This window comes from Seriola dumerili, unplaced genomic scaffold, assembly GCF_002260705.1.
Source record: "Seriola dumerili isolate Sdu_G_001 unplaced genomic scaffold, Sdu_1.0 BDQW01002262.1, whole genome shotgun sequence".
Lineage (NCBI taxonomy): Eukaryota > Metazoa > Chordata > Actinopteri > Carangiformes > Carangidae > Seriola > Seriola dumerili.
This window is the reverse complement of record NW_019176517.1, coordinates 805,912-876,130: the sequence shown is the minus strand read 5'-3', so window position 1 is coordinate 876,130 and position 70,219 is coordinate 805,912. Positions and strand designations below refer to the sequence as shown.

Below are 70,219 nucleotides of genomic sequence, written 5' to 3'. Positions count from 1 at the left end.
GTCGAAATCAAAACCCCCACATCCTCCCACTGTCACACACCCATGGAAACTTGAGACATACAATTACCTGAACATACCATCATACAGCAGGATTTTTTGAAGCTCTGAAACTGACTTGCTTTGGCAATTCTCTGTCATTATGCCACTTCAGCCATCACACAGGAAATAAAGAAGAAAACCTTCATCCTTGGTGCATGATTGAGGAGGAGTCAAGGGTTGATGAGGAGCTCTGGGGCCCTTTTCAGCTCCCATTCAAGCTTCATGGAGAATCGTCATTAGGCCCAGTCTCCACCATCAATAAACATTCAGCTCAAATACAGATGACCTCCATGTACCAAGTGCTGACAAAAATATATGTGCCTGGTTACACAACTTCTGCTGTAGTTTGTTTGTTCCCGTCTATTATCTTACAGCCGAGACTGGTCATCTACAGAGGTATTGATCACTAAGCTTCTGAGGAAAGAGAGATAAACAAGCCCTTCAAGTGCCTTCAAATATGCAGAAAGGAATGTTGTGACAGTTACTGGATCAACCCAATTTAGCAATATTTAGATAAATACTTAAAAATACCTGGCCTGTGGATAATTTAATGATTATGCTTATTAACAACATAAATAGATATAAATATAGCTGGCACCAGGCCAGATTCGAAACTGGATTCACGTAGTTTGAATATGAATACCTTTCTGATTGAAGGCCTTTTTGTTCTGTTTACTTGCTTCTGAGCCTAATATTAATAACAGCTGATTTACGTTCATAAGTGTCCCTTATATATCAAGATTTAATAATTAATACATTAATAACTCATTTGAAAGTCAAATCAACCACCATCATCTTACAAGATAATGATCCAAAATGCTCTGTGTCGCTTCTCCACTGCATAGCAGACTGTGCGTACAGTTACCAACCTCAAAGTCTGCTTTAACAAAACTAAGATACCCCCAGCATTTAAAGAAACTAAGTCTAGAGTATTTACAAGGCAAATAACACCAACAACCCCCTGTAGTGTTACATGATACATGTGAGAATTGTGGTCCGTCCTTGTTTGGAGTGCCAAATGGTGAAGTGTAGGGATGCCCCAATCAGGTTTTTTTTGCCACCAATACCGATCATTTATGAATGAGATCAATCGATCCACGGCAGATACCGATCATTTTTGGCAGACACTACAGGGCTCCAAACTGCAACACATATGTGACTATTTTTTGTGAGTGTGCGAGTGAAAATTGCACATGGTCATTGCATGATCATTATTCATTAGGCTGTTTTGGTGCCCTGCATGTACTGCGTTGTTTTTTTTCCTTCACTGGCTCAGTCGGTCTGACTACCTGACCTTTCATCAGAATGCAGGTGCAGACAGGAACAGACAGAGACATTGGGCTAACTCAGTACCCGTGGTTGTGGTATGTGGGCAATGCTATGTTGTGTGCGTAGTGTAAGCAATGTGGTCCGTTCACTGCAGACAACGCTTGTTACTACCAAGTCAACACAATTTAAGCTTTAACTCCTGCAATTTAAGCACAAAACCTGCCTGGACAGAGCCCCTCCCCTCATCTTTTCAGGAGAACGAAATGGTCATCAAATTAAACTCTGCCTATAACAGAGCCAGGGGTTAAATTTGGCCAGGGCCCTGTGGAGCTGAGCTCTGTCCCCTTCAATATCATATCGTCATATCACACTAATATTTTCTAAATTGCCCAGTATACCTAATACCATGTGAGTAGCATATGCAGTCTCTCACAGCACAAATAGCTACATTTTACACTCTGTAAAATCATTTTTCTCTGTGGTGAGTTTAGGTCGCTACATGAAAAGATACTGACAGCGCTCTAGTGATCTAGTGATATAATTTTACATTTTTATTTAATATGATTAAAGAAGAGTAAGCCTTGGAGCCTCCTTCATGAAGAAATACGCCAGACCAAATCATGCAACCAGTGAAAAGTTAGTCTGGAGCCCTGCATTGCATTATATTTTGTGGTCCACATGGCTGAAATGTTTTGTTTTAGTGGCCTGTCACACAGTGAAGAAGGTGGGTGGCGGGACTACACTACAAAGCACACAGTGCCTCTCTCCGCCACGGACACAAGAGTATTAACCACGAGTGATCGGTTTTAAGGTTATTGGTGACTAGGATAATTTGTAGATCTACCGATCACTTATTTTTATGAAAATCAGACGATCATGATTGGCAGCCAATCAATTGGGGCATCCCTAGTAGTGTCAGCTAAGTTGTACATCACAGAAAGGTATACAAAATTGACTTTCATTTACTTTCCTTACACTTCTGAGCACGTTTTGTTTTGCTGTATACAGCAAACAAGACAAAAATGGTCTATGCAGGTTTAGACAAACACTAAGAATAATTTAAGACAACTGTCCGAACCTACATTTGGACTGTCAGTAGTAAGCAGCTAACATCTCTACAACCAACACACTGGATGACGACATCCAGCAGTGTATGCTGGTGTGTCACATGTGGGGTGCACCCACTGTCTGTCATGAAGAGATGTAGGAAAGATGATGTGGCATGCGTGTGTGTTCAGACACATTCACACATATCTGAATGACAGGAAACAGGAAGATGGAGAAAAATGGCCACTCAACCCAACAGTCTGTGTTTGGAATGACTAGAGGATGATATGTTAAGAAGCTTCATTCACGTTCATTCTTCATCCGTCTTTAAGTCTCTGTGATGCTCTATCCTTCTTCTCCTCTGCAGTAACATGACAAATGTAAATCTTCTGGCCTCATGCTGACTTATTTCAGCACAGTCTAGGCCCCTCTCTCCAGGTCTTTTAGGTCTCGGGATTGGGTGTTGCAAGCAGCGGCACGTTGTCCCTCCTCCTCCTACCCAACGGGGGGCGTCTGTACTGCTCCCCTTCAGCCAGCGTCTGGGGCAGCGACTTCCTCTTGCTCTCAGGCAGCAGCAGGATGGACAGCACGGCCAGCAGAGCCAGTGACGAGTAGACCACATGGTGCAGGAAGTAGCCGTAATGGTTCCTCAGGTCCATGAGCGGGGAGCTGAGACGGCCCACGCAGCCCAGGGCAAATACAGTGCCCACACCACTGCCCCTGACACACCAATCAGATTTGCAGAGAGTTAGATAAGAAAATTGAAATTGAATCACTTAGCTTAGCTTAACATGAAGACTGGAAACGGGGAAATAGCTAGTTTGTCTCTGTCCAAAGGAAACTAAATCCTCCAATCAGCTCCTCTAAAGCTCACTGAATAACAAAAAAAAATCTCAGCCTGAAGCATTTTATCCATTTATTTCCCAAAACAACATAAGCCAAGCTGTAATTTCAGGTTGATCCCAGTTAACAGAAATGTTTTCAGATGTCAGGAAACTTCTCATGATTACTAACAGCTATTGATAGAAACTCCCTCTCCTCTGTCACAATTTATTGCATTTTCCATGTCCTGATTAATTTTGGCAGCACTTACCTGAGCTGATATACTAATAGCTTGTACATCTCAACAGATACTATACTTTTACTATAGAACTCTGTGAGGAAAAGGCCAATTTAGCTTTTGAACTTCAAAGTGTTGTCTTTGCTGTCCTACCTGATGATGGTGGGCATGATCTCTGCAGTGAAGAGTATGCAGAGGGAGGCGGTGGCCTGAGAGGAGAACAGACCCAGCACTGAGAAAACTGTGATTGCCGTCTCACTGAGATCTAGAGAGAAGGAGGGGTGGGGTGGGGGTACGCTTCAATAATTATGCATTACCTTCAGTAATTATGCATTACCCTGATCAAGCGCAGCATTTCTACTTTTCAGTTTCAGATGATATATCATGATGCCTGCCAATCTAATCTTTTCTTAAAGCTTGTTCAGACCTCAGCATCACTAACAGCAGACAGAGAAAATCTCATTACAGCCCACTGCTTCTGGCCGGAGCCCCTGAAGCATGATTAAAGCACAGTCTGACACAGCTTTGACTTTGCTTCCACTGCAGTGTCCTACATAAACTCAATGTCATTCTCACCGTCAGACACATGGGGGAGCCAGTGTGTTTCTACACCAGGCTGAGGAAAAACAAATGAACAGGGCTGGCTAGTTTTATTGTAATCTATTTCATAATGCATAAAGTACAAGGTCAACATGACACACATGGTGTATGATGATCTAATATGACATTGGGTCAGAGGTCTGCATCAGATTAGCTAACTTTTACCTTCATTGGTCAAGGACTGAAGGACGCGAGGATCCTGACATAAGCCTGACATAGGCCCTGTTCAGACCTGGTATTATTTAATTATAAGACCTGTGCGCATCACATTAACTCACACACACACACACACACACAAGCACAGCGACAATGGACCTGTTGGATTGGCTAAAAACAACAAATTCCTGTTTATTTGCACATAAAGCGGGGAAGTGAGATCCAATCACAAGTGGTCAATCAACATGCACTTGTAGATGCATGTTAATGCCAGGTCTGAACAGGGCCATATTGGTTCTCTAACAGCAGGGGGTGACTTCTGGGGTAGTGGGGGAAAAACTATTCGAGATGTCCTTGGAGAACACAACATCTTGCTGCTGACTAAAGCCCACTTACACTCCATGAGTCCCAGGAGGATCAAAGAGGCCAGCCCCGTCATTGTCATGGAGAGGAGCAAAATGCCACGCCGACCGCACCTGTCCACAGTCGCCCAGAGCAACAGCCAGGCACCACCTCCTGCACACACAGACAACAGGTACATCCAGTAGAAACTGGGGGCGGTGCCTCTGACGTCACCTCGGAATGAGCTGTAACAGTGACTAATGCCATGGGAGATGAATCTGAGGGAGGAAGGACAGAAAGACAAAGCACAAGCAGCTGAGGATTTACAAACTGGTTTCAAAAAGAAAGGTGGAGGAGACACTGAAACATGAGACTACCACAACAACACACCCTGTGAATTAATGACAAAGTGTGGGAAGACTTACGAGGTGAAGCCGAGCACACACATGTTCTTCCAGATGTTCCTGCTGTGGAAGAGTTCAGGGAAGGACAGGTGCGGTCGTGAAAAAGGGGCTGGTTCTGAATCCAGCTCTGCAGGAAACAAACAGGACAAAAACACATTTTTTCTTTTTAATAAACAGTTCAGCAACACAGAGAATAATGACCGGACATGTTGTCTCTTTTAACAATAACTCACTGTCAATTTCAGGGACATACAAGCTCAGTTGATTCAGATATAAGTAGTAGAGAATTCAGTTTATACCACACACTAACTCAGTAACTGTGAGCAGGAAAGTGTTTATTATACCATTTGTCAATGACTACAACTCCCTCTCTGACTGACAAGATACCACAGCTCTAATCATATAACATGTTTAATTAATTTATTCATTTTATTTATTTATAAACACTTCTTCTTGTGTCTTTGTGAAAATTTAGCTAAATTCATCCACCGATGAAGGCAATTAAATAAGACTGAAAGCTCTGCGGGAATCAAGCAAGTAGACCTCGAGTTAACTTAATGAATGAACTTTAAAGCTCCACATATATCCAAGTAGTTACATAGGGGGTATGTTCTTTGATTTCTCAAGTGCATTTAACACCATCCAACCCCCCATCCTTAAAGACAAGCTGGAAGGGATGGGGGAGGATCCCTGCTTCACGTCCTGGATTGTTGATTACCTGACAAGACGACCACAGTACATCAGGCTGGGTAACTGTCTCTCAGGGACAGTCATGAGCAGCACTGGGGCTCCACAGGGGACTGTTCTGGCGCCATTCCTGTTCACCCTGTATACGGCAGGATTTAAATACAACTCTGATTCCTGTCACATCCAAAAATACTTGGATGACACAGCTATTGTGGCACGTATCAGAAACAGGCAGGGAGAGGAATACAGAGATCTGACGATGGCATTCAGTGAATGGAGCAACAAGAACTGCCTCCTTCTGAACATCTCCAAGACCAAGGAGATGGTCATGGACTTTCGGAGGTCTAGGCCCACCCTTCAGCCAGTCAACACTTGAGGGAAGGACAGCGAGGTGGTGCACACTTATAAATTCCTAGGTGTGCACCTGGACTGGTCCCTGAACATGGATGCCATCTACCGGAAGGGGCAGAGCCAGCTCTTTTTCCTCATGAGGCTCAGGTCCTTTGATGTCTGCAGTGAAATGCTGCACATGTTTTATCAGTCAGTGGTGGCCAGTGTACTTTTTTATGCTGCAGTTTGCTGGGGCAGCAGCATGTCCGACATGAACACAAAGAGACTGGACAAGCTGGTAAAAAAGGCTGGGTCTGGCAGGAGTCTGGACTCACTCAGGACTGTTGTGGAGAGACGCATGCAAGATGGAGGCCATCTTGGACAATACCAACCACCCTCTCCACAACATTCTGGCAGGACAGAGAAGCAGCTATAGGTGCAGCAAACATCTCATCTCACTGCGCTGCAGAACAGAGAGGTTCAGGAAATCCTTTGTTCCCACTGCCATCAGGCTATACAACACCTCAGCCAAAGGAAGTGAACTAATCTAATTATTATTGTTTATTTATTACCAACTGTTATTATTATTATTATTATTATTATTATTATTATTATTATTATTATTATTATTATTATCAACAATGAGCTAATGGACACAAATTTTCACTAGGGGATAAATAAAGTATCTATCTATCTATCTATATTTCTGACTATTGAACACAGTTATAAATTGTTGCCAGTGAATGATTCCTATTTATGTGAATGTGACAGTTAATGAATTATGTATCATTAACTGTAATTACAGTTTTGTTATCGCTCATTCATTATCTTTTTATACAGGAGTTAAGAAGTTTCATTCATCAAATATCATTATATCCAATTACAGTGTGTCAAGCGGGGCGTTAAATGTTACTGCTGCAACTCATTCATACATCATTAATTAACTGGGCAAGGATCATTGGTGAACACAGTGTCAATACCATGCATCTGCCCAACAGTGCTCTGAGGTTTTTAACATCTAGAAAAACCTCTAAATAATGAAGGCAAGGATGTGAAAACATGATTTCTACAGTGCAGACATTTGCTTTCAATTTTAGAGATAAAATGCGAATTAGTCTGAATCCAATATTATAAATATGCACCAGGAGCTTGGTGGCTCAGATGAACCTTTACCCCAGATGTTCTGGACTCTCTTTAATGAACTGCTCAAACATCATATTTATCACATAATGGATACTTCAAGATTGTCAATTGCAAATACTCTGATGACATGTTTAAGAAGGCTGCTACTGAAAATGATGATGACTTCTACTTAAGCCTTTAGCTGTAAAAACATTGTTTTTTTGTGATCAATAATTTATTGCATAAATAAGGAAGTAACAACAAAAAAAAATAGATATTACTGGAGGGAAAAAACATATGTAAATTATAGTATGTCAAGTGTGCTAACATGAAAACATTGTTAAATATAACAAATGTTCATCTGCTCGTTTAATGCAGCACTCTCTTCCCCTCCAATATCATCAGATGCCTGGGTCTAACTTTCACCAAATGTGAGAAACATGATTACTGTCAATTGTCTGTGAATGACCGCTTGGTAGAATTATGTGATGCTTTTAACTCATAGTGGCAACAGTGCCACTAAACAAGAGCAAACTCCTCACATTTATGCATGTAAACTGTCCAGCTCACATTATTTTGTAGCTGCTGCTTGGTCATTGTGCTCCATTAAAATCTCATTTTTATGCAGGACCTATGAGTCTTTAATAAATAATGAATTATAATGGAGCATCATTACCTACTCTTGGTAGTGATGTGTGATAGGTATTCATGTTTTCAAATGAAGATATAAGATATAATAAGAACCAGAATCTGTTCAGCCTGACACTGATTAGTTGCTCTTGTTTTAAGAAGCAGTGTGAGGAAAACGCTGTTGCTGCACACACACCTGTGAAGCTCTCGTCATCCCTCACATCTCTGTTGGAGTTTCTTCTCTCGCTGAACGAGTTCATGTCTGCAGATCGCTCAGACAGAAGGAGCCAGCGAGGGGACTCTGGAAAAACCCCAGGAATGCTGCAGGAGACCAGAGACAACACAAGCCTGACTCATTCTTAGATCTATGCTTACCTTCACTAGCACCAACTCTATTTGGACATATTAGGATTTTGTGCTGTAACCCAGATTTGCTGCCTCAACATGGAAAATAACCAGTTTGGAAGAATTCTTTTTCTTCCATTGTTATTAAAACCCGAAATTCACAGCCAGTAATCTCTGTATAATCTCTGTTACTTTGATTTTGAAATTACAATGAAGGCTTATCTTGTAACAGAGGTCTTAGAGGACCTTAAACAAAGTGGTCCTGATGTGTTCTGAAATGAGCTAAAAGGCTTGGGGTGGTGAGGGAACTGGTATCAATACAATCCAACAAAGCTTTCAGGAAGTCAGTTGGCATCAAGACACTTCAACTATTACACTTCACAATATCAAAAGGCTATCAGGTTCCTTCTTTCTCCTGGCCTAATTCTGCAAGTTCTCAGAAAAAAAATGCTTCTGATATCTTAAAAGACTCCAAACTCGTACCTATAGCTGAGAAACAGTGTTAGTGGTGCAGCCCCGGCTCCCAGCAGGCCCCTCCAGGACTGGCAGCCCAAGGCCACGGCCAGCAGCAGCAGCTCTCCGGTGACAGTCATCAGACCAGCCAGCATGGTCACCACCAGCCTCAGAGAGGGCTCACACAGCTCCAGACCTGACAGACACAAAGCAACCCTAATAAATCTTCATATTTACAGTTCCCATCTCTGCTGTTTATTTGTGGTTTACATCAGTTTCATATTAGTGGAACCAAAATGAAACATACTTTCACCACACAGTAAGACAGATTTTCATCTGCCAACTCTTATCAAAAATGGAAACCTAAACCCAGAAACACCTAGGGTGATGCATGAAAGCTGTGAAGAAAGAAGTGTATTTATTTGTATTTTAGTTGGAAAGCAGTGCCCATGTGGGTGGAAAGCAGAACATAGATTTTATTTTTATGATTATGCTATAGAATTGGTTTGAGATGTTTTTTTTCTAACCAGCATGAATCTATAATGACTACATGAGTAAGTAAACCCCAAACTTACATTTTTTACGTGTTCATAGACTGTTTCATATTCAAAACATAGATATTTAGATAAATTTAGAATTAGTCATCCACTTTTACAAAGTGTAAATGAATGGTTACATCCAGAATAATTTAACTCAGTCTCTCTCAGGTAAAGTTAGTTGCTGGACCAGAGAGGGAAAACAACCTGGTTCATTCTGAAAAACAAAAATCCTCAACAAGTCAGATCGTCTCAGTTTGTGTCAGTTGTGTTTATCTGTCTGCTATAGTGTGTAACAGATCATCTATGAATTTTACTCAAACAAAGGAGGTGTTGTTTGAATGTACTCACGGGTGATGTACAGAGTGAGGTAGACTCCTGCACTAGCAGCCGCCAGGCAGAAACGCATAACAATGAAGATGGAGGGGTACGGAGAGACACACACCAGCACCCCAAACACCACCGACAGAGTCAGGGAGGTCAGCAGAGTCTTGGACCTGCCCAGCCTGAAGAGACACAGATACATACATATATCCCACATACACAGTACTCTATTACTCTATTATTATTATCATCACACAATAATAAGATGAGACTAATTACCACCTTGCAGTTGTATGCCTCTGCCACTTAGACTAGTTTTGGATTATATCCCTTGAGTCACATAAAATATTAACCATTTGTGTGAAATTTTGTCATAATTTCTGTGTGAAGTCTTGAGTAATGGCTAAAAGTGTTTTGTGAGGTCACCATGACCTTGACCTGTGACCACAAAAGTCTAATCAGTTTGTCCTTGAGTCCAAGTGGACGTTTGTACCAAAGTTGAAGAAGTTCCTTCAAGGCGTTATTGCGATATTGCGTTGACAGGGCCAAAATCATGTTTTGTGTACAAAAGCAATAAAGTGCAGAGACATTAATCTACTGTGAATATAAGGGTTAAGATACAATGGGGAACCACCATGTGAATTCTGCAACATAATCAACATCGTCCTCGTCATCATCATCTGCAATGCTGTTACCACATTCCTAGTTTCATGTCATTTACAAATAATTCAAAGAAAATGTTTATTAACAAAATATAAATAAATATAAACATATATACAAAACAGATATTATCTAAGTTTGTTTCAAAAAGAAACTGGAATTACCACTTCTGGGTTGTATTCCTCCATCAACCAAGCAAGTTACAGGAAATATGGTCACAATTTCCCCTTCCTGAGCTACAACATTGAATAATAGCCAGAGGTGATTTTGCAGAACATTATGATCTCACAGTGACATTGACCTTTGACCTTTTGGATATAAAATGTCATCACTTCATTTTATCCCAATAGACATTTGAGTAAAATTTTGTCATAATTAGTGTATGAATCTGTGAGTTATGGCCAAAATTGTGTTATGTGAGATCACTGTGACCTTGACCGTTGACCTTTGATCACCAAAGTCTAATCAGTTCATCATTGAGTCCAAGTGGACATTTATGCGAAATTTCAAGAAATTCCCTCAAGGCATTACTGAGATATGGCATTCACAAGAATGGGACAGGTGAATGGACCAATGGATGGATATTACATGAATATTCAGTACTCTTAGCTCAAACCACACCCATCTTCGAACTCAGCCTTCCTCTGACTTTCAGGTTGTGATGCTATCGTGGTGAAAAACAGACAGACAGATATCTGCATACAGAGATTGTGGGTAATGTCCAAATAGGCCGGGGAGGCTTGGGGCTTGGCCCAGGCAAACCGGTGTGGAGTAGAGCAGGTCCCAAGGAAAAGAGAAAGCTAGTGGTGGAACAGGTTCGTAGACAGGAGGAGATATTAAGGGGTGCAAAGGCAGTGGCTCAGGCTAAGCAGGGACAGTGGTTAAATTGGGAAGGTGTAGATAAGAAAAAGCTTAGCTGGAAAGAGCTGTGGAGTATGGAGGAAAGTAGCATTAGATTCTTGATAGGGGCAACATATGATGTATTGCCAACTCCCCAGAACCTAAAACTCTGGGTAAATGGAGACCCGCTATGTGCATTGTGTTCAGGTACTGCAACTCTAAAGCACATTTTGTCAGGCTGTAAGGTTAGTCTGTCGCAAGGCCGGTACACGTGGCGACATAACCAGGTTTTAAAAAGCTTAGCTGCAGGAATAGAAGACCTACGGAGGCAGGCAAATTTAGGAGGGTCTAAAACAAAGAGAGTTGCAATAAAGTTTGTGCAAGAGGGAGAGAAAGTTGGTAAGACAGCAAGGAGGCAAGGCAGCTTAGAGGATGCTTGTGATTGGGAAATGCAGGTAGATTTAGGAGGAAAGCTTGTTGTTCCCCAGGAAATAGCCAGTACAAAGTTAAGGCCTGACATAGTCTTGTGGTCTAGGAGTAGAATGAAAGTATATTTCATAGAGTTGACTGTTCCGTGGGAGGCTTCAGTTGAAGAAGCATATGAAAGGAAAAAGCTCAGGTATGCAGAGTTAGGGGCAGAAGCAGAGCAGCGAGGATGGAAAGTTAGGATTTGTCCAGTAGAAGTAGGATGTAGAGGATTTGTAGCAAGGTCTGTTGTCTCTTTGGTAAGGGAGCTAGGAGCAAGTGGACAGAGTGTGAGGAAAATAGTAAAAGACATGTCAGATGAGGCAGCAAGATCCAGTCAGTGGATTTGGATTAGAAGAAGTAATGGTAGCTGGGGGCCCAGCAGGGGGAGCACTTAGGATAGACAGACTCTTAGGAGAAGCAAGGAAGAAAATCCAGGAAGAGGAAGTGTTTTTAAGTGGAGGGTGTGGCCTGTGTGAGCCTCTTTGAGACCATGCGGTTAGTTCAGGTGAGTTGGTTTGTTTGTATTGCTCTGAATTGGTCTGTAGTGTGTCTCTGACTGTCTAGGCGAGTTTGTTTGTTTTAGGTGAGTTGTTGGAGAGTGGGGGAGTAGGGGGAGGTAGAGCACAGCCTAACCCGGCGGGGGAGAGCTAGCCCAAACAGGCACCTCTCCCTGACTCTACCTCCCTCATTCAAAATGGCTGCCATTTTCTCCAACTGGTTAGGGGAGTTTGTTTGCTGAATCTGCTAGTGTGTTTTGTCCGAGTTGATGATGTTGTTTGTGTTAGCATAGGCAAGGTAAAGGAGAAAATAGTTGTGGTGTGAGGAGCAGTGATGGCTGGCATTAGGGGGATGACTCTGGGACGCCAGTGATCACTGTCTAGCCTCCTGGAGGTGTCGTGGGACCAACTAGACGAAACACTGGTGAAAGGAGGTTCCCACCTGATGACCCCAAAGACATGTTAGTTATCACTGCTCATTAGTCTGTGTAGCTGAATTAATAGTTACCATAGGGCTTAGGGAGTTATTCACTGAGTCTGGTCCAGTTTTTACAGCACAAGTTTCTTGTGTTTATCTTAAATTGCCAAAGTTCTTAAAAGATGAAAACAATACCAGCCACACCGTCTCAGCTGCTGATGCAATCATAATGATTACCAGAATACTGTGTCTTCTGCAGCTCAAGTCTGAAGTATAACTGATCACTACATGTGATGATTAGCCAATTCCCAGCTTCATGTAGGTGCAGCAGTTTTGTTTCCACACTGTAGGTTAGTACTGTTCCCATTTCTTCTTTTGTATGTTCCCAGGAGGCAGTATTAATTCACCAGTCTTAACAAACAGATGCTATGCTCAGTTGGTCAGCAAATTAATGAAGGCTGTTAGCTGATTAAACTGGCATCATCTACCTCACAATGCCCCCACAACTACAGCTTCCCTTGTGGGATGATTTTAAATCCAACAATGCAGCACATACAGACTGATCCATAATGTCAATTATCTGAGGCATTTGGGGTGTGTCTAATGCAGACTGCCGAGCCTGAAATCCTAAAATTTAGCAAACTAAAGCTTACAAATTCTTTAGCATTTATTTTGATGTCATTCATGGCTTGTTCATAGTAAACTGGTTTGTAATATATTCTTCAATGTTTCTGTGGCAAACAGTAGCACTTCTCCCACAGAATGATTTCTTACTGTGATGAAAAGCCAAGTCAGATGACCTGTGGGCCGTTTGATACTAAATCTTTCTTCCTATCGATTGGTGGCCACGAGCTGCTGACTGACAGAGGAACCACTGGCAGACATAGTAAATCTATAGCTAATTTCATTTGAACATTAACAACCAAGCTACTCTTTGTACATTGTGTGTGTCAGTGGACATGTCTCTGTGTGTTGCATGAAGAATTTTGAAGTAGTGAAACTGCAAAGTAAAGACAAGGTGCTGAAGAATGATGAACAAAGTGATCTCAACAGCAAAGATCACTGCAGACAGACAGACTGAGTTGCACTGGGACAAAGTGAAAACATGTTTTTATAATTTTTTACAAATGTATTAAAAATCTAAAACTGAATTCTCTCATTTACAGAAGCATTCAGACACACAGACCTATTAACAAAACTGTGTGTGTGTGTGTGTGTGTGTGTGTGTGTGTGTGTGTGTGTGTGTGTGTGTGTGTGTGTGTGTGTACGCATTTATTACCTGTCAGCAGCATAGCCCAGACCCAGACAGCCAGTCAGGACACCTAGGATGAAACATACCTCCTCCACTGGAACCAACCAGTATTGGCCACACACCAGATCCCACTGGACAGCACAAACACAAGAGAGGTAAGACATCCGGTAAACATTTGTTTGAACCAGGTAGAACCAGAGGCCTCTACTACAAAGCAAGTTCAACATACCCAGGATATCTTTTCATTATCTGCCTCAACTGAACCTAACATTGGCTGTCCTGGATAACCTATACTACCAAGTTGGTTAACTCTGGGTTTACCTATTCAGCTACGAGCGCATTCATGTGAAAGAGGTGGATTGTCCATTATAAGCAACATCGTCAGAACCATGAGTAAAACAGTTAATATGACGTGAGAAACGCTGATACCTACCAGTAAATTCAGTTATAGCAACTTTAGCGCTTTACACTACTACTCGCATTCACCCATTCGCATACACATTCATACAGCTCTTGCTATATACACAGCGCACCTCTATCACACATATCACACACTATTCTGACAATTATTTTTCAGCTAATAGGTTACCCTATAAATGTGAGAGAATGGTGAAAAGTGCTATTACTATTTGTCAAGGTTCAAGTTTACATCCAAACCCCAAAGGATTACAGCACTATGAAACACAGAACAACAGCAAATCCTTACATTAGATAAGTTTAATCACATATTTTTTCTTGCTAATAACTTAAAACGATTATCAAAACCCTTGGCAATCAATTTTCTGTCAGTTGGCTCATCCATTAATCAACTAACAGTTTCCCTACTTCCTATGTTAAAGGCGACGATTATGCTTGTTTCCAGTTCTCTATTTTTATTCTGGGACTCTACTAGAATGATTCACAGTTCAAAAAGTCTTTAATTATCTCAAACTGCATTTTGTCCTGGTTTAATAGTTGTAAATATGGGAAATGCACTAAAATGCAGACTGAAGTGAAAAACGTTGCAAGTAAAATGTTATTCTGCTGTCATCAAAAATGGATAGTATACCACTGCAATGTGGATTATTTCAATGATGGAGGACATTAAATGTCTACAACAGCAGATGGTTCTGGGAGAATGAGCTGAGTTTGGAGCAGACAACCATATACATAAATCTGTGACCTGATCTCAGCTCGATACAGGAAGTACAAAAACCTGTTGGACATCTATTGTTCAGAACAGACTGGATCCTGACCTTTTGTCTCACATGGATTTTACTTTAGCATAGATTTACCTCATTATCTGACATTTTGGCTACATTTATATGAAAATCTGACAATGTAATATTATATACAAATATACACACATACATATATATATATATATATATATATATGCTGCACTAACTCTCAATGTTCATAGGCTTTGGGACAAGTTACCCAAAAAAATCACCACCAACAAATTACACATATTATAATAAAGATGCTTTTATGTTATGTCTACACCTATATGTACTTTTTATTAATCCTCCCTTTTATTAAAAAAAAAAAATTTAAAGTGTAAATACAAAATAAGGTTTATCAAAGAAGTACCATTTCAATTTCAGAGATTGACTTCCTAGAGATGGCTGAAGAAAATCTTTGGATGTAAGAACACACATGCTTTCATTGTATTTTGTGGATTTTCCATGTGGATTATTTCTACTCATTGGTAAATAATTACATGCACAGTCACAGGTGTAAACAGGACTGGATTAGATCCAATGACATCACAGGCATCACAGGAATGACTCTTTTGAACCTTCTTTAGACTAGTGATACAAACACAGGAAAATGTAAGCACGTGAGTGTGTGGCCATGACAGTCAGAGGACAGTGGGTGTATTACTGTCATTTCTAGTTATACTTGCAAGGAACAGGAACAGTTGAATGTCGGCACATCTGTTAAACAGAGGCACAGATATCTGCTCTCAGATCAGAGTTTTACACTAAGGGCCTGATTTACTAAGATCCCAAATAAAGAGCGCTAAATTGCGTGCGCACAGGGATAGATTGCGCGCGCTGCCTGTTTGGGTCTTGCGAGTGATTTACTTAGATTAACAGCGCAGTTGACTACAGGCGCAAAAGTGATCGAGCCGGCCCTATTTAAATGAGGATTTTGCGCGAGTTAAGGGTGTTCACCGTGGCGAATCCAAATGAGCAGATCCAATTGGACCGGAATTGGAGGTGCTGGTACAAGAGGCAAACAAGCACATTTCTGAGTTATAGCAAAGGAATTTAACCGTTATTAGGAGGAACGCAATATGGGAGGCAATCTGTGACAAGGTTAATGCTGTGGGGGAAACCAAAAGAACACCGGATGAAATGAAGAAAAGGTGGCAAGACATTCGTAGAAGAACAAAGGGAAAAAATCGCACAGAATAACAAATCGGCAAATAAAACAGGTGGAGGACCGGCGGAGGAGGACCCTCTGTCTCCCATTGAATAGCAGGTGCAGCTGACGTTCTGTGATGAGCAGATTACTGGGATAGAGGGAATATTTTTAATTCATTCAGGTACACCACATAAGACATGAACGTGCGTCATGAACGTTCTTTAGCTGTGCAATGGAAAAGCGTAATTGCCAAAAGGGTTTTTTTGTTTGTGCGTTCCAGCAGGGGCGCAGAAGTGTGTGCGTTTTCATTTGTTTTAAGTTTCAGGAAAAAATGACAGGAACTAGGCCGAACTAAATGTTTCCTATGTCTAAAAGAAAGTGGGCTTTAGTACATAAAAATGTGAGTTTTTGGTTTTGTCAAAATAGCACAAACAAGAAACACTTGACATTATGATGCAACATTTATTATTTAAGGATTTTCTGAACTCTGAACGAATGACTTTTTTGTTTTTTTCTTTTTCAAAGGACAATCATGGCATCGCCGGATAACCGATATGTCTCGATTATTTTTTCTTCTGCCATTCCAGAAAGAGTGACACAAACAGAAAAGATGCGTTCTCTCCGTTGCCTGTCGTGCCTACGCCGCCTCCTTGCAACAATGACCGCAGCCATCTGTGCGCACGGCTGTGCCAGGTAGCCTAAGACTCGACTTTCAAACGTGCTAAATATAGACGCAAAAATAATCAGCGCAATTAGTTTGAGGTTTGGTAAATCTCATTGCGTGCGCAAAATGATTCTATTTGAATCTACTCCTCCCAATATTTTGCGCGTTCTGGCAGGCACGCCTATATTGCATATTCATGAAGGCAGAAGCGCAAAATGGATAGCGCGTGTTATTTTGCCCGACTGACAGACGCAATCCTCGGTGCGCCCGGTTGGTAGATCAGCATCAACATGTGTTTGCGCGTGCTGTCGCGTTTGCGCACGTTTTTACACACGCAAAGCTTTAGTAAATCAGGCCCTAAGTCGTGACACACTAGTTTGCACTAACAGCTGAGCTCTGCTAATGTCACTGTCTGCTGGCCACTAAGAGCAAAATTATTTTAATCATATAAATAGAATGAGGGAGGAGAGGGGGAGAGTAGACGGCCGGTGATAAAAAGGCCTTGTATTATCAGTCCATGCACAGAAACATAAAACCCTGTCACATAATATCAGCCTGTTGCTGAGGCACAGTGTCACAGCAGTGCACAGTAACCGGTTAAGGGCACCACAGCAACCCACAGTGCTCATACGAGTGGAATGCTTTGGATGACAGAGGGAGGGAAAATGCACACAAACAAATTTGGAAACTCCTCAGACCGGTTTTGAGAATGAGACTCAAGCACCAATCAGGTATGTGCCTTTAGGAAGGCCAGAAACCTGCAGCCATTTTTTCCTTTCACATTTTTGAGTCCAGATGCTTTGAATAGGAACACTGCCTTTCTGCCACTGTGGGATGAACTTCACTGACACTTCAGAGAGAGGTTACATATATTTCAGGTTGAGGAAAGATGACAACTAGACATTAATCTAAAAATCTTCTCTTATAATATATAATTTTTTTATAGTGATGTCAATATGGTGATATATTAAATTTACTGGAAAAATCCATCGAAAAACTCTGTATAGGTGTTTGTGTTCGGCTAATCCAGAAAATGAAGTATCTGACAAATCAATATACTTAATTATACTGATGCAAACATCCTATAACAAAGGCATAGTGCTAAAGCAGCCCTGCTTATTGAGTGGATATATGACCCAAGGTTCCTGATACACCCAGATATCTCAAGAATGCAGTTGTGCTGTACTGCTACAACATTTTTGGTGGTTTACAGGTTCTTTTCCTGACATTTTTCCCAACCCTTATGACAAAAGGAAGAAAAAGTAAGAAGTATGTTCTGTGCATTAGCTCATAGATCCACAGCATAGAAATGTTCAGTGGAGTTCACCTCTAGTACAGTGACACAGTATCTATTGATCAGCAGCAGAGGTGAAGCTGATCAGAGACCTTCCTAATTCCTGCCCATCAGTCTGCCAGCTCAGCAAAGCAAAGCAGCGCTGGAGGAACAGATCATTATGACAGTAGAAAATACTTTTTGAGTTAAACCTAACTCAAAAGCCAAACATGTCTCTTTGTCTGTCCATGTCAATACTAATATGAAACCTGAGAGATGAAGACCACTATAAGCTTCCTCCTCCTCTACACAGATGTATTTGCAAACATGCTCCTGCTAAATGCTTCCCTTGGCAACGTTTGCTAATTTCAGCTCACTGCAGTGGTGTGGGTGGATTACCAGTAAACTGCTCTAATACCACGAGCTGGAGGACTGGGTGTGGCTCCTACATCAGTAGGCACAGAAATGAAAACAGACCACAGGCCAAAGAGTTTCCACTCAGGCCACCAGCCTAAGGGAAACAAAATGTTCTCTCTTCCACTGTCTTCCCCCTATCTGCTGTTTAAATACACAGTGATGAATACTAGAAGTGAGTTACAGTTCTAGTTTAGAGTTGCCAAGTTGTGGCCTGCAGGCAAATAATTAATATTCCCCAATCCCTGCTTCATAAGCAGTTTCTCTGGTGCCCTAGAGCAAGACATTTAAAAGGCATTATTCCTGTTTGTGCATGTTTTATCCCATTAAATACAAACTGCTGTTGATCCCATTCTAAAGCATAACTTTTAAGACATTTCTTGTACATGGGAGTCCTTTTAATTCAGTCTCTCTCAGTGTCTCAGTGCCACAGTCTGGTTTTAAGCAGGGACTGGTCTTCCTTAGTTATATGTTTAAGGACACTGACTTCTGAACTTTCAAACATGACTCTGATTATAATATCTCTCTCATAGCCCTTTCAGGTTGATCCTGTGATGTAGGTGAGACTCACAAGCTTTGCCCCGCATGCCATCACATCTCTGCGCTCACGCTCTGACACCTTAACAAAGGCAAAAATGCATTTCTATTGGAGTCAAGAACTCTATTAAATAACACTGATGTAAACTACAACCAACTGCTTGACTATTGAAACAAAAACACAGAGTGAATGGGTGAGTGTATGAGTGCACACTATAGCTAACCTAAACAGAACCTTGTTTGTGATAAGTAATCCTGTAGTTTAGCAGTAGTGTGTATGGGACAACAGCACCTGGGATCAGCTTGTGACATCTGTCTCATATGAATACCTCAAATGTAAATGCGCGCATTCAGTAACATACATCAAACAGGAGACTTGTGTGGGAAAATGGAATCAGGGATCTCCCAGATCTCTTGATGTTAGTAACCTTGACAGCACCAACAAGGAAGGGTTTTCATAACAATCACTGTGCACACAACCAAAACATTACTAAAGGAAACTATAAGATATGATATAAATCAGCAATATGCAAGGCTCTTACGTTTTAGAAAATGAGCACAGTTAACACAAGAGCCATTTAAAGTGGAATGAGACTGAACACATGGGAAACACTGAGTTGGTCCTCAAAGGAGCTGCTTGGTAGCAAGAAATATGTGCAGCTGTATTAAAGTTTAGCAGGGCATTGCAAAAAGAGAGACACTGCATGCTCAGCAAGACAATAAAAGTAAGAAACAAACTTTAGTCAACACATCAACAAGAAGCTAAAACCGTGAGCAAGACCAGGACCACAATCAGAGAGCTCAGGATCCAGTCCGGAGCTTTACCTCAGTAACAATGTTGTTCCTCAGCCCTTCTGTGATGTTGTAGTCCCAGCCTGACTCGCAGTCCACCACAGCCGACTGGCTGCTGTTGACGTACTGCTTACACTGGGATGGGCCCCCACTATCCCCAGGCCTCTGTCCCTTCTCCCAGGGTAGGGAGGTGTTCAGGGTCTCCAGGGACTGCAGAGACCCTGGCAGGTGGCAGTGGTGGGGCGGGGAGAGGGTGATGAGGGGGTCAGAAGATAGCAGAAAGGCCAGGAAAAGGTTGGGCAGGATTGAGAGAGCGATTAGCACCCGCTGCTTCTTCCTGCCCAGAGCCAGCACCATCACCTCCCCTGTGGGTGGCAATGAGGGTGGGGCGGGGAGGGAGGAGGAGGATGGGGCTGGGGACGAGGGCACGGGGGAGGAGGGAAGAGACGGAGGGGGAGGAGGGCATGGGGAGGGGGATACCAGTGGGGGAGAGTCCGGAGATGTCATCATTGGGGGAGTTGAAGGTGGGAGGGGGTGATGTAGGAGAGCACTGTGGAGGAAAAGAAACACAACATTTTACAGTTAAGGGTTCTGTTTCTGTTCATGCTGGTTCACTGCCACACTGTAATGATTTAATGAGACCCCTAAAGTGAATAGAGCCACCTGTTTCCTACTATTACAATTCTGACTGTGCCTTTAACAAAAGGAATAACAGAAAACAACAGGATAACCCGTTTTAAATGTAGCCTACATGATGTACACTAAAACAAATGTTTTTTTTACATATAGAGAATGTTTCAATGCTCACATATATGTAATAACATCTGTTTTAAGGCAAATTAAATTGAAGATTATTTATTTTTCTGCAATGAACACTTAGAGTATCCACATCAGGATGTAGGTTCTTACAACAGTATTTTGTGATAGAATGGTATTCCTTGACAAAATTTACTTCAGATTCTGTATATGCTCATGTGTGCTCGCCACATGTGCAGTATCAGCCATGTTGTACTGTCAGCTGAGCCAAATGGGAAAGTTCCAGATAGTTCCAGAGTAAGAGGAGACAGAGTGAGGTCACACTTAAGACATAAATCTGTTCAGAGATTAAAAAAACAATGCTGAACAACACAATACTGAACCATACAGCAGCAAATTATTTTTGTGATCTAATGATACCCAGCCACATCCAAACTGAAACAGAAAGGTTGTGTTGTAGTAAGGCACTTTGGTGCCAGGATTATGAGATATCAACTTATACCTAGGTGTGGGTTTGGAACATCAACAACAAAACTCAGCAGATATTTCCAAAATTTTTAATCACTGACATCATTTCTGAGGAGTTACTGGTTCCAGCCTCTCAGTTGTGAGGATTTGCTGATTTCCCTTGCCTTGTGTGACAATGAAGTGAACATCTTTGGGGTTTTGACCTGCTGTTAAGCCAAAACAAGACATTTTACAACATCAACTTGGGCTTCAGGAAATTGTAAGGGGCAATTTTTTCCATGTTCTGACCTTGTATAGCTCAAACAATTAACTGACAAAGAAAATGAATGTTAGTTGTCCTAATTCAGACCTGTTGACGTTTTTGAGAGTCTTGTCACACACTAAAGACCAAACTCACCATGAGGGAAGAGCCTCAGTAACGGATGATTCAGACTGCATAGCTATCAGTATTCAAACAAGTACATGTGGAGACATTAAATACGTAACAGCACAAGTAAAACAGTTATCAGCAGCCTGAGCCTGTTCAAACCCTGTCCTAACCCGATTTTAATGCACATGGCTCTCCTCCAGCAGCCAGTGTTCCAGTTTCCTTGCACAGGAAGTCTGACAGAAAGGAATCCCACAGGGTTACATAAGAGTTTTTTCCCGGGGAGGGGGGTTGTAACCCACCGAGGACTAGCTTGCCGGCCTTTTTCACGGTAGCACCACACCAAACAACAGAGCAGTGGTGTGAGCGGAATAAAATGATAATCGGGCTAACTAACGCAGCTGGGCCAGGCGAGCCGCAGCGGACAAGACTCACACCTGCCACGATAAAACAAGCGCATAGCTGCCGCTACAGCGTCCGCCTGGCACCAGCAGTAGATGTCCGCCGTTACATACCGCTTTAAAGCGTAGTTAAATGTACACAGAGATACTGCTGGCCGTCGTCTCTTCCACAAGTCCAAACATTGCGGTCTGATGGGGGGGGGGGGGGGCACAGCAGAGAGTACTTTCTCCGCAGTCACCGTATCTCCTCCGCGCCTCGACTCCAGGCTGCTCTGTCCGTTACAAGAAAAGGCATTTTTGTCCCGGAGAAGTGTCGTAGTCTCTGAGAAACACCAGTTCTGCTGCTAACACAACAAAGGACACCGGACTGTTGTTAGTCCCGGGCACAGCTAACCCTGTGTTGTTTGGAGATGTGGGATGCCCGCCGGGGATGCTACGCCATTCTGCTACAGTCGCTGCTTCAGTCGAGGGCTCTGCCTGCCGACGTTACTCACAGTCCTGAAGTAGACATCAGAATAGTGCCGGTGGCGGACAAAGAGCAAATAAACAACCAGGAGAAGCCTATTTAAAGAAGCGAGCAGCCACAGCACACTTTGACAAAAACGGCTCAAATCGTGAAAGCGACGTCCCCTCGCATAACTGCTGTCGAAGATCGTCTATCTGAGATGGTGAATCACTCAGTAGTGAATCGGAGCGTTCTTCTGGCCAGAACTGTCTCGGTCATGAAGATAATAATACTAAATCTGTACCAGCCAATCACGTCCAGATTATAGCCTATTTATTTATGGCCGTTACCACTGAATGGACTGCTCTAATTTATAGGAAACCAGTGACCAGTGTAATCGTAGGCTAATTATAATTGTGTGTTTATTATTACATTCTTACCCTCTTGTGTTTTCAGGGTATATAGGCCTATTATTTTATATAATGGTTATTGAAGGTTAGAGATGAAAGCAATTATCAATTAATCAATTAGTTGTTGGACAGACACATGATTTAACTTTTTCACAATGGAATATTAATTAGAGTAATTTTTTTTTTTGACTTTAGTAAAAAGTCAGTGATCAAAAATTGCTTAATCATGGTTTCAAAGATTTCTATCCAAATTTATATCAAGATGAGTGCACGGTGCTAGGCAATAGCATGGATCATTTCTTGGAGAGTGTTACACTTCCTGTATTAAAGGAAACCCAGAAAGAGGAGTTGGAGACCCCTATCACACATAAGGAATTCCAGACCCCTGGAGGGCATGGTTTCACAAATGAATTTTATAAGTGTTTTCTGGATGTGTTGTCTCCATTGTTGGTTAAGTTGTATAATGACATTATAGACAATCAGGAAATGCCTTACACAATGTGCACTGCCATAATAAGTCTTCTTCCAAAACCTGCGAAGGACCACCAGCTAATGAGCGATTATCCTCCTGAACAATGACTATAAGTAAGTGTTTGTAAAAGTCATAGCTCTCCATCTGGAGAGAGTTGTCCCATCTCTAGTGAATCTGGACCAGGTGTGATTCGAAGCCGGGCGCCAGACAGCTAATAACATGAGGAGGTTATTTCAGGTTATGTACAGTGCTAGTCCTCTCCAGCATCCAGCGGTTGCAACATCGCTGGATGCTGAGAAAGCATTTGATATGATAGAATGGCCATATCTATTTTGTCAAATTATGGATTTGGCCCTTTCTGTATGAAATGGTTTAGAGCACTCTACCATGAGCCGGTCTCCTCTGTTAGGAGCAGTAACATTCTTCCGGAACCTTTCCAGTTACATCGAGGCATGGGACAAGAATGCCTGATAACCCCCTTAATATTTACTTTAGCTCTTGAGCCCTTCGTTTGCGCAATCTATGAAAATCCACAAATTCAGAGTGGGTGGACACCAGTTTAAAATAAATTTGTATGCTGATGATATTTTGTTGTACTCTAAGCGATCCACTCACCTCTATCCCCAAGGTATTAGAGACAATTAATTCATTTAGGTTATTTTCGGAATATAAAATAAATTGGAATAAAAGTGAACCCATACCACTAAATTATTCTACCTATTCCTATCACTTACACTCAGCGCCTGCTGCCGTCATCTATGAGGGGAAATGGGGGAAGAAAAAAACTGTTTAACTTTTTACTTTTTTTTTTACTATTTACTTATACTATTACAACTGTTACAACTATTATTTCGAAATATTACACAAGCCCACACAACAACATAAATACATACCAAAATCTATTAAAGGATGGGCAAGTTATCTGACTTGACCCCAGAATATCTTTCATTATGTCAAAACGACCAACGCTCTCTGGTGTGCAGGGAAGAAAAAGAAGAAAGGAAGAGGAGGAAAAACGGGAAAAGACAGAGGCACAGTAATGTGATGAAATGAATAGTGTCTATTGCATTGGTAGTTACCGTTGTTGGAGCAGAGTGTTAACTTGCTAGCTTACTTTTGGACGATAGTAACGTGGTTTGCTAATCAATAAATAGCTAGAGTTAACGTCGGCTAACGTTACTCCTGACATTAAATTCATCAGGGAAATTTGGAAATATTAATGTTGTGCCTATTTAGGTTTTGTTTTCACCTGCTGGCTGTGTAATACATTTTATTGACATCTGGTTTGCCAACTTTTGCCCTGCTTGCAATAGTCACACAGAGTTACTAAACTGAAATTAAATTGTTCATTTACGCTGTCTGCCATCTTCATTTACTCATTTACAGTTAAATCTAGACTGATGTCTACATGTATAATCTTCAATCTTCTTACTCTGTCAAAAGCAAGGTAACACTTGTGAGATTCATCAAGAGGTGTAAGTATCAGCCTAAATTTCACTGGCTATGAGTAAATGAAGATGGCACACAGCATAAATGAACACTTTTATTTTATTTTTATATAATAATAAAATTCCAACATATCTGATATATAAAATACGTATAGACATGCTGTGAATACAACTGTTTCACTGAGTTTAGTAAATCTGTTAGTTCTAGATTCACCTATCAAATGGAGACAAAGAACGTGTAATCACCTAATCACTTGGGTAGGGAGATGTAGACCTTCCACCTTGGCAAACAGACGGCTGGATGGACTCAATATGAAAGCGAGACAATAGCAGATTGTCAGCACCAGACAAAACTTGCCCATGTGTGCTGTACAACACATTATGCAGCTACATTATGCATATTGCATTTGCAGTTAATATTTTTTGTTTGTGCAATCATTTTTAATGTCTTCACTGGTTTCTTTAATATCTTATTTTGTGCAATTTTGTTTTCCTTCCTCCCATATCTACAGTTAAAAGCATTTATAACAAAAATAGCCTCACAAGGCACCCATATAGGTTGCCATAATCATCTGGATGATGGCCTAAAAAACTGGAACATGAGAAGGGAATGGTTGCAGGTATATATAAGCTTCTTCTCCTTTCCTCCCCTAATAGCAGTATTCAAGCACAGAAAAACAGACCTTGGCATCTCACATACCCCACATGAATGGGATAGAATCTGGCATTCAGCAACACTGTCCAACTGTGTAAGATTTAGAGTAATACAATTGAAAATACTGCATAGAGCATACATCACCCCCTCCAGACCTAAAAAGATGAATCATTCTCTCTCAGGCTTATGCTGGCATGGTTGTGGGGAGGCGGGCATTCTTGTGCACTCCCTATGGCACTGTCCAGCAGTTAAAGCCCTCTGGGAATAAGAGATATTCTGTCAAACATTCTAAACACATAAGCCTTAGCCTAGAGACATGCTTACTGGGCATCCAGCCCTAGACTTCCTTAATCTTATCAGCATGGAAGATGCTACGGCATCTCTGTCATGTTTGGACAGGGGAGGGGATGGTATATGGGAGATAATAAGTTAATTTCTGGACTCAGAACATCTCTCCCTCCTCTCCCTGTAATATAATAATGACCATTGTTGGACTTATAATACTATAAGTAATGTCTTTTTTTGAGTTTATGCTCAAGACGAAAGTATGTGATGTAAAAATATGTGAGTGTGCAAAGTATGTGTTTGTGTTGTTAAATCATGTACATGCTTGTGTTCCTATCGACACACTGTGTGTAGTAAGTACTAGTTAAGTACTTTAAAACTGTAACCCCACCACCCCTGTGTCCCTTTCTATTGTGAGTCTTGTCTGTGTGATAGTCATGTCTTCGTAGTGTTATAATGTCTTTCCGGTGTGTCTAGTTTTGTAAAAATCTGTAATAAAAATTAAAAAGAATTTAATGTCATTTTTCAAGTGAGAATACCAACTGTTCCCCCATGTTTCTGTGTTTCTTTAATTTTCTGAAGCAAATTGAATTTGAAATGGTTTATCAAAAAAGACATTTGAACCGTTACCTTGGGCATTAAGAAACCGTGTAACGGTGACATTGATTGCAAAGACCAAATGATACATTGTTTAAGATAAAATAATTGAGACATTCATTGAAAGTAAGAATAATAATTTGAGGCCTGTCAGAGATTAGTCTTGTCAGACTGTCATCAGACTTTGCTTGTTTTGGCTACTTAATGCTTGTGAACTTCTGCTTGTTATTGATATGTTGATACTTAATATTTTGTTTCAGAATTTACACATTTTTGTTATTTATATGTTTTATTTATGCTACGGTTAAATATAGCTATGTCAGTGAGCTTTAAGAGTGTTTTGGAGACCTAAGAGTTTTTTTACAAGAAACCTTGAAACCTTGCTTTGTATGAAAGGTGCAGTAGTACAGTGGTCAGTATCGATATTGTATGATTTTTAAACCTCATTATGCAGTTATGATTAAGTAAAACTGGATCTTTAATGGTTTGATTTGTGCCTTTGTTATTCTGTTTGAGACTGAATGCATGACTAGCAACACAGAACCAGTCTGTTTGGAAAGTAAAATGTGCAGCAATAGATTTGTTCTAGCCCCCATGTATTACAGTTACTAGCTTCATTTTTGCACAAGGCAGTAAAACATTCATGATTAGATAAAAACAGTATTTTTTTCTACAGTGGCTAATCAGTTGGTAGTGATGGGAGAAATGGTTCATGGAATCAGTGGCGAAGTGAGACATCTGTTATTTGTGTGCTCTCTGCTACAGGAGGCCTACATGTAGACCTCTGCCACATGGTGGAGCCATAAATCATACCACCACAGGGACAGCTCTGATGTCCTGCACCTCCATAGCACCTCCTTGTTTTTTTCAATATGCAACAGTTCAAATGACGTTTGCACAGATGAGAAATGTCACATACTGTTCCCTCATTTATTTACTGTCATATTTATCACTATGCTGCCACACAGCAGTTAAATTTACTCCAGTGATCTTGAAGAGCAGTATATATAGAGGTAGCAGTAGGGCCGAGTAGATTCATCACTATAGAGTTGTCCAGCTTCATCTTTACTGCTTTACTTCTGAGTTCTTGAATCTTCTCCAATACTGTGTCCTGAGCAGGGAAATAACACTGCTACCTTGTTTCTAGGTTTAAAAGATAGATAGATAGATAGATAGATAGATAGATAGATAGATAGATAGATAGATAGATAGATAGATGTCATGACCGGCCAAAATAACCTCACACTGATGGTTTCTAAAAATCTCTCAATTTTTTGTATAAAAATTGTCAATGAAGGTTGGAAATTGTGGGATTTAAAAGAGCTTGTCTGACTTTTTTGAGGAAAATTTTTAAGGATGGCAGTTGGAGTGCGCAGTTGGCTCCAGTTAGCGAGTGGAGTTGTGCCTAAAGACAGCAGACAACGCTGAAGATGTAATATATATCACAATCCTCTAAAGTGAAGTTACAGCAACACCACACGGAGTGAGCAAGAGAGAGGGAGAGAGAGAGAAGCTAGTGCTAACTGTTAAGCTAAAGTAACTAGCAGGTCTGAACAGCATGTAAACAACTGTGGAGTTAGTGAAAGTCGCAAAAAGTAGCAGAGAGTGCTGGAGCAGAACAAGTGTAAGTTTAAATGTACAGCAGGTAGTTAGACAATGGGATGAAGAAAATAGCAAGTAATAGAAACTGACTGGAGATGGGATGGGAAACCACACTGACGTCAGTACTCCACCACGTTAACGTCGTCACCAGTATTAGTAAAAAGACATCAGTAGAAGTAAAAATGTTGTCAGATAAAATAACAAAGTCAGTTAAAATGTTTCTGAGTAAAGGTGTTACATTTGAAAATGGGGATGGGTAAAATGTTATATGGTGATCATAATAATATATGGTGAAACTATAAAATTTAAGTACATCTTTAGTTTACCAGATATATCAGTTCCCAGGTGAGAACAGCAACAAAACCAACCAATTAATTGCAGTTAGGCACTTTGGAGCCTGAGCATACACCTGATAATTATTAATATACTCAGACAGTTTTTGATTCAATTGATCACTGTGGAGGATGTAGTGTATATTACATTATACAGAGGTGTTTCTGTTATTTAGCCTACCTTAAGTGATAAAAATGGGGGGGGTCCAATTGTCCAATTAGCCAATACGTGTGTGTGTGTGTGTGTGTGTGTGTGTGTGTGTGTGTGTGTGTGTGTGTGTGTGTGTGTGTTCACAGAGATCAAAGAGTCTTAACAAGCTGGTTCGAACACCTGTGTCTAGCTGGAAGAGAGAGCTGGGTGAGATTTTGACTCAGTGAGCCTCTCAAAAAAAATGGTAACTCCTCTCAGAACCATGAGCACCATGAGCAGACCATGACAAGCACAAGACCTTAATGCACTGCAGATCTGGCTTTGGTGTTTCTAGAGCCAAAGATGTGGACAAAGGAGCAAGTTACAGAACAATGTCACTTCTGCATTTTTGGGGAAATCAGCTCCTGAATTTGTATTGCAGTCAAAGGGAGAGGTGGAGGGTACTCCCATCACTTTGAGGCTCACATTCAAATTCTGTAAGTCTCTATGATAGACACATTCTATGAAACAATTTTTCTACTATCCAGGAAGCTGTGATGCATGAAGACTGAAATACAGAATGTGGCCATGAGGATGAGTTAAACAGAATTTTTTCAGGAGTTCTAGAGCTTCTCCCACTCTAGCGATGATGTCATCCACTCTAGCTCTGAACATTCCATGCAATACACACCCATTATAAAGTCTGAAACGGTCTAAAAAAACGTAAACTGCGATTTTGTGTCAAAATACCTATTGAACCCAAAAGAGTCTCAAGTCTTGTTACCCATTTAACATTTCAACCATTTTTCTACATTGAAGTATGACTCAGCAGTAGAGCTCCAGAGTTGGTCATTTTGAAGACGTCTCCCCATTCATTCTCTATGGGAATGACCTGAATTCTGACCAGCCAGAATGTTGTGAAGAGAGTGGTTGGTATTGTCCAAGATGGCCTGCATCTTACATTGCATGCATCTCTCAACAGGAGTCCTGAGTGAGTCCAGACTCCTGCCAAGCACAAACCCAGCTTTTTGACCAGCTTGTCCAGGCTGCTTGTGTTCATCTTTGACATGCTGCTGGCCCAGCAGACTGTAGCATAAACAAGGACACTGGCCACTACTGATTAATAAAACATGTAGCATTTCATTGCAGACATCAAAGGACCCGAGCCTCTTGAGGAAAAAGAGACAGCCCCTTCCGGTAAATGGCATCCATGTTCAAGGACCAGTTCAGCTTACTCTCCAGGTGCACACCTAGGTATTTATAAGTGTGCACCACCTCAGTGTCCTTCCCTCTAATGTTGACTGGCTGAAAGTAGATGACCATCTCCTTGGTCTTCAAGGTGTTCACAAGGAGGCAGTTCTTGTCGCTCCATTCACTGAAGGCCATCGTCAGATCCCTGTAGGAACAGAGCCAGAACCGTCCCCTGTGGAGACCCAGTGCTGCTTATCACTGTCTCTGAAACACAGTTACCCAGCCTGACGTACTGTGGTCGTCTTGACAGGTAATCCACAATCCAGGACTTGAAGGAGGTATACACCCCCATCCCTTCAAACTTGTCTTTAAGAATCTGGGGTTGGATGGTGTTAAATGCACTTGAAAAATCAAAGAACATAATCATCATGTAACCACCTGGCTCATCCAGGTAAGAATGGGACCAGTGGAACATGTAAAGGACGGCATCATCCACTCCAATATGTAAGGAACATATTGGAGTGGATGATGACAGACAAATGTAAACAAACTTTAGGGGGCCCGGTGCATGTTCAACCTGTGGCCTCAGAAGGCAGAGAAGCAGCTGCTCCAGGGTCTTCATGATGTGTGATGTGAGGGCCACCAGTCTGTAGAATAAATTCTAGTAAATTTAATTTAGTAATTTAATGTTAAGTTATGTTTCTAGTCTTGTTATTGTGGTTATATTACCTTGAAAATCATAAGCTTAATAATAATAACAATAATATTGTGGCTGCATCATCTGTTGTTGACTTCGATTATACACATTTTCTTTCAATGATGGCTGCCACTTCCCCTCTAAACACCAAGGTAACAGCTCTTCTTTATGACAGATCCATTATCTTTACAATCAGAAAGTTAGATCCTTTAAATCGCTTTACTTCTAAGAAAGAAAGAAATGAAAAGTGAATAGTAACAACATGCCCTCTAGTAGATGAATCAACCCACACTTCACGCCACCACAGAGCCTCTATCATTGCAGGACTCCTTCTCATTGATTATTTTGGTACCATCACTGGAGAGAATTTTGAATGTGTGGTGGGAAGCAGGTGTCTGACCTCAGAGTTGTGCTGGGCTGCCTTTGTTTGAGAACATGTGTAAATGTTTGAGTGTGGAAGTCCTGAAATAGAGGTAGAAGGTTTAAGTTTCTGATGTTTGGCCTAGATCTTGACCTGTGTGTATGTTGATATCAGTCTCTGCTCTGGAGATTTAAGTTTGACTGGCCACTTAGTTACTGCCACAGAAGTATCTGTAAGAGTGGAGCAGCTTCAATGGGGCTGTGGTGGGGTTCATATGGTCTGCTGCTGTTGAGTAACGTGGAAGGGATGAGGTGAAACACAGTCTTTCTTCACTCTGTGGAGATGTTGCAGTCCTGGGACCACAGATTACCCCACACGGCGCTGCAGGACATTTCAACAGACACGGTCACACAACAACTCTTTATGTGCCTCTGAGTACATGTCAGGCCTGTGTCACACTTTCACTCTGCTTTGTAAATGAAGCGTTCATCAGCATTAATGTTCATGTGGAGGATAAAGTCAGTTTTTGGAGGTCATCATCTAATAATCTAGTAGTGTTTGCACTTCTCTGTCTTTTGTACAAGTAGAGTGTTGTGTTTTCTGTCGCTTTAAAAATCCAATAAATTTGTAGCTTGTAATATTACTTACACATATTATCTGTGCAGAGCTGCACTCTGATCTGCCATCTGTAATCTAATGAAAGACTCAGACTAAGAGACTGGATGTGATTAGGTCTAGTTTATGTTGGATTAATCAGTTAACAGTGTGTGTGTGCTGATTAAAGTAGTGTAATTATTATCAGTTCAGGTCACTGAGTTGTAGAATTGCATATTAACATAATTTTACAACTTGGACAGCTCTAAAACAGTGTTTTATCTTTCTAATAAATTCAACAATGTAATGATGACATGATGTTTTCATTGTGTAAAAAGTTTAACAAGAGAACTTAACATTCATGTCTGTGTTGCTTCATTGCTTCAAACATTAATTTGAAATGAGATGTGAAAATTTCTGAACAATTTTTGCATGTGGACTCATACGTCTCTTTCTAACAGTGTTGAAATGTTTTACCAATGATATAACTCCCCCACCCCCCCACTATCTCTCTGTCCCTTCATTACCATCACAGCCACAGGAAGGCCCTGGCAGCCCAAAAACACTGATACTATCTCTGCTCCTCATCTCCGTCCTCCACTGTGTTGAAATCTTGCCCATCCCACAAAGGGAAACCGCTGGTGCACAACGGCCCATGGCATGATGTCCGTTTCTGTGGGTTGACAATTTATGGTAAATAATGTGGCAGGTGCACACCATGTCCCCTGATGAAGGATACAGTGGAGGATCAGTGGGAATGATAAAATATAATCACGTTCTTTTAATCAAAGGGTGTCTAAGGAAGCTGTATCCTTTGTACTGTGTATTTTGTTGTGTTAAATTAGCATCAGCTGTCCAAACTTTTTTATATCACATATGAAAGATTATGGTTTCATATAAGCACAAGCATTTATTTATTTATATATGAAAATATCTGACAAAGTATTGCTTTAACAATGTATTACTATAACTTTATACAACACATTCAACAAGAGCAAAGGTGAAAAAATTACATATTTAAAACTACATCAAATAATTTCAAGTAATCCCACACTCACTTAGAGTATTATACAGAGAGAGACACTTAGATTTCAGTGAATCCTTTACAAACCACAGGTTGTTGTGAAACTCTGTTGGGCAACAACACTTACAATCATCTCTGACGATGACAAGAAGCATCAGGTAGGTGATTAGGCAACGTTTGTTCAATCAAATCAAAGAACAACCCAGTGGACAGCTCAGAGTGGTCCTCTGTTTGAAGACACTGCCTTCAGGAGTCACACACAAATATGACCAGCTTCTTTGCCCATTTGTCCAGTATTTACATTTCCCCTATAATCATAGTCCTTTTCCACAGAATTTAGATTCACTGTATGTTTGAGACCCTGCATTTACAGCATTTAAATTCAGACCCACCACACATTCTGCCAACAGGATATATACTACAACAGTAACTGTGTTTTTCAAAATGTACAGGTGTTTAATTAATTTCTTGAAAGTTCCAGTGTGCAGGGCCATTGCCACAATTTCAGAAATACTGAGGTCATGACAAAATCCCCCTTTACCAAGAAAAATACCAAAAAGTAACCCTCATACATTCAGTTTTAGGGATATTATAAAATATTTTATTTATTAAGCTAACTATTATATTGTCTGTAGATTTGACTTCCCAACATAAATTCAGTTCACAAACAGGGACCTGAAGTGTCTGATCACAGCTTAGCATCTGGAACTAGAGCAGGCCGGTCGAGCCTCTGGGTGTCTGAAAGAAACAATATCTGAAGAGGTTGGAGGGTGGCGTCGTTTTTAGCCTCCATAAAACCAAATTTCAAAAGCAGAAGTGTAATAAGCTGAAAAAGATAGCATGTCCCATCACGTGTGTCATCAGTGGAACTACAGTCCTGCCAGTGTGCTATGCTTTCTCTCTTCAAAACTTTACAATCTGAAACTATAATTAACCACTTTATACCTGGTATTACATCCCCATACAACACTTCATTTTCAAATTATAACAAATGTTTGCCTCAGTGAAAGCTAAAAAAAACACTAGCAGGCTTTTGACTTTGAGTGTTGGAGGGATGCCTATACACTAATTATGAATGTGATGACTGGAACTGGATATTAATGGGAAGGTGGTTTTAGACTGTGCTCAGATGCTGGAATCTGCTGCTGCTCCCTCTTCAGTTCCCTGCAGATGTCGCTGTGACAGGATGTGTTTGAGAGTGTCCAGCTCCTGTGTCAGCTGCCCTATCCTCATCTGCAGCTTGTGGTTCTCCTCTTGCAGCTGCAGAGCTCTCTGCTGGGTCAGCAGGATCCTCCTGCGGGCCTTGTCCCTGCTCTTCCTCACAGCAATGTTGTTTCTCTCACGTCTCAGCCTGTATTCTGCGCTGTCTTTGCTGATGCTCCTCTTGGTCACCGGGGCCCTCAGAGTTGGCAGGAGGAAGGGAGAGAAGTCCTGGAGTTCACAAACACAAATGTGCTTAGGAAGTGTGGGAGCAGGATGACAGAGGAGGCTTATGATTTTTCCTCTCTGATCATTTCTAAAATTTGACATTTGTATCAATCGTGCACAAAAGCCTCTGTGTCACCTGTTGAGTGTTGGTGTGGCTCTGGTTGTGGTTTGTGCTCACACTTGAGGTGTTGCTGAGACAGGATGTTGTGTATGGAAGGTACGGCAATCCCATCATCTGCTCAGCCACTCTGTCCTCACCATCCCCCCTCATCATTCCCTGGGACTGGCTGTATGGTATCATGTCTATTTGAGCCATGTGACTGGTAGATCCAGCCTGGCCGGAGGTGACAGGGTTCAGGATGTGGGCCTGACCCGGGTATGAGCTCACCCACTCCTGGATGAAAGAGGACACCCTTGAATCAGACATCTGCATGGTCCAGAGGCAGGAGGAAACAGTTAAGTATTTCTCAGATTAAAAGTTTACATAAAAAATGTGATGCACTGTGGAAACAAGAATTTAGCTTTACTGTGGTTTTATCCTTAACAGTTAACTGTAACTGACAAGAAATACTGACAAATTGTTTGTATTTGTAACGTGTCCAAATTATTTAAATTTGTTTTTTTTGCTGATGGCACAAATTTACACTGCTCCGGAAAGAGTTTGAACAGTTGAATTCAGTGAGGGGAGAATTGAAAACAGTAAAGACATGGTTTGACACTAACAAATTATCATTTAATTTATATAAGACTAAGTATATAATATTTGGCAATGAAAATAGTATGAAAATGGGTATGAAAATACATTTCTGGGTGTCATTATTGACAATAAATTATGTTGGAAGCCTCACATCAATAATGTAAAGACAAAAACTGTCTAAAACTGTGGCAGTGTTGCATAAGGCAAAATGAAAAATGAAAAATCAATACATATATCATACTGCTCTCTCATATTACCATACATTACTTATTGTGTGGAGATATGGGGAAACACTTACAAACAAACACAAACTCAATTTACATGCTGGAGAAGAAAGCTATGAGAATCATCAATCAATCAGATTATTTTGAACCAACAAACCCACTATATTTATTCATTCATATGCTTTAAATTTTCATGATGTGGTTGACTTTAAAACTACACAGATAAGTATAAAGCACAAAATTATTTAGTCCCAAACTGTATTCAGAGGTTGTTCGAAATCAGACAGAACCTGTTTGAATTTAGGGGAATAAGTACATTCATAAAAGCAAGGATAAGGACCAATATAAAAAGATGTATAACTGTCAAAGGGGTAAACCTGTGGATGAGTTGTGATAATGAAATAAGAATGTATAGTTCACTTGGTGAATTAAAAAAAAAAAAGTTTAAAAATATGGTGATAAATAGATACACAACTGATATATGATCATTATCATTGCATAAATGCAGCAGTGAAACGTTTCTTTCTGTTTTTGCTTCTTCTTGGCCTGTAGTGATAAGGTTGCTGTTTCATTTAACATTATGCATTGAGGGGAGGTGTAATGAGTAATGAACTATAGCTTCAGCCCACACCTTTTAAGCCAATATTGTTGTGTTTTATTTCTATGTGTATTTACTATGTATAATTATTAACACTGATCGAAATAAAATTGAACTGAACTAAACTCAACTGAACTGAACTTGTGTTGACTTTTGTTGATTACATTATCCAATAATGACCAGCAGCAGCATAAAAATCTTCCTAATAATATATAATCAAAGTTTATCATAACTCAGATCCCTGAAAGGCCTCATTCTGTTGTATATTGTGTACTTTTACTTTTGATTCTAAAAAACACTTTGCTAATAATATCTTTTTAGTTTAATTAAAATAAGAATGCAGTACTTTACCAACAACAGAATAATTTTACGGCGTGATAACAGAATATTTTTACAGTGTGATGTCTACTTTTATTTTTATTTTGTATTAATACTTCTTCCATCGGTGCCCACAGAAATGCCTCTGTATATTGTTTCTTTTAAAGATGAAGGCAGGTTATCAAGCTCATATAAGAGGATGGATGGCTTTTCAACAATATATTCCTATATTTAATATAACAGACCAATTAACCAGTGTATGTCTAATGTTGTCAGACAATGCAGTTATCTTCAAAATATAAGGTTTAATAAGTGTAACAGTAGATCTGGAGTAATTGGTTCACTAACCTTTTAGACAAATTCATCAACAACAATTTTGATAAATAATTTCTAATTTAAGTAACTTTACAAGCAAATAAATTCACTGGTTCCAGGTCTACAAATGTAAAGATTTGCTGGTGTCTGTGACAGGAAACCCTGGCTCTTTTGGATATTAAAATATATGAACTTGTTTTCCAGATAATTTTGTCAACCTGACAAAACAATTAATCAGTTAATTGATAGACTAAGCAGCTGATTAATGACACTTACAATAAAAATTAGATGCAGCCCTATTCTTATTCTTCTATTTCTTTTAAATCTCTCCACACAGTAGAAGTAGTAGTAGGCTACTAAATACAGCAGAAGTTACAGTGTCAGTTTGTGAAAGGTTGTATTAAAGCACATAGGTTCAGAGCTCTGGGTAAAGTTCTGATGTTACTCACCATGACTCTTCTTCAGGTTCCTGTGATTGGAAATGGTCTGAAAGTCAGAGGCAGGTACTCCTCTAGTGATGATGATGATGATGATGATGATGATGGTCACTCCATCACTTCCTCTGTTGCCCCTCCTTTCTCCCACACACATGCACTCAAATTACAGAAAAAGACAAACGCAAATCTACAGATTATTTATTATTTATTATATTATTTACCACAATGTTGACAATTTATATTTTGTTTATTAATTCTGGGACTTCCAGGAAAGGCAACCCTTTTCCGCAGCAGGTCACATGAATTCATTTACTAACGGACGAGACTTGAAAATTTTCTGTTCGCACGTTAACACCGGAAGGATACAAGTGCTATCATAAAAACGCCTAATCCGTGCCTCTGCGGCTTCCGTAGAGCAACGTGAACTCAAAATGGCTGACCCTGCTGACAACGTGAGTAGAGCTCCTGCTGAATACATTCATTTATTCATTTATTTGATTTATATTAACACTAAAACTGATCCGGCTATTTAAAGTATATTCTGAAACCAACTTTCAGATGTTGGATTTTGTGGTTTTGTTTTTAAAGACAAAGCTAACCAGCTAGCCACCAGCTAACTTAGCTTTTCTGCTACACTGGAAATTGTATTTTTTACAGTATCTTTGTGTCTCTCCTTTAACTTTCTGACAGGATCTAATTGAAAGTGACTTGCCCAAAGCTGTTGAGCTGCTGAATAATCTCACAGAACAGGTGGGACAATAACGCGATACTCTCTTGTTTATTATTGTTTAATACAAGTCCGAAGAAACAATGCAAACATGTTAAACACTATCAGATTTTACACAGTCAGAAGCAGAATAATACTGAATTAGTACTGATCCTTGTCTAGGATCATATACAAGGGCTGCTTGTTTTTTTTTTGTTTTTTTAGATGTTCACAGAATCTGTCTACCATCGTTTATCTTGGTCAGGGTTCATGATGACTTTAGCACGTCTATTTGGAGCTGTACATGAGTCTTTGTAGCAGTGGAAACTCTGTCTCTTTTCTCTTTAGGTGGCCTCAGTCACGAGTCATGTCCGAGAGCTGCTAACTAAAGTCAAAGATGGGATATTTAAGACATCACAGGTGAGCAGGGACTTTATCAGATCTGTTCCTGGACATAAATGATGGATAAAAGGCCAAAGGCCCCGAGGTTCACTACATGTCTGCTTTTTTTTATTAATTTCATTAATAATTTCAAATCCATTAGAGAATTACCCCCACAAGTATCAGCTAATGTATTCCGTTTGTTATTTAATCTTCTGGCCCTGTCTTGTATCACAAGGGTTAAACTGATCACATCTTTTCCGGTCCCTTGGACAGGCCCTATGCAGTATATGTAGATCATAGTACATTTGTACCAGTGTACTATGTTTTCACACATGGATACAGTACTCTGTTTGTCTGTTGTCTCTGTGTAAAGTGGCAATGCGGTCCAGATTTTCATGTTTTTATTTGTTGAGTTTGGACTATGACAAGAGAACAGGTTTCTTGAAATTGAACTTTATGAAGGCATGTGTAACTGTCCAAGCTGTCAGACAGACACTGCTCTCCCTGACTCTTTGTTGATCTTCTCTCTGCAGGGTTTGTCTTTCCTGGACCTTCGCTATCACCTGCTGCTCTTCTACCTTCAGGACCTCACTAACCTGATCAGCATTAAGAGCGAAGGAGGCAGTATAAAAGACAGTGAAGCCTTGAACAGAGTGGTCACAATCAGAACAGTGAGACGTCATGATAAAGCAGTTGATTCTTATCTGTCCAGCTGATTCAGGGTTTAATCAGTTTTTCCTTTTTGAAGGTCTTGGAGAAGATGCGGCCACTAGACCACAAACTTAAGTACCAGATTGATAAACTGGTGCGTACAGCTGTTACTGGCAGTTTAGGTAAGAATGATGTGATGTTGTCTATGATAAATGTAACCATCAGTGATCTGATTTTTAATCTGTTTGTGAAGGACAAAATTTTCTACCTACCATGTTTCACAAACTTCTTTGTTTAACAGTTGGGATGGTGTTTGATATATCTTAAAGGACATAACAGCCTGTGCAGTTTTATTCCCTGAGGGAGACAAACTATGAATGAAGAAATCTTCTATTTCTATTATAAGTATTAATGTGTAAGACTCCACATCTATATCAAGTTCACCTCCTACTGGCTCTGTCTGCTGAGCATCATGTTGCTGTCTAGTCCAAAAAGTCAAGTTACACATTAACACACTGAACACTAGTGCAAGGCTTCTTAATAACAGTGTCTCATGCTTTTGTTGATTTCAGCTGAAAATGACCAGTTGCAGCTGCGTCCTAATCCTGAGAATCTCATCAGCAAAGTATGTCCTGAATACTGTGTCACAGTTTAGTCACAGTTTGTATCATAAATCATCTCTAATGATTGGATATAGTGTAGAGTAACCTGTCAAAATCTTTTTTTTTTTTTTTTTTTTTTTTTTAATTTTTTTTTTTTTTTTTTTTTTTTTTCAATTATTGTTTAAAGACATTTTCAAAGTCTACCACTGATGTCATTAATTAAACATAAATGTAATTTGCAAATAGTGAACAGACATTTTTTAGTCACAGTCTTATTTATTTTTTTCTGTCTTACTGATCAATCAACCAGTTGGATGAATCTGAGGAGTCTGAAGATGAAGCTGAAATGAAGGCAGCCTCAGAGAAGAGAGCAGCCCACTCTAGTGGCAGAAAATATGTACCGCCAAAGATTGCCCCAGTGCATTATGGTAATGTCTCTTTTTTTAAAAACAGCATTTTGTTCTTTACTTCCTTTTGTTAACAGATGAAAGAGGGTAGACTTTCCTTCTTTGGTTAGAGTATTCCTGTGAAAGTGTATCTGATTGCTGTGAAATAAAGACTTCAAAGAAGACTTTTAAAAAGCAGTGTATAAGAGCAGTATTGTCATGTTCCTGCAGATGGGGACATGACCGAGACCGACAGAAGGAAGGCTCAGCTGGAGTGTCAGCGGCGTGCAGCTCTGAGGAGCTCTGTGATCCAGGAGCTGAGACAGCAGTACAGCGATGCCCCTGAGGAGATCAGGGACAGACGAGACTTCCAGAGTGAACGAGAAAGCCGCGAGGAGACGCACAGGTTGATGGGTTTTCTTCATATGTGACATTTCTCTTCTTTGAACAGAGATATGTGATATCTGTGTGATTAGATGAAAGAGAAGACAGAAGTGTTACCAAGAAATATGAACAGCTGTAGGATTAATACCTGTTACATTTCTTTTTTTTGGGGGGGGCTTTTGTGCCTTTATTGGACAGGATAGTATAGAGAGACAGGAAATAGGGAGGCAGAGAGAGGGGGAATGACATGCAGTAAAGGGCCGTCCGATGCGGGATTCGAACTGGGGCCGACTGCAGCAAGGACTGTAGCCTCTACATATGGGGCGCCTGCTTAGACCACTACGCCACTCGTACCTGTTACATTTCTAACTGAATATCTGATGAGGAAGTTTTACACTTCCACACTGTGTGTTTCAGAAAACATTGTGTCAAATATAACCAAAATTTACTTTTTTGGAAGCGCCTTCACGCTTTCTAAATGTTGTTGAACAATTATTCTCTTTTCTTCTTCATCTTCACAGAAAAAATTATGAGGAGTCGATGATGGTGCGTCTCAACATGCCAAAGCGTCAGAAGAATACTAGGAAGAGAGGCATGATGGCCATGTCCGGCCAGCTGAGCAGCATCACACATTTCGGTGACATCACGGGGCTAACAGGTGGCGACGGCGGACAGGTGAGCTCTGACAGAATCGCCAAACACTGTGGATGAAGAACAATCAAAAGTTTAGTCCATTGGCCAATTATGGCAGGCCAGAACATAATCAAAAGCTAATCTAATAAATTGATTGATAAAAATGCAACTAGAATTTACTTTGTTACTGTAAAAAATGTGAGGCACTGTGGCCCACACTCACATATTATAGGTTTGACTGATTTACTGAACTGGTGTTAGTGTTTTCATATCACACATCCTACATCCGCTATTTTCAGAGGTCTGTCAAGCAAGCAACAGAACCATTGGACCTGTTGGTCTATGACGGGGAGTTATTTTAGCACCAGGCACTGTGCACTGACTACAGCGAAGCCTGCAGCTTGATGCGTGACTGTTTGTGTCTGTCATTCGCCCTCAACATGGACAAAAATATAATCAGCATCCTTCAGGTGGGGGTTATGTGGACATTATAGCTAAATCCGGAACTGTCTGTCTGATATGGTAAGATTAATAAAAAAAAATTATAATAATTTGGCTGCCCAGGGGTCAGTCTTGGCCCGCAGGCCATCTGTTGCCGACCACTGCTGTCATACAAACTACTAGTGAATGGGGTAAGGAATGGCCAGCCCTTGCTAATGGTCCGTTCCACTGCTTGTAGATGTGGAAATGTCATTCAGAGTCACATTTAGATTTTGTACCGGACAGCAGCAGAAGCCACCAGCTCACTTCCGTCCATGATGAATGGGACCATTGTGTCTTGTTTTTATGTAAATGACTGCTTTGCCTTGCAGGATGGAGAACACACTCGTCCCAAGAAAAAGAAGAAACTGATGAAGAAGCAAACCAAGAGAAGAGGTAAGGACATCAAATATACCAGACAGAACAAATTTGTCTACAGAGGCAAAAATTAGGGACAAATACTTTCTATTTCTGTCATTGCTTTTGCTCCAGCACTGGCTCTGTATTGAGTCTGCATTTACAACACTTTACTAGCATTTGCTGCATCACAAATATGTGATCATTTAGTTCTAAAAGGAGAAAAACTTTTTACACAAATGAAGTATCTAATTGAAGTCTTCAACGTTTAACCTAATTAGTTTCCACATTTCACAAGCCTATTCAAATGAAAAGCAGCAATCAGTGCTGTTATTTGTATTTAAATTTCATTGTAATAATCAGATTTCTCTTCTGTGCAGCTTTCAAGAAGCACAGATAGACCTGAAACACAGTATCCACTGATGTAAGATGTGACCATCCATCATTGTTTTAGTTCATACAACATTGTTTTCAGGATTATATCTTCACTGACTCAGTGGTTTTAAAAATAAATTTGTCACTTTATTATTTTTTTTTTTATAGTGTTTGACTTTGTATAATAAACATTACTGTCGACTCTTGTATTTGTTAGTCACACTTTTTATTTTTATTTTCCTCCATTAGAGGGCAGTCATATAACAGATCTTTGGGACAAACACACTGAAAGTTAGCTAATTTTAAGACTCACTTAATTCTATTCTTTTCCACTATCAGCGTCTGCTGCTGGAAGAGCTATCATCATGTTAAGACATGCAAGAACAGGGTCTACAGAGAACCATCTAGTCCAGTTTGATATACAAAGTGTCTCAAGAAGCTGCCTGATGTTGATCTAAGACCTGATCACAACCTGGTGCTGCATGCACACCATCCCACTGAACACAAGGCAAAGAAAAACTTCTCATGTGGCAGTAGAAAAGCACTGGTGTTTAGTTCCCAGGTAACTTGGTGCTGTGTCTGTCTGCTGTGAAAAACATTCAGGAGCTTCACAGCAAACCATGAAACTACCACTCTTAGAAACGTCATCTCTCTATTAAAATATATAGTGACCAGAATTTATGTGCAGTAAGGTCAGTCATACCCAATGTAACAAGTAGTGTCAAACCTTTGACGTGCTTCTCAGTAAGAGGTTGTCCTTTGTCTAAATATCAAATGTTTAAGCTTTGACCTGCTCAGACTCCGGATCAATAGGATCTGCTTCATTCTCAAATATATATAGATTGTGATTCTATTAAACTGACCAGACGGGCCGTGACCTTAAATAACACTATCACCAGTTGCACAATTAGTTTTCAGGACAAAGTGACAGACAAAGTCTCATTTTTACACAATGTCTTTATTTTTTTTCCCCTAATTACAGACTCATGAGTTAAAAATAAAATAAAAAAAAAACCAAAACATTTGTGGAAACCCACTCCCCCTTTTCAAAAAGAAAAAGGAAAAAAAAAGAAAAAAAAAAAAAGGAAAACTTGCCACACAAACCCCACCCCTGACTTTCCCCACCCTAAAACAACAGCTCCAGCCCACTCCATTTATTAAATTAATAATCAATGCCATTAGCCTAGTCAGCCTTCCTCAGACAAGCCGTGACTGCACTGCGCCAAGTCAGAAAAAGGGGGCGCTATAAGGTCTGCACTGTACACCCTGGTCTCTGGTCCTGCCCTCCTCACTCTCTCTGCCACTCAGCTGTTGGCTTCAGCTCTCTGGATAGAAATCATGTGTAGGGTTGGCTGCCAGTTACAGGCTATGTCTGTGTGTGTGTGTGTGTGTGTGTGTGTGTCTCTCTGTGCGTGTGTTGGAGTGAAAAGGACTAAAAGCATCATCAGCGTTTGCTGTTGTAGTAAATGCCCCCTGCTGCAGGCCTGTGGTCCCCCTGTCCCCCACCCCCGCCCCCCCACACGGACAGAATGGGGTGAGTGTGCATAGTGGGAGCAGAGAGAGAGAGAGACGCTGCAGAGACAGTGGGGGGGGCCGGCGCCACCTGGGGAGGGGTCGTCAGCCTCCACTGGTCCTGAAACCTGAAACGACAAGAAGTGGTCTAATATACAGAGAGAGGAGGGGGGAGGGGGCAGGAGACAGGGAGCACAGAGGGAGAGGGAGTGGTGGGGTAGCACAAAATAAAAACACTGATGCCTGTCAAAAGAATAAAATGAGCTGTGGCCATGCTGAGCTTGGGGGGGGGGGGGGGGGGGCAACAACAACAAACCCCACCCACAAGAAAGAAAAAAAAAAAAAAAGATGCATGTACAGCCCCACTGAACACTGCAGGTCCATCACTGTCCAGAGAAAAACAATCTGTGGTGTGATGAGCGAAGGGGTGGGGGTGGAGAGCATGGCTTATTAAATGAAGGGTAGATGTGAGGGGTGACAGATGGCAGAAGGGGTTGAGGTGGGAGGGTAATGATATACTCCAAACTGAAAACACAACAACACTGTGGCTGGTGGAAGTTTCACATGTACAGTACATTAAAAACTAAAATGAACAGACTATCTTCTCATTGCTGCCCCCCACCCCCACGTTTATTTTCTTGTTTTGGTGGTGGTGGAGGGTGAGTGGGTGGGCTGTGATGGTGTGAAAGCAGGAGGTCACAGCCAGACCAAAAGGAGACACATCTGCAGCCTGAGATACCATCATACCCCCCCCCTCCCCCCAAAACCAAAAAAACCAATAAAGAAGTCTGCCACCTTGTTCTCCCCTAGTGGCCAACTGATACCTTACCAGGGCTGACCGCATCACCCTCGGCACACGCACGCTCACACACAATCGCACACTGCGGCAGTCAGTCTCTGTCCACCACAGGGTTTCCTGTTTTGTCTTTTTTCTCTCTTCTGGGGGTCTCTTCTTTTAATGTTGGGGAGGGGGAGACTTTTTTTCATTGTGTGTGTGCGTGTGTGTGTGTGTGTGTTTTTTTGAATGGGAACAGAGAGGGGGAGAGGGTTGATAGTAAGGGAGTGTTGGGGAGGGAGGGGGGTGTTTAGTAAGGGGAATACCACGATGTTGTTCGCCCTCGGCCCCTGGAAAAGAGAGAGAAAAAGAGGGTGAGTTTTTTTCTGGTTGGCTTAAGAAGACGACACCAATTTCCTGGTGTGATGTCATAAAATATTATATAATAGATATGTGTTACTGTGTGTGCTGGTGAACAGAGGAAGGATCTGCTGATGGGGACAGAATATAGTGATAACAGTGTGTTCAGAGATGTTATACCATCTTACAGGTATTGTGCCTTTGTTGTGTTACAACTAATCAGTGTGGAAAAAAAGACTAGAGCGCTGAAAGCAGCTGAGAGCAGCTTTGTCAGCATTATGAAGAGAGGAAAAGTGTTTAGTTTCCAGATATGAGGAGAAAATGATTGGGGGGATGGGGGGTTGAGGGGACAGCAAAGGCCCTCTCTCTCCCTCTTTCTCTCTCTCTCTCTCTCTCTCTGTGTGAGAGCCGCCTCTGGGGTCACTGTGGGGAAACACCGTGAGGACAAACAGCACCACACAAACCCCAGCAAGACATTGTGCACACACACACCTGACAAGGTGGGTGACAGGACTCACAACTGCACCATTTTTATAGACTCATACATCACCTAACAGACAGACACACAGAGGGAAGCAGCAGACCTTCCCCACATCGCCAGGCATCTGTCACACACACACACACACACACACACACACACACACACACACACACACACACACACACCTTATGTTAGTTGTGAGGACACTCATTGACATAATGCATTCCTTAACCCTTACCCTAAACATAACTAAATGCCTAACCATAACCCCACCCCTAATCTAAATCTTGATTCTAACCTGACCCCAAAAACCAAGTCTGAACCATCACCAGGGTGTGAGGACTGGCCAAAATGTCCTCAATGATAGTTTCAAACGAAATTTTATCCATACAACTGTAGACGGACACGTAGACTCACACACAGAACATTCAGTGGTAAACAAACAGGTCACACTGGGACTGAAACCAGTTGTCGTAGGCTAGATGCTGAGGTCAGGCTGCAGTAATGAACCCTAATTTCTGGGAGCGAACACTATTAAGGTGAATCTGAGTACAAGTGTGTGCGTGCATGTAAGTTCATGTACATGCAAAACACAGGAAAACAAAAAGCTACTACCACATCATGAGCACAATCTGAGCATCTTCTAGCTTGCATTAAAATCTTTTCTTTTCACTGCGCCAACATGGGAAGATCAACAATGTTAATGGATGTGAAAACAGAGGGCACAATTTCTGCAGCCAGCAGCCATTTTTTAAGAAAGGCTGCAAAGGTCTGTGGTGTTACACAAATGCCACTGTTTGGCTATGTACTCCTAGCAAACCAGCAGACGAGGCTCTCCCAAGCCTGAACAGTAACACTTACATCTTATAAAACAAAGCCTATCAACATTTTCATACTTTAATCAAACATCACTCTTACTGTGCAGAATTAGAGCCAAGCACTGAAATCCTCCCAAGCTCACGACAGGTTAATGCAAAGATTCTGAACAGACTGTTTGTTCACCATGGATGTGTTCCCACAACAAGACAAGGCACCAGCGAGAAGCGTTATTAGATTCAGATCAGAGCCTGGTTTTGTTCAAGTGCAGCTCAGTCTTAAACAGACTAGTGATGAATTCCTGATGTAACAGCTCTCATCTGCAAGAAGTGATCAAGGCCAGCTCAAGTGAAGAACTCTGCTTCTCTGCATACTATTATCTGTGGCTGATGAGTACATGTTAACCGTTGCTGTTAGAGAGTGGGATGATACACTGTACCCCAGTGGGTTGTTTTGTTTGGGAGTACAGTCAGTGCAGTCAAATTACTAATGGCAACAACAAAAAAATCATCTCAGGTCCTTGGAACCGACTGATACGACTGTCAACATATCTAAAACCTTTAACTGTTCCTTCATGTGTTTCTAGTACAGCCTTTTGGGGTCAATGGACCTTTTTTTTTTTTTACTTTCATTATCATATAACTGCAAGTTCAACAAGCACAGTATGTCTTACCTAAGCATACAAACCAACAACCTACTTAAAGCTTTTAAAATCAAATACAAATAATCTGTATAATAAGTATTTGAGAGTAATTAAATTACCCACTGGTATCAGTACTTTTAGCAGCTGGAGACTTGATTTAATATCAAATCGACTTATTGCCTTGTCCTTCTGCTTGGGCCAAATCCCAGCAAGTGAACTGGGTATGTGTGGGAGTACACAGTGATTAGAGAGATTCTGACCTTGAGCTTCAGACACTTTCTCACATAAAGGAATGAACAGAGACATAACCCTCCTTGTGGGTTTTTTTTTTTTTTTTTAAAAAGGCAGCATTGCTCAAATGGGAATTCATTGAATAGATACTCTGGTCTAGAGTAAGTGAAGAAAAACACAAGATAAAGATAAAACTGAGTAAACAGGCTTATCAGAACAACTTTGCAAACTGTTTATTGCTGAAATAAGAGACCTCTAAATGAGGGCTTTTAACTGCTACAGCATCTTCCTTCTGAAAATGCTCTTTGATAAATTTAAAGTATAAGACAAGAGCTAAGGCCTGCAGGATCCAGATTAGAATAAGAATCTTTGTGTCACAGCTCTGTGCATGTGAGAGGAAGCTGGCATGCTGATCAACATGTCTCGCACGACACCTCTGTCTCAACAGAAAAAACCAAGACGGCTTCAGAGACAGAGCTCCACCATGGGGCTTATATAGAGTGAAATTACTTGTAGCTGCCTATGATGCATTTACATAAAAGGGGCAGTTGGTTGTTGTTCATTACACCCAAAATCATTTCAACTATAGGAACTGTGCAGCTCCAGTTTAAAGTTAACTGCAAAGTGATTTAATCACCTGCTATAAACACACCAGATGTGGCCTTGCAGTAGAAAAAAGGCCCCATAACAGAGCTCTTAGGTAAAGCCCATCAAAACAAAGAGACCCTGTATATAGACCACCACCAGAATCCAAGTGCACAACACTGATCAACGCCAGGCCAGTGCTGCAGCAGACTAAAGTAATGTCATCAGGTTACACTACGTAAACCCTGTTACATATTAGAAAATGGAAAACCAGTAAGTCTAGCTTTGCACCAGTACCTTTCCGTTACCTAAGAAGACCTGTGAAGAACAGGCTGATGTGCACAGAGCCTGTTCGCCTTCAATGTAATGGTTTTATGTGATGTTTCATGCAATGAGCCCTCAGCCCCACAACTAATGTGATATGACATTCTATTACAGGCTCTAATACAATGTGGATAACAATTTGTTTATTACATGATGAATAATCCACAGTACTCAATTACATCCAATACTGAAGTAAGTGTCATGATGAAATGTGATTTCATTTCTAACAAATCTTAGACTCATTGTTTATACTGGACACTTAAGGATGGGAATTAATATTTAGACACTTCAGATTTCAAACAGGGCATCTAGAAATGTTTACCTCTTTGGACAATGCTCAGATTTCTTCTCTGGCCCTTGGGTACTTACCTTCTCTACACTATCTCAGATTCTTTTCTCCTCATCTCCAATTTTTTTTCTTGTCCGGCCAATCTTTCCTTTCATTGTGTTCACATTTTTAAAAATCCTTTTCTTACAAACAATTCTGTCCAATTAGGTCTAGAGTAAAAAAGAAGTCTGGACACTGGTGTGCACTGAGTTACCCACTGGGCAATTTTGCTGGCTTACAAAAAAAAAATAAAGAAAAAAATAAAGAATCAACCAACCTTAATCAAAAACATCCTAAACAGGCTTTACCAGGAGCATGACGTACAAGTGCACCTGTTTTCTCCAACGGCAGAGCCTGGTGCTTTACCAGAGGGTAATGTAACTGATGTAAAAGCTGTCAAATTCTTGATTTATGAACCCAATTCCTTGTTTCCCTGTGAGCTTTCCTATCAAATATATTAAATGCTGGTGATCAGTCATCTGCTTCCTTGTCCTGTTCTTTAAATATATAAAAGGACAGTGTGAACCCTGACTATACTCCAACCTAATCTGCAGTGGGAAAGTTTATCATCTGTCCAGTTCTTGTTTTCTCCATAGCTGCATCCCTGTTCAATACAACAAAACCTAAATAATACTCATCACAGTTGCATTTCTATGTAAATTTTCAAACTCTGGTCATGCTTGTTTGTGCCATTTGTCCTCTCCCTCTTTCAGTGCCAACAGTGGATGCAGGTGCAGTGTTGTCCCAGGTGCAAGAGGTGAGGTGTCTGGGCCTCAGCTCACCTGAAGGCCCGTCCTCTGCCTCTGGGTGGTGTGTAGCCACTGTAGTAGCGTGCACGCGATGAGAAGCTTCCTCCCCGTGATCGGAAGCGAGCTCGTGGAAAACCGCGGTCTGTGGTGCTGATACCTGGTCTGTTTGTTCTTTTAGCGCCCACCTGAGGAGCAAGGATTGAACAGGGAATGGTTACAGAAACAACAAAATCCAGAGTGTCCTACTTCTAACAGCTTTCATGTTTTCAGGTTGAAAGCAAATACTTCAATGTATAAACTAACTCTAATTACTAATAACTCCTAATTATTTTAGTGAGAGATTAAATAAACCTTACTCCAACACTTTCCAGTATCAGCAGTTCCAATCATGTGTCACAGTAACAAAAGCATATAAAGCCTCACCATTCAAACCAAACTACACATTTGCCACCAGTATTAGAACACTTTACCTACAGAAGAAGGAAGAACCTGTAAAATTAGCTGCTCTAGAGTCTACCTGTAATGTTAACTGTTCTTGGATCGAGCAATAAGCATGAAGGTTGGTAAACATATTTCCATAAGAACAAAGGAAAGGGTACCCTCTCAGGACAAACCCAGGGTGATCCATCCTGTCCTGTTACTCCATCAGCAGCTGCTACATGTAGCCAACAGTGCTGATTCTCCAGCTGTGACTACTTCACTTCCATTCGGTTAATTTTGTAAATGCACCAAGTATTCTAAATTAGACCATTCTCAATGACGACGAAACTGTTTCTGAGCAATGAAAATTTAAAAAACAGTCATGTTCCCATTTTCCTAATTTCCTCTCACAATGGTGTCACTTTTCTTTCCATTTTTTTGGACGCGTAAACCTCTCGGCTGTTCTCCATTAAAAGAGGAAATATTAAAAAACTGAAATGTGAAAATCTCTTACCTTTATCTGCCTTCCTCTGAAAAGGGATTCATCCAAAGCCATGGCTGTCCTCACAGACTCTTTGTCTGCAAACTCAATGTAGGCAAACCTAAAGAAGGACAACAGCATCACTCATGCAGAGAACATCTTGGTTTATTACAGTCATACCAACTAATATTGATACTGCATTGATCCAGTATTGATGCACAATAATCTGTCCACCCACAGTGAGCCTGTGGTATATTCGCCACATAACCTGTCATCCACACATTCATCTGCTACATAGTGAAGAGGTATAACAGTGGTTATTACCCCTTGGGATGCCCTGTGTATTTGTCACACAGGATGGTGACTCTGTTTACTGAACCGCAGCCATGAAAGTGAGCCTCAAGCTCTTCTGCTGTGGCACCATAGTCCACCTGCAGACACAAAAGATAACATGTTAGACGTCACAACAGCATGTGACTTTAAGAAAAAAAAAATGAGAGACAGGGGATTGTGGGGGAGGCTAACAGACAGCTCTGAATGAGCAGCAGGACTCCATGGCTGAGCCTGGAGATAAAATAAGTGTTGGCCAGGTGCTTCACCAGTTCACAGCATTATGGCAGAATAGCCTCTACTTGACAGAAGGCACACAGGAAACTGAATGGAAGACTTTATTTTGTGGAATCAAAATTTAGCTCACTTTGAGCTGTGTTGGGTACAATCCAAACACTGCACTTGGGGTTCTTTTTCCAGAAACCCAGATATAATGGCAAAGCTACAAAAGTAATGAAGTTTGTCTTGCAAAGTTCTCTGAATACTACAAAAACAATATTTAAGTCCTAGAGTGGTCCTAGAGTGACAAAGATTTAAATCCAACATTTGTTGTTGGACTTGAAACTCCTTTTGACTAAGTCACTGTCTTAGTTCAGAGCATGTGTGGTTTTGCAAAGAAGAATGGGAGAAAATCTAAAAAGGTGCAATGACACAAATGTGGTCAAAATAGCCTCTGTAAGAGACGAGAGACAGTTACCCACATTTCCAACATATATAGATCTGCCGTCTGCTTCCATCTTCTCCTCGATGGACATGATGACGGGGCCGACTGCACAGAGGGGAGAGGAGAAAAACAAATTTACATGAGAAACAAAATATTTCAATTAATCCCAGAACTGCAGTTTCCTAAAGAACATGTTATGAAACCATGAGTGTATAAAGAAATACATCACATTACAAGAATGGAAGAGTGGTGCATTAAGCATAAGTCTGAAGGCAACATTACATTCCCCATTGGCGGTTGACTGAAGACAAGGTGTCTGGCTTTTTTAGTGTAGAAACCTCCTAACAGCACACTGCAGTAATTTGCAATTTTTCTATCATTAAATCAAGTGTGAAATCTTGTGAGCTGGATGAAAGAGTTTTCAGGAGACGTCCAATGTCTTGAGCAGAAGTATTTATTGTTGCTTGATGCATCAAGGAGATAGGTAATGGATAAATACAGATATCAACAGGTCAACTAGTGTCATGCCACCCCAAAACTGAAGCTGTAAATAAACCCACGGGTTCTCACATGGCTCAAGCTTGCTTGTCTCCAACTATATTCCCAAGTAAAGACTATCCCATATACATGTGTGAAACTTCTATTGGATCCCTAAACCTAAGCAAGACCTCATGTCTTACCAAACTCATGTTGAGGATCTTCCTTTACTTTTGTCCTAATAAAGATGATGCATACTACCTGCCCCTGGGACTCTAAGACGCCTTGTGCTCTCCCTCAAATGTTTACATCTCCCTACGCTTGCTACTGATAAGAGCCTTGCTGTAACTTTGGATACTATGGTTACTGCTGGTGGGAGTGGAGCTGCTGCACAGTCTCTAGGCTAGAGATAAACAATGAACTACGGTGACTTGTGATTGACCTTGTGTGTAAACTATTACAGACTAACTGAAAAAAATAGTTTCAAAGGAAGAAATCCCACCATACCTGCAATGTCTCAGGAACGTTGTATGAGAATTTCTACAAATTTGGCACAAATTTATTTGGGCTCAAGGATGAACTAATTAGATTTTGGTGGTAAAAGTCAAGGTAACTGTAACCTCACAAAACATGTTTTCATATGCTTATTATGAGAAAATAAAGTGAAACCCTTCTATTAAATTCCATCAAAGACTTCACTACATATATTATGAGTCTGCACAAAGGTGGATATAAACTGCAACTTGACCGGTTGGCAGAAGCATACAACAAAGAGGTGGTAATTCTAGTCTCATAATTCTGCACACTACACTTACAAGTTTCAATACAACATCAGGTACACAAATAAAACAACTGGAAAACACGTGACAATGTATAAAAGGCCCAAACAAGCTGTAAACAAGCACCAACTAGAACTCATATATTAATGTACACTCAGTTGACAGTCTATTAGGTCCATTGAGCTAAAACTAATGCAGTCTAATGCTACAGTCCTACAATAAATTATCCTTCATGGAGGTTATAGTGTTCCGTTTTTATTGAAACAAAGGTTAATTCAACTGATCATCTTGGAGGCTGTAGTTTGTGCTGCTATCTGTGTTTTCCATTATTGTGTCCACCCCATTAATATCAATGAGAGTAGGCTAAATAGTAACAATTATTATTACATTCATACAGGAGGATTTATTACAGAACTGCCATATAAGACTGCATTTGTTTTAGCTAGGTGTTCCTAAAAAAAATTACAACTGGGTGAATATCTTCAATTAAAAGTTAGTAGTTAGGGATCACAAGTGAGTGCAGTACTTATCTATATGAGATTAAATTTAGGCACAAAACATGACATGGCAGAGAGAGAGGAAATGTGAACAGATGGGGAGAAAAAAAGAGGTCTACCCCTGAAAAAAAACACACCTGGTGGGGGGCTGAGATTCATCTGTTTCTCCACCTCGTTCTGCAGCTCCTTCAGCTTCTCTGCCTCCTCCTCCATCTCTCTGACCCGAGCTTTGATTGCCTCCAGCTCCTGCATGAACACAAATTCAATTAGAGCTCATAACAGAATACACTGAAACATTAACACGTCTAATAATTAAACAATGATACTGGTTGCACTAACAAGTACTGACCAACTAGAAATCAAAAAAAAAAAATCTATCATTAACAATATGTGCCATAATAACCTCTGATAACTGCACAGTAGTGAGAATGGTACAGCAGCAAGATCCTGAACCTCTGAGTGAAGGTGCCATCATAACATGACCTCAATCTAAAACATGTAAGTGTGTGTTTCTGCCAAAATGGGAAAACCACACACTTGGACTACTTCAAAGAAAAATTCTGCACCTTCACTATAGTTACACTACCTCTCATTCCACACATTTTACAGTGTTTTCCCACCTCCAGCCTGAATGGGATTGCCACTGCCTCCTACAACTGGAAAGGTGACTTAGAGCCATTAGATAAAGTAACTCATCCAGCCCGACATGTTGCAGTAGCATTCAACTAACAGTCAGTATGGCCTATTCAGTTTACACATTTGCTGTCACTTCTCAATGAGTATAGAGCCAATGTTCAGAAACAGCATTACAGACAACACAAAACCGATATGACAATTAAATCTTAAGTATACAAAAATAATCATGACAAATTTCCACACACAACTCATTGTTTAATTTGTGACCATGCACTTGACTATGGGCATTTGCTAATGTTTTACTTGAGTACTCAACACATCTATAAATTATTTGTATATTAATCAGTAAAGACAATATATCAACTGGAAATATATTTGGAGTAATGAGATCGGATTAAAGTGAAACCCACACAACAATGGCTGCCAAGTAATCAAATATTCCTGTGGTGAGCGCGGAGATTGGAGCCGACCCTCCTGTCTGACAGTGGTGCACTGCAGCACAGTGGCAATCACTCCAGTTCCATCCCGGGCTGCTGCGTTTGCCGACGATTTGTAATGTACAAATGGCTGCAGGGAGACTGACAAACCATGATATAATAAACGTAGTAAACCTGCACAATGACATATTGTTCGTGATGGTACCATCATGTGCCTGATAACCTGTCGCATCAGATGTCAACAAGCTGCCACTACAAATCCACATCACGGACCAGGAAAGAGTAATCCACACTCACAGCAGGATTGCTGAAATGAGCCACCCGGTGCTGACCCGCTATAGCTCCTGTTTTTTGTCGCATATTTAGTGCCAACCCCCACCCCCTCGCGTTCTCCTTGCTTTTACAGTGCAGGATGCAAACCCAGCCCCTCAAATACTGCAGCTTGCTACTTCTGCGTCGTCTGCCCGTACTACATCCTCCAACCCACCTGGACCTGCTGCACCATCAAGAAATAAATACTAAATTGATGTAGGCCGAGAATCCCTGCCTGTGCCACCACCACACACGACAGGTCTAATGCCCCGCTGACGCCCAACACCCGTCGTCATCCAAAGTAACCGACAGAGGTGGTCAAGTGCCGGTGAGCCATCTCCACCCCGGCTTTGTTAGAAACGGCTGGCTTGTTGGCTCGTCAGGGTTCCGGTATCTTATAGAAATGACTCTAGCTTGCAGGCTAACGGCAACTCCAGGTGCAAATCCCGCATTTATGTCGTGGTTGGTGATAATGGCCGACAGGTCGCTGGTCATTTCAGTTGCAGCACTTGATGCCACGACCGGCCAATGTTAGCCTGCTGCCACCGAATCATTTGCACGAGCATACATCGGCGCTTGAGATGGAGTTGTGGGCTGCATCATGGTTACGGTACAGGGAATAAAACATGCCATTACCGTAAGCAAGTCGCCTTCGAAAGCAGGTGGACTCGCACAGCGGTAGGTAACGGCGGCGGCCTGTCCTACCCTCGCCCCTAACTGTCTCTTGCTTCTCCGTCTGGCATTTTTTTTTTTTTTTTTTTTTTTGCGACGAGGATTTTTTCCCCAGCTGCTCTAGCTGCTCCCTGGCGCAGGGAAACTGGCGCCACTGTTGCGCCAAAATGGCTGCCGACACCACGCATGTCACCACCCATTTCTACTGCACTGCGTGAACCACAATGGCGGTTAATGTCGACCAAGCGACAGCAGTAACGCACACGGCATGTGACCCCAAATTACTGGAAAAAACAACCCGACAAAACCATTTGACCGCTTACACTACCGATCCGATATGATCAACGCGTACCCCGGTCTCCATGTGGGCTCCCAAGGTTCAGACAATGCCCTTCACTTACCGGGTCTTCGATCGCGGCCTCTCCCTCTTCTAACCCCGGTTCTTCGTCACCGACGCCCGGGTCTTCGAGCTCGGGGTGTCCGGGGTCTGAATCTAGTAGGGATTCCTCCGCCAGTCCGTTACCGAACTCCGCCATCGCCGAATTCCAGCTGTACCGACGCTCCTCGTGGTCAAACCAATGCTACAGGCCCCGACTCTCACGCGGAGGGGGGTGGGGGGTGGGGGTTAAGTTAGAGTGAACGGGGCGGCGGAGAGAAAAAAACGGCGGAAAACGCCGCTCAGTAAAGTTAAAATGGGGAATAAACTGTGAGCTACAGTTCCAGCCAGTACTCAAACAGCACACCACGATGATCACGGACTGACGTTGGTCCCGCTGCCTCCAGATACTGGTCCCAGTTCCCGGTTTATTTACTAAAATGTGTACACATAAAGGCTAGGACGCGGAGCCGTCCCTCCACTCCAGACATGGAAGCCGGGGGCGGAGTCACGCGGCACTGCGGCCGTTAAACTCTCAATCTTATTCGTCAGCGCACGGCTCGTCACAAACCTCTTTGGCGTCTGCAGTGTCCCTATTGGATGCCCCCCACACACACGCGCGCGCGCACACACGCACAATTTAATTGGATTAGGTTTCTGTCAATCAAACCTTGTCGTAGGTCAACTGACAGAGCCAATCGTTGATCAGATTGGTAACAAGCAATATTTCAGTTAGTCATAGGAACTGTATGACCACACTTGTGTCATATACCTGGGGCACGTTCAAGCTGCTACGGCTTCCCGATTAGATTAAATGTTTTCTATAAACAGTGTGAAACGGGTTGTGGGGTAATGTTTCTCTCGTTTGGTGGGTGTATCAGAGGTGTTGCCCAATCAGCAGACCTGTGTAGAAACCCCGCCGTATTAAAATGGCAGTGCACATGCTTAAAATAACGTGCCACTGTTCAACGTACGACTCTTTCCGTACAAATAAAAATTCGCCATGTTTTGTAACGACTGAACGTCCAATGTTTATATTCATTTAGACCAGTTCAACACCTCTGAGCATATATTGCTTACATGATGAATAACATGATCAATTTAAACCAGTACAACACACCTGAACAGTGTATGCACTGTTTACATGATGAATTTAGACCTGTGTCAAACAAAAAAGAACTAATAAATGCCCCCACCGCACAGATGTGCTTTGTTGTTGAACTGATTTTATTTCTTTTTCTGTATATCAAAGAAAGCATAATGGAGACCAAACACAAAAAGGCAGGTACAAGTGAGGAGGAAAAATAAGCTTAATCAAAAATCTAACAAGTCATAACAACACTGCCACTATTATTGTTCAATATTCAAAGGAATACCATACTCATTCTGAGCAGAGGTGGCATTTAAAACCATTATTGATCAATAATAATCAAAACAGTGATGAGTAGTAATGATAAATTGTATAAGTAGTAGTACAGTTATAACAATAGTGATAATCAAAGTGACAAAACATAAACAAGAATAAAAAGCAGATCTCCATAAAAACCTATCTATTTTGGACAGTGCAACACCGTGTCTGTGTGTGTGTGTGTGTGTGTGAGTGTGAGTGATAGAGATAGAGATAGAGATAGAGATAGAGAGAGAGAGAGAGATCCCAGTCTTGAGGTCCAAGCACTGCAGTCCTTGCTTTACACACAAGATACAGTTTCCAACAGGAGTACAGATTACTAAGGACATTGTTCCCCTCCTTGTTTTAAAAACCACACCAAGTGACTCTTAATGTCGTGTTAATGGCTGTGTTCATCTGAAACGTCTGTAGCTTGTGCAAAAATCGTGGACTAGTGCAAGTGTCAAGCTGTGGGATGTAGCAGTTTGCATTACAAACACCTCTCCTGCTCTCTGTCGACCTCAAGATTGCTTTTTGGTTTTTGAATGACAGAAAGCAAAGGGAGGATTACTTTGGAATATCAGTTATTTTTTATATATTTCTTTACAAAAGTTCAGGTTTTAGTTTTGCATTTTGTTAAAACTATCAATAGTAACATTAATATACAACTTAAATTGAAGGAAAACATCTTTAGTATGTTATGTGTCCTTCAACACAGCACCATCTTATTAGCTCTCAGTCAACACATTTAATGTTTCCCAATTTGCTTCCTTTATTGAAGTATCCATTAGTCTCTTAAGGATACTGGTAATACCCAACTTTCTCCCTTGTCAGGGTTTCCAGACGTCAGATCTCATTTCACAGCACATACTTTACCAGAATTAGTAACTGAACCAAGTGTTCGGCAGAAAAAGTATGGGAAAGCCCATTTCATGCCCCCTTCTCTTTGTATTTATAGAGAGATTTAGTTTTGACCTAAATAAAAATCTGTTACACCAAGTTTTAATTGCTTCTACTGTCATTTGTATAAATACTGAAGTGAATAAAATAAGACCTTAATTTTCCTGTCTTATGCACAGTATTCATGGCAAACAAAAACTGTAAAATTTATGCAATCAGTCTCAGCCTCCGTGTCAGATGTGGATGAAATTCACTAACATTTTATGAGGATCACCTGGGTTTGACTTGCTATACCTGGTGGTGTTTCCTCTTAAGGCTGTCATATTTCTAACACATCTACGGTAGGTGAAAACATTTATCTTCCAACAGGTTTGAAGAGCTGTATTCTAACATGTACACATTTGGGTGGATCAAAGAAATTTGTTGTAAAAGCAAGATAGTTGGTATTTTAAGTCCTTGGCCATGAGAGTGATGAGAACTTTGCAAGCAGGATTTATGTCCTGGAAAAAGAATATGACATTCACAGATTTTCCCCCAGAAATACATTAAAAGCATTTTGGAACAGAGCTCTTCTCCATTTGTTCCCAGGTCTGCCTCATCCACAATATTATGCTCACACCTAAAGCGTGTTTCATTAGACTAGCAAAAAATCAATTTATTTCACGTGATTTATATTAAGGCATCCAACATGCATTGATGTATCTTTCAATAAAGACACTTGCATCAGAATGCTTAAAAACATTTCAAACAATGTAAAATGTGTCAAAGTGCGGTATGCCAGGATTCTGCGTTCCTCAGCCTCTTTTTGCTCTATTTGGATTGTCGTGAAAACTGTGAACATGTAAATGGGGACAATTCAACAGCCCTATTCTCTCTGAAGTACCTCTTATATCCCAAATGAGAAGACACAACACCCTTCAGAAGACACTTCCATTGCAAATTAAAAAGTGACAATCAATACCAGTTCTTCCTCTCCCGTTGGTTCAGTCCAGTCATGTTTTATCCAAGCAATCTTTGCTCTAGAAGGGAAAGGGGGCATAAGAAAAACAATTCCACAGGAGCAAACTGGGAGTTTTCACTGTGAGTATTTCATGTTATTATCCCAAAAAGTGTTCCCGGGCCCACTGTCAAATGGCCACTTTCAAAGAGGAAACACTTTTGCATCAGTCTTTAAGGTAGGACAGCTCAAGCATGGCAAGTTGAGTGCCTTTACAAATTATAGGAAGGTCACTGAAATAAGGTAATATATAACCACAGGGTTAGGACCAAAAGTGTTTGGATAAAGTGTGTGAGGATCAAGAGACTTGACGTGTTCATCACTTATCAGACAGCAGCTGATGTAGTGAGAAGCAGCGTGAAAATAGTCTGCTGTTATGTTGGATTCCAGGAGAACTCTATTAACGGATATCAAGTCAATGAAGGCTGAGCAAAGGATAGCGAGTGCAGGAGGAGCCAGCTTCAAAAACTAAACAATAATAGCTTTTGAGAATTAGTGCTCAAATTTGTTTATTAAAATCTGAGGAGCCCAAATGGGTCCAAGAATAGTCAGTGTGCAGACCAATCCTGATCTGAGTCTTTAACTGCTGCTGGTGGCCGTCGGTGGAGGCGACTCAATAACCATCTCCCCTCCAGAACCAGCACCAGAACTGGTTACTGTAGTGGAATGAGAGACCTGCGAGCCCGGCACAACACTGCCAGGTCCACCATTTCCGGTGCCATTCTTGTTGACGAGTGTCGTCGGCTGGCCAAAGTTAGTGGTTCTCAAGGTTGCCAGATGACGTGGGGAAAAGACGTGGGCCCTCGCTGCAGCACGGGATTCAAAGGAGACACTGCAGGCATCACAGCGGCCTGTCAGGGTCTCCTTTGGCACTGGCTGGCCAGCCACTGGGGAAGCAGGAGGTTCAGTAACTGTCAGCTGAACAGGTTTGGGCAGGATGGGACGATTGGCTTTGAGAGCGTTGTACTGCAAGTAGCTTCCTGAGCTCATGTCCACCTTTCCACCTGACAGAGGAGACTGAAAACGGGAAGGAGGGGTGGATAGACAGGACCAGAGAGGGAAAAAGTTTAATGCCAAATCTGTTAAGATCTGAATTTTGTTACAAGTTTTAGTGAATCAGAGAATATGCAAGTCCACTATATAATTAAGTATCTATTTTTGACTGTAATAAATTATGTTTTTATGGAAAAGTGTCTATCTACATTTTGAGCGCTAAAATTAGTTCTCTGATCATTCATTACATAACACAATTACATTAATATGAAATATTTTGGTTAAAAATGCTAAATGTTGATGGACAGGATTTTCAGAACTCAAACACATTTGCTGTCAGAGGGAAAAAATAAGACTTGAGTAAAATAGGGCTAGGACACAAAGTTGAACTCATCAAAATGTGAATACAGATTTTCTGATTTAATATAAAATTAAATATAAAATTTTGTATAAACACAAATTCATCACAATACAATTCCACTTTGACAAAGTCAAAAATGTTAAGTTATTGCCCAATTATCACATAAAGGCATTAAGCAGCCTATAAAAAATAAAATAGTCTCAGTTACTTGGCTTGCTGTGTATTTTATTACTCTCTCATGTGCACAGTAATCAGATTTTCTACAAAAGACTTAAAAATAGAATAACATTAAAATGAAAATACCAAAGTCCACATACCATTTTTTCTTGCTGCAGCCTCCAGCGCTTCTCCTTGGCTCTGGTGTTTTGGAACCAGATCTGCACTACCTTGAGCGGTAGGTTGAGCTCACTGCCAATTGCCTCACACTCCATGGCATTAGGATGGGCACAGGTCTCGTAACAGGACTGCAGAATCGACAACTGTAGGCAGGACAAGTGTGTGCGTGGCCTACGGCTGGATGAATGGGGCAGAAAGCTGCTTTCTGATGGGCTTGATTTAACCACAGCTGGGGTGGAGGGGCTAGCCACTTTGGCAGAGCTGGGAGTATTCGGGCTAACTGGTGCAATACTGGGGGTGGGAGGAGGGGGGATGGTACGAGGAGGCGTGTGTGTGGGAAGAGCCAGTTGTTCTCTTGATAGAGTGTTGATCTTAATGGGGACTTTGGGGGTCCAGTAGTTGAGCCCATTTTGTTTTTGTGGCACCACAGTTGTGGCAGGAGGCCTGTTGTTGATGGCAATTGTGGGCAGCTTGGGCACCATGCGGTTAGTGATCCCTGGTCCAGGACCCATCTCATTTTCATTGTCCCTCTCTTCATCAGTCTTTTCTTCGTCACTCTCTTCGTCTAGTTTTCGTTTCTGGGCCGGTCGTGGGGCAATTGGGATTGGATCCTTGGGTGGAGCTAAAAGGACAGGGGTGTTGACTTTGGGTGCAACTTTGACCATAGTGACGTTGCTGGTGGTTTCAAGCTTGGTCTTTGGCACTGCAGAGACACTGCTGCTCACAGGGGAGGCTGCAGTAGAAGAAACAACCTCCTTAGGCTTGATAGGAACAGGGGTTGGTTTTTTCACTACTGCTGGCTTGCCCAGCTCCTTTATAGGCTCCCTCTCTGTCTTCATGAGGGTGCGCACAATAGGGGTAGTTGTAATACACCCAGTATTGTTTGGAGCAGGCTTGTTGGAGAATATGGGTTTGGAAAGAGGCCAGGTAAATTTGATGAGAGGTTTGCCAACTGCTGCCAGGGTGCCATCACTGATGAATCTGACCTCACCCTTTCGTTCTCTTGCCCTCATGTTCTGGAACCAAATCTGAACAACCTTCTTTGGAAGGTGGACCCACTCTGAAATCTGTTCAAACTCGTGTTTCCCAGGATTTGGGTCTTTGAAATAGCAGCCATACAGAATGTCAAGCTGTTCAGCTTGGATGATAGTCCTCGAACGTCGCATGTCCCTGTACCTTTTTCCTTTGGACTTCCTTTGCTGCTGTTCTTGCTCCCTCTCCTTTTCCTTCTCTCTGTCCTTTTCTCGTTCCCTTTCCAGTAATGTAGAATTCATTTTCTCTGCTGCCCTCATATAAATACTAGACTTTGTCATGTTATTGCAGTTGACAAGACTCATACTGCTGTTGGAGGAAGGCATGGCAACAGATTCAGGCTTAACTTGTACAACTACCAGACCTTTGGATGTGGGCCTCAGGCCGAGCCCATCCAGCAACTGCCCCTTCTGTGCTGCAATTTTATCAGCCAGACACAATGAGGAAGAAGCAGATTTTGAGCTGTTTTTCCCCATGCTGAGGTCTAAAGCAGACTCACAGTCGCCACCATTGGACAGGTAGTGAGAAGTCTGGTTGCGGGAGGAGAGAGACTGCGAGAGAAGAGAGTTGGAGAAGCGTGTGATGGTTGGTGGATTAGGAAAGACAGGTACTTTGTTCCCATCTCCAACCACTGAAGGAGTAAGAGAGAGGACATAGGGACTAAGGAACTGAGTAGAAAAGTGAGTAAGGGACAAAGGAAGTGAGTGCAGAGCACTGGTTGGAGTCTCAGGATGGTCCAATGAGTGCAACAATGAAGTTGGAGGATCCCCTTGGGCTTCCAATTCTAGATCCACATCTGGATCCTGCCTTTCCTTCTTTACCTCCACCTCATCACGCTCAAACTCCCCCTTTCGCTTTTTCCTTTTGGTCCTCTGACCCCCTCCACCCTCTTCATCTTCATACTCATCCTCTGCATCAGAGAGAAACACAGTTGTGGAGCGCAAGACCTTTCCTCCAACTGACCCCTTGTCACCATGGACCTCCCGATGTGCTTCACCTTTAGCAGGGCTCTCAGGACCCTCCCTCAAAGACCCACTCTGACTTTCCTCATCGGACACAATGACAGAGGTGTAGACCTCGTTTTCTGAGTCAGAGGTAAGGCAAGAATCTCCTTGACCCTCCCTTCCTAAATCTCTCTGTCGGCGTTTCCCTCTTCTACTAGACAAATCTATTGCCTGACTCCCTGAAGCTTCTGCATCATCCTCACCCTCTGCTATGATCAGTGACCTTTCCTCATCATCATAGTCATTGTCCAAACTTTGGGCATGTCTTGTAAATCCTGCAAAGCCTTGTAGGTGGTCCAGTTCTGTCGCCCTCTGCCTCTGTTTAGCATGCCGAGCTTGGCTCAGCCACCTACGTACCTCTTCTTCAGCAAGCCCAACCTCTCTGCCCAGCGCCTCACAGTCTTCATGGGGAGGACTTGCAGCATCAGCCTCACTACGTGACTCAAAGAACGCCCAGAGAACCTCTGACTGGAACTCTGACAACACTGGAAGGTCTGGATAAATGGATCCCATTGTTTTACAATGCGATCGAGTTTGGTTGTTAATTAAGGCATTTGTACTCGGGCTGGATTTTGGGGTGCCAAGAGAGTCGCAAGGGCTAGTGCCTGATTGTGATTTTTGCGGAGTAGAATCAGGACTAAGTGTAAGGTTTAAATTTACTGGACTGAGGGTGGAGTTGCTGGGCACAGATGCAGAAGGCGAGAGGTTGTTATTGCGAAGGCTCTTCTCTGTGCCTGCTGGGGAGAGATTCTGGCTAGCTGCTTTATCACCTTCCAGGTCCAACTGATTAGTAGAGCTGTCTCCATCTGTTGTGCTATCTCTATGTGCCTTTGCATTGTCTTCATTATTCTCAGACTTTACTTTGCTTTCTATATCAGGACACTGCGCAAATTCTTTACTGTCCTCTTGCTTGAATTTCTCTGTTGTCCCATTATCCCTGTCCTTTATCTGAGCTAAAACCTTCTCAACAGTCTCCTCACTGTCCTTCCTCTCTTGCTCTCTCTCACACATAGTCTGTTTTTGTTCTTCCAGGCTGGACTGCATGTTTGTTGAAACTCCTGCAGAGGGCCACTGGCTCTGTAAGCTGTTAAGTCTTTGGGTTAAGAGGGCTTGCTGGGCTGTGCTGAGACCTACGAATGGTACACACTGGGTAAGGAGCTGGCCTTGCTGGTTCTCTTGGTGCTGCTGGGTTTGGGCTTGCAGCCCATTCAAAATTAAGGGCATGACCATTTGAGGCTGAGGCACAAGCTGATGCGCATTTGCACCAGTAGCAGCACCAGCCGCAAACAGAGAGGGGAGGAGGGAGTGTGAGAAGGTGTTAGGACTCGATGTGAGGAGGGTGAGGAAGGCTGAAACTGCCTGAGCTGAGGCCACAGGGGAGGTGAGGAGGGAGGGAGCCACTTGTGAAGTTTGAATCTGCTCTTCATCTTTTGTAGTCGTTACCATCACGGTCCCAGGAACAGCACAGTTGGTGGTGGTCACTAACTGACTGGATCCACTTCCAGGTGTGTTCACTGCAGAATTTGGAGCAGTGACAGTGCTACCTCCCAAACCAGCAGAGGCCACTGCATTGTTTGCAGCATGTGCAACAATTCCAGCATTTCTGCTGCGTGTCTGGTGCAAGACAGATTTCATATGGCTCTCGAGGGTGATGGCATGATTGTAAGAGACTCGACATACAGCACACTGGTAAGGTTTGTTTGATATATATGGCCGAGACAGGACAGGAACTGAGGGAATTATGGGATCACTTTCCCCACCCTGTTTTGCAGAACCTGTTGTCATCCTCTGAATGTGGGATGCAGAGTTGTAATGAACGCTCAAGGCAGTTCTGCTTGGAAAAGTTTCCAGGCAGGCATTGCATTTGAATGAGCGGGTGTTATTTTCAGCTGGCACACCATTTTTAGTAACTGACTTTTCACTGGCTGCTGGGATTTCTGTGTTTTCAGTTGCATTTTGCTGTTTGGCTCCTGTGAGTTGATTTCCCTCCTCTTCTGGCTCAGACTCAGCTTCAACTCCCTCCTGTTCCATTATTCTCTCTTCCTCCATCTCTTTATTTCCAAGCGCCTGGGTAGCGTCTGAACTCTTGCTCGATTGGAAGGGCTCTGAACTGAAGTCTTCAGTGTGCTTCAGTTGTGAAGATTCAGCATCTGATAACAGGAATATATAGGTTTAACTATTATATTCTAATAAACGGGCTGGCTGAAAACAGAACTACATGCTCGCATACTGAATGCCTATATCAACCCTTTTCACCCACCTAGCCACCCAACCCACATCAGGGGCAATTTTCCACTGTGAATGCATGTTTTTGATTCCCCAAAACATAACCATTGAGTTCATTTTTTTCCTTTCTAGAGTTTCAAAATATAACTAACACCACTTTAATGCGACAGAAAGATCCACATGATAATCTATTAATGGGGTAAATCAGGTCAGTGATTTGACACCTAATCAGTTTTGTTACAGTAACTAAGAAAAGTCAGTATGTGTATTACGACTGTGTTCAATGTTTTGATTTATTTCTCATGATTTAATTAACATTTAAGTTTTTTTTCACCCTCACCTGAAGACTTTTGAGCACCTCTGTCCTCTCTTCCTCCACTGGCACCCTGTTTTAGAACAGCCTGTTCAAATAAAGTGACAGTTGGCAAAATTTCCACAGCAAATTTCATTCTGCAACAGCTCCATAAGCTGTATGCAATGTAACTTTTGAGCAGCACAAAATTTGGGTGTGACTCATTGATGTGTGGTTATATTACACACAGCAAGCCTAGCTTAACTTTAATTTGCAAATTTCCCTTAAGGCATATATTAAACGGTCTTTGATCAATTCATCCGTCAACAAATTTCCCTCTATTTCTAAACAATTAAATACTTAACTATCATGGACCCAATACAAATCATAGGTTCACTGAGATGCTTTTTTTTTGTCAAGTTTGATGTCTACTCAGCAAAAACATTTATAGTGACATAACTTGCTAACAATTAAATATTCAAACTATTACGGTAAAGAACATAGTGCTGACTGCCGAAAGTGAATATGCACAAACAAGTCATGAAAACAGAAAACACCACTGTGAATACTCACAACTCAAACTGCTAATTAATAATGTAATAACAGATTATGTAGAAGTAACAGTATATTTTCCCTGACTGTATGTAAACAATTGTATCCAAAAAATAATGCTACTGCTTGGATTAGATAGCAATCTTTGGATTTTTTTTTTTTTTTAAATGTTAGATGAATTCAACACCAAACTATGAATTTCAATGAGCACTTGATAAACAATTTTGTTTAATAAACTTTCCAATGCATACATGTAGCCTGTCTGACTTGTGTCTCTTCTGAGACATTGTTTTGATGATTGTGTGTATGGGTGACTAGCCCAGGGGATTAATAAAGTTATCCATCTATCTCATAAATGCATAATAAATACTGTGTAATTAGTGTGGACAAAGAAACAGAAACATATTATAATACAGCAGCCCAGCATGCATTACTTGTTTGGAGAAGCTCAAGTTTTTATGACTTATTTTAAATGTTGGTGACCATTGTTCCTCTTTGCAGTTTTTCTGTTTTTGGCATAACACGTTTGATAACTCTCCCCATGCCACTTATAATCATTTCTGCACCGATTCTTACAGATACCCAAGCAGTTCAGGCATCAGTTATTAAGCTGTTTTCACCTTGACTGCCTCAAAAATAACCATCAATTTGAACCAACATCTTAGAGTCATAGAAAAATAAACTTAATGAACTACAGCATTTTCTTTCTTCCAGTACATCAGCCAGCAACAAGTGGGCTAATCAGGCATTATGCACATAGCTGATGTATGAACCACATTTTAACCTTCAGTGTCTATAACGTGTGGGAAAAAAACCCATATGAACTATATTTTGGCCATACTGCCCAGCCGCACTTACAATGTCCAGCAGTCTGTTGACACAAGATGGAAGGACGCTGTGTTGCTCTGTGAGATGCAGAGACAGGGAGGATCTGTCTGTTTGTCCTTTCTGGCAGAGGGGGCAAAGCCACTCTGCCACCCCATCGCTTTCACTGCTCACTGTCTCTCCAGACTCCTCCTGACAAATAGAAGAGCCTGTTAGAGAATCATACTCTTTCTGGAGCTGCTACTGTTTATCATAAACACTGTACGAAGGGTTTCACAGACAAAAAAAAGAAAGGATGATGGGATGTGAGAAGGTTATTTCACATAACCAAGATCAAGACAAAAACATACTGTTACCGTTTCACACCTTTGCTGGGTGACCGGCACTAATCTTGCCCTGCTGTGTCTAACAATCTGAAACCATACCCTTCAATTAGCATGTAACAATAAAATTGATCCGAGATCTTTTAAGTTTCATTCCTGACTATTTTTTAAATGTTAACCATGCTTTGTAAGGTGGTTCCCAACATTTTGTCTGCAATGAGCAGATGCAATTGTTTAGATGACATCTCTGCAATGTAGGAGTATCCAAATAATGCTTTCTGCAGATTTGAAATTGCACTGTAGTAACCTGAGTTCTAAATAGAAGATCTATTGTCTCAGACCTCTTTGAATTCAATCTAACAAACAGATCTGGTATCACATGTGCATATAAAATGTATTAAATGCAGAACAGACCAGAGCAGAAGTAGCAAATCATAACATGCCTGGTCATTTACAATCACAAAAGTGCCCCTCCACCACACACACGCAGTTTTGACCAATACAAGAACATGTGGCCAATAAACTATGTAAACTATGATCTGAGATCATACTGTGCTGCACTAGCAGTTTTAAATAAGTGAGAAGACCACGCAGTTCTCGTGTATTTTTCTGCAAAAATCCATAATCCAGGATGCAGCCGGACGTCAGTTCAACACGACCAGAGCTACAGTACTCACTTCCTCCTCATGCCAATTAGCAGGCTAGCAGGGTTATATGACCACATGATGGTTCGACAAGGCTGCATCTGTACACTATATCATCTTTAAAAGCCCCTCATCCCGATTCTCATAATTAAAAGCCAAGACAGAACTAGACTGACGTCTCTTTACCCATAGTTGGCTAATTAATGAGAAGTCTAATTAGCTATGCCGACCAGAGATGAATCAATTAGCTAGCAGGCTAAACTGAGCAGCGGCTGAAACGTCGCATTACAGCGGTGTTTGAGGAAGAACTGGTGGTTTAGTTGAAATAATGCTTCAGTGAAAGCCACTCACGTCAGCCCGACATGCGCCACTTCACACTGGCTGCTGTTTCTCTTTTAAATTCATAAACCAAAGGGTTGATCAGTCGTGTGACTTTGCTAGCTAGCCTGTTAGCAGACAGATAATTAACTGCCCCCCCTCCCCCACAAACTCTGCCCGGTCCAGGTGGGAACTGCAGCTCTAACACTGCGACTGGTTCACTGGGATAAAAACATACTCGTTCGGCTTCAGGTCACAAACCTCGGCCTCGAGTTAGCTCCGTGCCCCGCTGTTTGTGGGTATGTAGCGCCGCTCCGCCTCCGCCGCTCAGCGCAGACCGAGGCCTACACCGACTACAGCCGTTTAATTAACGAACGTGGCTCTGTTCACAGATGTGTTCGAAAACAGTCGCCCCCTGCCCCCCGCCTAGAAGACCCATTTAGACGCGTCCTACAGCTGAAATCCACACCTTTCAGACTTCGGTGCAACACATGTCCATATAAACTAAGATTTAACCGCTTCAGCTGTAACATGCTCTGAAATGCTCCGGACCGGAGGACGGGCGCCGCGGTCGGCCCGACGGTGGGGGTGGTGTCGGGAGAGCAGGCAAAAGAGACGAGAGGCAGAAAAAGTTTGGGTTTAATGTTGGATTTCTACGAGGGATCGGATTAGTAGGAGACTCGATTCGTCGTCTCTCGGTCCTCCACCAGTCGCAGGCCACTCTCCTGCTCAAAGCAGTACAATTAACCGATCACAACGACGTTTAATTAAGTTGAAAGCAATTAGCTAATGCGTTTTACCTGCATGGTCTCCGCTCCAGCACGCACACACGCACACGCTTCCTCTGTAGCTCCTCAGAAGTGAAAAGTTTTCTTTCCTGCCCTCCCTCTCCTCCCTCTCCTCCCTCTCTCTCCTGCTCTCCCCCTCCCTCTCCCCGCTTCCCTGTAGTAAACAGACCACAGCTCCCCCCGAGGCTGGCTGCTGACATTCAGACGGACACGGAGAGAAAGCCTTATATAACCCACATATCACTGTTATATTCTTATTATATCAGCACTGATCACTTTCTGATTAGGGCACACTGATGACATGGTGCCTCACGGATACACTTCTATTAAAGTATGTGAATTACAGGGAGCACCCACCCTCCCCTCTCTTTAACATTAAACCTTCCTCATTCTCACATTAAAGGTGAATGAAAATAAAAACGAGTCCTCATTCTGCCACTTGGACTGTGACACAGTGACGAGTTAACCACTGCTGGATGATTCAGATGTGGGTACAAAAGCTGGGCCCCGAATGGTTCCCATCATACGGTCGGCGAGACTTCTGTGGGGTGAATACTTAAGAAGAAGGGTGGATTAAAAACTGCAACCATCTACATGCCCCTGCGTTACTAGGGAAGGAATTGATGCTCTCCAACACCCTCTTAGCTGTCTGTAACTGCGCCTGTGCAAAATAAACTTTGCTTACGTGTAGGCGCAACTTCGATTGATCTATTGCTGAGTTTTTTGATGCCGAATTACGTGGATTTAAGGACCTGATCTGTCAAGGTGTGTGAGGCTGCAGTTTGATGTGTCAATGGGGTTTTTAAACACTCTGTGGTTCAGTTTGTGGGTTTTAATTTGTAGTTCATGCATGACCACAGCAGCTTGCGCTGAATGTGTCGAGCCTGTGTCGAGACATATTATTCTATACGGATATGTAACTTTCAGTTTACATTTATAGCGCATTTACCAAATGTTTAAATGCTTGGAAGTAAAACAATACGAAATAACTATAAATAACTATGAACAGAATAACTATGAAATTTCCCAAAAGCAAGACCAACCACAAGCTTAAATGTAAGTACGTTGAGAAAATCTAGGTTAAATACAAGAACTCCGATCTTTAATTGAGTAAAAGTAGTAGGATGTAAAAACTCTCTATTTGAAGTAATATTCATCTTTTCACAACTTTACTTAAGTGAAGCTACAGAAACGGGGTTTCATAATTTTGTATATGTTTTGTTATTGTGTAATTGGATTATCAGTGCATTACTGTGTATGCACCATTTTAACCTGTGTTGCAGGTTGAACCGGAGGCAATTTTGTTTGTTTTTTTTTTACTTAACGGGTAGTTTCATGTATATTTATACATTGAATTTTATATCTGGAATTTTGTATGTAATAAATAATTCTGTACAGTAACTAGTAACCAAAGCTGTAGCTGGGTAAAACAACAATTGACTTTGGAGTAGACGTACTGTTTTTTTTTTTTTAAAGTGAGAAACAATTCAATAAACCATAATTTATGCCATGAACATAACATGCCCAATGCCTATTCCCTAGTGAAAAAAAAAGAAAATGCATATAGGACTTACCCGTGCCTGTTAAGTTACTAACTGTAAAGACAAATGGATCTTAAAGCCGGTTAAAGTGGATTTAGTTGCACTCCTGATCTTACAGTATTGTTGGTGTTGATGAAACTATGTCATTTCAGATGAGTGTGGAAGTGGAGAGAAAGTTTTTATGCAATGCTGACACCCTGAAAACACTGGAGGAGATTGGGGGTATGTCTTAAGTTTGACTACCACACATTTACACATTTACACATGGGTAAATTTAGAGTTGGGGCAGGTTTCTGATGCTGTAACTTATAAATGTTCACTGATTACATTGTTCTGTAAGTGCAGTGATACAGGCCATCTGTCTCTTGTTAATAAGGTTAATTATTTGTTTCAGCCCCATTAGTATTTATTCATCCATACATCTCTTACTTCTTTTCCTCAGCAGTATGTGTTGGTCAGCAGCAAATTCATGACCAGTATTTTGACACCCCCCAGTTTGACCTCACTTTGAGAAACATGTGGCTGCGTAAACGTAAAGGATGCTGGGAACTCAAGTGTCCACCAGCAGCAGTCAGTGGGACAGAAGAAAAGGGTGGAGAACAAAGTGGAGCGGCAGCAATGTGCACTTGCTACAAGGAGATAACCAGCCTGCCTGAAATTCAGCTGAGAGTGACGGAGGTCATCAGAAACCTTTGTGAGAACAGAGACACAGAAACAGGCTTCTCATACCAGGATGAGTCTTGGCTGAGCAAAATGAATCTGGTGTGCTTTGCGGAGTTTACAACAGTGCGGCAGTCATTCAATTTAGAGGAAGAGGGGGTGAAGATAGATCTGGACCAAGCTGACTTTGGTTACCATGTGGGAGAGGTAGAGATGGTCATACCAGAAGGAGGAGATGTGCAGGCTGCTCTGGAGAGGATTGACAGAACAGCAGGAAAGCTAGGTGAACTCAAAGTTGTCATGCTGCTCAACCGTTTAATACATTCATCGTGTTCACTAGGAAGGATATTAATTTACCCCTCTGTCATCTACTTCCATGAAAGCCATACATTTTTTTTTCTTTACAGGTCTGACTGGAGATCAACGAGTTGAAGGAAAAATGAGTGTTTACCTTAAAAAAAATCATCCTGAGCACTACACAAAACTACTAAGTGTGCATGTTTTGTAAGAGATCAGTGACAGTTTTTAACATGTGCAAAGTCATATCTGTAAACTGATTATTCATAAGAAAACCTAATGACAAATGTGCTTGAAACTGTAAACATACTCAAGGTGGACATGAATTTCTCAGTACATTTCCTGTATTTTAATCTTTGGAAAGCAGCAACAGACCCTTGATTTGTTGATATGCTGTTTGTTCTATGGCTGTTTCCCTCTCTAAGTGAAGTTTTTTGTCCTGTGTACCCCAAGAACAGCCATGTTTTTATCTGCTTATTACATGGAGCTTGTGAGAGTATCTGTATATACTGGAAATAAATGGGGTGACATACTCTCCATTCACCATTAATATTGATTGTTATGTACTCTGTTGTGTTAAAAAGACAGATGATTAGATGATGATGGTGATGAATATATTAGACACTACCATGATAAAGAGCTGGTGACTGTTTTATCTGCAGCACCATATGAAGGTGTTTTCCTGTCAGAAGTTACTGCTTGATATGCTGAAATCAGCAGCTGGGGGTTTCTTGTCATCTTTGAGCATATGATTCAAACTTGCTGCTAATTTCCAGATTTAAAGATCTTTACATCCATCTTGATGTTTCAATAATTTGAACTATGAAATGGGTTTAGATGTGATAATATGTCCTCTTCATGTACATGTATGAAAAATAAAATAACATGTTAACAATCAATCAAAATGTTGCTTTTGGTACAAACTTGAATTAAATTACTTTTGCATTTGTAAATATAATTAAATCAACACCCACAACATTTTGATCAGTTACACTGTTCTACAAATGTTGAATATCTTTATTTTGTCTAAATGATACAAAAAACTACTCGATTTCCAAGGTTTTGTAACTTTGGAAGTTTCACCTGTAACCAGTTGATATTTTATCCATGTGTTTTATGTGTATGTTTGCATTTTGT

General features: G+C 41.4%; 6 protein-coding genes across 11 annotated transcripts; 2 read left to right on the top strand and 4 right to left on the bottom strand.

Annotated features, from left to right (window-relative positions):
• Positions 1-1,838: 1,838 nt before the first annotated feature.
• Positions 1,839-22,152, bottom strand: slc22a17 (solute carrier family 22 member 17). Its single transcript, XM_022769142.1, has 10 exons — positions 21,618-22,152; positions 19,545-20,061; positions 13,507-13,610; positions 9,372-9,526; positions 8,515-8,680; positions 7,883-8,007; positions 4,939-5,044; positions 4,568-4,791; positions 3,569-3,680; positions 1,839-3,075 (listed from the first exon to the last, which is right to left on the bottom strand). Exons 2-10 carry the CDS (start codon positions 20,019-20,021, stop codon positions 2,799-2,801), a joined length of 1,746 nt encoding a protein of 581 aa, XP_022624863.1. The 5' UTR covers positions 20,022-20,061; positions 21,618-22,152; the 3' UTR covers positions 1,839-2,798.
• Positions 22,153-31,659: 9,507 nt separating this feature from the next.
• Positions 31,660-35,830, bottom strand: LOC111239287 (CCAAT/enhancer-binding protein gamma-like). 2 transcript variants are annotated; one of them, XM_022769127.1, is made up of 3 exons: positions 35,776-35,830; positions 33,311-33,601; positions 31,660-33,177 (listed from the first exon to the last, which is right to left on the bottom strand). In XM_022769127.1, the coding sequence occupies exons 1-3, from the start codon at positions 35,776-35,778 to the stop codon at positions 32,872-32,874; spliced, it is 600 nt and encodes a 199-aa protein (XP_022624848.1). In that variant the 5' UTR covers positions 35,779-35,830; the 3' UTR covers positions 31,660-32,871. The 2 variants fall into 2 exon arrangements, with proteins under 2 accessions (XP_022624848.1, XP_022624849.1); XM_022769128.1 differs by having other exon boundaries at positions 33,311-33,568; positions 35,776-35,798.
• Positions 35,831-36,162: 332 nt separating this feature from the next.
• On the top strand, positions 36,163-40,930 carry ngdn (neuroguidin). The gene is made up of 11 exons (XM_022769123.1): positions 36,163-36,215; positions 36,454-36,513; positions 36,818-36,889; positions 37,387-37,524; positions 37,602-37,686; positions 38,077-38,129; positions 38,417-38,534; positions 38,724-38,898; positions 39,398-39,551; positions 40,322-40,385; positions 40,727-40,930. Exons 1-11 carry the CDS (start codon positions 36,195-36,197, stop codon positions 40,744-40,746), a joined length of 960 nt encoding a protein of 319 aa, XP_022624844.1. The 5' UTR covers positions 36,163-36,194; the 3' UTR covers positions 40,747-40,930.
• On the bottom strand, positions 39,520-53,846 carry pabpn1 (poly(A) binding protein nuclear 1). Of its 3 annotated transcripts, none has more exons than XM_022769125.1 (7): positions 53,632-53,846; positions 51,311-51,419; positions 49,458-49,525; positions 48,751-48,857; positions 48,460-48,547; positions 47,559-47,710; positions 39,520-39,577 (listed from the first exon to the last, which is right to left on the bottom strand). In XM_022769125.1, exons 1-7 carry the CDS (start codon positions 53,764-53,766, stop codon positions 39,520-39,522), a joined length of 717 nt encoding a protein of 238 aa, XP_022624846.1. In that variant the 5' UTR covers positions 53,767-53,846. The 3 variants fall into 3 exon arrangements, with proteins under 3 accessions (XP_022624846.1, XP_022624845.1, XP_022624847.1); XM_022769124.1 differs by lacking the exon at positions 39,520-39,577 and adding an exon at positions 41,838-42,361; XM_022769126.1 differs by lacking the exon at positions 39,520-39,577 and adding an exon at positions 42,555-43,358.
• A 966-nt stretch (positions 53,847-54,812) lies between these two features.
• Positions 54,813-66,667, bottom strand: LOC111239290 (zinc finger homeobox protein 3-like). The gene is made up of 5 exons (XM_022769131.1): positions 66,597-66,667; positions 64,545-64,703; positions 63,183-63,243; positions 58,562-62,766; positions 54,813-57,907 (listed from the first exon to the last, which is right to left on the bottom strand). Exons 1-5 carry the CDS (start codon positions 66,600-66,602, stop codon positions 57,470-57,472), a joined length of 4,869 nt encoding a protein of 1,622 aa, XP_022624852.1. The 5' UTR covers positions 66,603-66,667; the 3' UTR covers positions 54,813-57,469.
• A 515-nt stretch (positions 66,668-67,182) lies between these two features.
• thtpa (thiamine triphosphatase) lies at positions 67,183-69,970 on the top strand. Of its 3 annotated transcripts, none has more exons than XM_022769135.1 (4): positions 67,183-67,349; positions 68,278-68,347; positions 68,571-69,068; positions 69,193-69,970. In XM_022769135.1, exons 2-4 carry the CDS (start codon positions 68,278-68,280, stop codon positions 69,291-69,293), a joined length of 669 nt encoding a protein of 222 aa, XP_022624856.1. In that variant the 5' UTR covers positions 67,183-67,349; the 3' UTR covers positions 69,294-69,970. The 3 variants fall into 3 exon arrangements, with proteins under 3 accessions (XP_022624856.1, XP_022624855.1, XP_022624853.1); XM_022769134.1 differs by having other exon boundaries at positions 67,184-67,349; positions 68,568-69,068; XM_022769132.1 differs by lacking the exon at positions 67,183-67,349 and having other exon boundaries at positions 68,266-68,347; positions 68,568-69,068.
• Positions 69,971-70,219: the final 249 nt, after the last annotated feature.

Bases quoted from the DNA above. Each gene is read 5' to 3' on its own strand.
- LOC111239290 (XM_022769131.1), bottom strand. The intron at 63,244-64,544 runs GTAAGTGCGGCT...TTATTTGAACAG, and splicing joins TCAACAGACTGCTGGACATT to GCTGTTCTAAAACAGGGTGC. The intron at 62,767-63,182 runs GTGAGGGTGAAA...TCCTGTTATCAG, and splicing joins AGGTGCTCAAAAGTCTTCAG to ATGCTGAATCTTCACAACTG.
- ngdn (XM_022769123.1), top strand. From the start codon at position 36,195: ATGGCTGACCCTGCTGACAAC. The intron at 36,216-36,453 runs GTGAGTAGAGCT...ACTTTCTGACAG, and splicing joins TGGCTGACCCTGCTGACAAC to GATCTAATTGAAAGTGACTT. The intron at 40,386-40,726 runs GTAAGGACATCA...TCTTCTGTGCAG, and splicing joins GAAGCAAACCAAGAGAAGAG to CTTTCAAGAAGCACAGATAG.
- LOC111239287 (XM_022769127.1), bottom strand. The intron at 33,178-33,310 runs GTGACACAGAGG...TGTGAACTCCAG, and splicing joins GCCACACCAACACTCAACAG to GACTTCTCTCCCTTCCTCCT.
- slc22a17 (XM_022769142.1), bottom strand. From the start codon at position 20,021: ATGATGACATCTCCGGACTCTCCCCCACTGGTATCCCCCTCCCCATGC. The intron at 13,611-19,544 runs GTAAAGCTCCGG...TGTGCTGTCCAG, and splicing joins GGAACAACATTGTTACTGAG to TGGGATCTGGTGTGTGGCCA. The intron at 8,008-8,514 runs GTACGAGTTTGG...GGTCTCCTGCAG, and splicing joins ACACTGTTTCTCAGCTATAG to CATTCCTGGGGTTTTTCCAG.
- thtpa (XM_022769132.1), top strand. From the start codon at position 68,266: ATGTCATTTCAGATGAGTGTGGAAGTGGAGAGAAAGTTTTTATGCAAT. The intron at 68,348-68,567 runs GTATGTCTTAAG...TCTTTTCCTCAG, and splicing joins AACACTGGAGGAGATTGGGG to CAGTATGTGTTGGTCAGCAG. The intron at 69,069-69,192 runs GTGAACTCAAAG...TTTTCTTTACAG, and splicing joins CAGAACAGCAGGAAAGCTAG to GTCTGACTGGAGATCAACGA.
- pabpn1 (XM_022769124.1), bottom strand. From the start codon at position 53,766: ATGGCGGAGTTCGGTAACGGACTGGCGGAGGAATCCCTACTAGATTCA. The intron at 48,548-48,750 runs GTAATAACCACT...GTCCTTCTTTAG, and splicing joins TACACAGGGCATCCCAAGGG to GTTTGCCTACATTGAGTTTG. The intron at 47,711-48,459 runs GTAAGAGATTTT...CTTGCTCCTCAG, and splicing joins TCAGAGGAAGGCAGATAAAG to GTGGGCGCTAAAAGAACAAA.